This window comes from Benincasa hispida, chromosome 12 (assembly GCF_027475165.1).
Source record: "Benincasa hispida cultivar pf3 chromosome 12, pf3_genome.v1.1, whole genome shotgun sequence".
Classification (NCBI taxonomy): Eukaryota; Viridiplantae; Streptophyta; class Magnoliopsida; order Cucurbitales; family Cucurbitaceae; genus Benincasa; species Benincasa hispida.
The window spans coordinates 55,622,869-55,694,957 of NC_143489.1; the positions used below are offsets into that span (position 1 = coordinate 55,622,869).

The 72,089-nt window shown below is 30.8% G+C and overlaps 2 protein-coding genes across 3 annotated transcripts; one reads left to right on the top strand and one right to left on the bottom strand.

The window, feature by feature from the left end:
• The first annotated feature begins 8,672 nt into the window (after positions 1–8,672).
• Positions 8,673–41,566, top strand: LOC120067539 (uncharacterized). The gene is given in 33 exon segments (XM_090308380.1): positions 8,673–8,912; positions 11,559–11,776; positions 11,871–11,976; positions 12,922–13,027; positions 16,923–17,074; positions 17,332–17,512; positions 19,336–19,364; positions 19,973–20,121; positions 21,372–21,477; positions 21,653–21,748; positions 21,830–21,885; positions 22,128–22,251; positions 23,650–23,709; positions 23,825–23,986; positions 24,329–24,402; positions 24,529–24,622; positions 24,826–24,959; positions 25,072–25,152; positions 25,252–25,357; positions 25,634–25,696; positions 30,999–31,070; positions 31,628–31,883; positions 32,532–32,593; positions 32,989–33,048; positions 33,171–33,332; positions 33,681–33,754; positions 33,918–33,952; positions 33,955–34,010; positions 34,210–34,312; positions 34,315–34,339; positions 34,633–34,748; positions 40,387–40,672; positions 41,242–41,566. Coding segments are annotated over 33 exon segments (3,903 nt in total). The 5' UTR covers positions 8,673–8,738.
• An 18,825-nt stretch (positions 41,567–60,391) lies between these two features.
• Positions 60,392–68,913, bottom strand: LOC120067291 (protein NRT1/ PTR FAMILY 5.2-like). 2 transcript variants are annotated; one of them, XM_039018831.2, is made up of 5 exons: positions 68,557–68,913; positions 67,248–67,465; positions 62,667–63,232; positions 61,547–62,093; positions 60,392–60,911 (listed from the first exon to the last, which is right to left on the bottom strand). In XM_039018831.2, exons 1-5 carry the CDS (start codon positions 68,672–68,674, stop codon positions 60,585–60,587), a joined length of 1,776 nt encoding a protein of 591 aa, XP_038874759.1. In that variant the 5' UTR covers positions 68,675–68,913; the 3' UTR covers positions 60,392–60,584. The 2 variants fall into 2 exon arrangements, with proteins under 2 accessions (XP_038874759.1, XP_090163878.1); XM_090307752.1 differs by having other exon boundaries at positions 68,561–68,763.
• Positions 68,914–72,089: the final 3,176 nt, after the last annotated feature.

The window sequence follows — 72,089 nt, forward strand, 5'->3', positions numbered from 1 at the left end:
GGCTTTTGATGTGCTAGCGATTGATTGGTCCTGATGCTTTTGATCAATCGACTCTGTTTGAGATGAGTAATACTCATTCGCATAATGTCCATATTTGTTATAATTATAACATTTTACCTGAGATTTATATCTCCCAGACTTCCACCACGTCTTCCATGACCTCGACCTCCTATTCCTCTTGAGGATTCGGATGAGTTTTGAGAAACATCGGTGTTGGCTTCACCTCTTCCACCATGGCCTCAACCACCACGATCTCTTCCATGTCCACGACTATTCTCTTCCTTGATTTTGAGTTGGAGAAGTTGTTCAACGGTCTCTGTTTGCTCCATCCCCCTTTTCTTTTTCTTCTCATAGGCTTGTAACGAGCCAATAAATTGTTCAATTGTCATGTTCTCGAGATCCCATGTCTCCTCGATCGTCGTGGCGATAATCTCGAACTTTGTATTTAGGCTTCATAGAACCTTCTCTATGACACAAACATCAGTGATTTCTTCACCATTTCGTCTCAATTGGTTGACGATAGCTATTACTTTTGTGTGATATTCCGCTATCACCTCCATCTCCTTCATTTGTAAAGATTCAAACTCACCACGAAAGGTTTGCAACCATACATTTTTCATACGATCAGCTCCTTTATGAGTCAATTGGAGCTTGTCCCAGCCGTCTTTGACGTCTTCGCATTGGTGATGGTCTCAAATGTATCTTCGTCCACCGATTGATACAAGATATAAAGGGCCTTCTTGTCTCCTTTAATGCATCTCTTTGTGCTTGATCGACTCTAGCTTCTGCCTCTTGGAAACCGTTCTCCACGATCTCCCACACGTCTTGTGCTCCTAGTAACGCTTTTATCTTGATGCTCCAATTTTCATAGTTGAGCTTGGTAAGTATTAGTAGTTGAAGTGAACCTATCCCACCGTTGGCCATTTTTCTCTCAATATTTTCTACTAGCTCTGATACCACTATGTTAGAAAGAAACGTGGAGGACAAATACGAAAAATGAGAGATATATATTTTCCATTCAACTAAGCATGACTTTATATAGGCTTACAAACATAACCATAAGAATGCCAATGGTTTAAAGCTATAAATGTCATCAAATGCTCATCATTCACATAACTCCTATAACTCAAAAATCACTATTGCTTACAAAAAACTAAAAGTCACAAAACCCAAAAGTCACACTAAATGTCACAAATAAAGTTTAATAATGACAAACTTTTACAAATTTTCAACAATAAGTGAATTTAGACAATTAAGGTAGCAAATAATGGTATATGTGATAGATATATGTTTGATTTATATGTACTAAAATGAAGAAAGATTATAAAAAAACTAGAGGAGATTATTGATAAAAACAAATTCTAACATTTTCTCTCCCTAGTGTGTATAAATTTTGTGAAGTTTAGAGGAAAATGATCTTTGGTGTAGTATAGAATCACCAATAGAATTAAATGTGACACAGAAGTCTTAGAAATTAAGTTTGTTTATATATATAGTTTTTAGTAATATGTTTTTGTAGTGGATGAAATGAGGGACTTTGCAATGGATAGAGATTACAACTCCTTTGGTCCTTGAAGTTTGTAATTATGTCATTTTAATTTTGAGAACTTGGTAAATTTTGTATTTTGTGTGCTCATTTTTTTTTCAGTTATTTTGCCTTTTTAATTCAAGTAACATTCTTCACCTTCAAAATGAAACAAGTAATTTTTATTATTTCTCTTCTTATCTCATCTGCAAAATTGAGATTCTTGGCTCTCTTCTTTGCTGCTTGTACACATTATTGGATCATTAGTTGTGTTCCTTTGTTTTTGTCATATCCACGACAACAATCTCTATAATTGTAGCAATATTAATATCCACTATTATAAAGCAAATAAAAAGTTTATTTTTGTTATTTTTTTTTTCCTTCAATAACTTTATTATGAACTTTATTTTCTTTTTATAACATTAATATGAACTTTTAGGGTTATATTGTGTCTATAGTGATATGACTATCTTGAAATTATGATAATTGTAGTTTTGATTATGTGTAATTGTTTGCATTAATCTTTGATGAGTTATAACTAATAAGAGTGGAATGTTGGGGACATTTTGCTTAGAAGATTATATTGGGTTGCTCAATGTATATGAGAGTTTTTTTTGGTTGGATTGTAATTTACTGAGTTTTATTTTTGTTGCAACTCACAGGTTTTTCATATCTGTATTTGTTGAATTTCTATTTGCCAATAAGCGTCCTTTAGTTACAAGTTGTACTTAAGAAAGTGCACAATTGATTTTTGAAAGTTCAACTAAGAAACAAGTGAAATATAAAATACGCTTGAAATTAATTTTTGTTTCAAGTTCAGCTCAAGAATTCCTTTGTTTTTTGATGGCTTGTGACGAAGGAGTGAAATGTGGGGGTGTTTGTTTTATGTTGAAGTGTTATATTCGGTTCACATAAGGAAAATTGTGATGGATAGCAAAAGAATATGAGGATATTTGCAAATCGAGTTAGTTCTTCATATTATAACTCTATTCTAACCCTTGTTTTGTTTTGTTTTTTTTTTTTCCTTTTTCCCTTTAGGTGGTATTTCTTATATTCAAACCCCTACCTAATAAAATTTTCTTGTATAAGGTATCCTTTTCTACCATGTTCTTAATGGAATTTCTTGACTTTTTGTTTCCTCTACTTATGTAAACCTTTGGTTGGAGCTCTTATTCTTTGTGGGACTTGCTTAGCATTGTTCTGATTATCTTGAATTCCAATATGAGGAGCATATTTGGTTCAAGCAAAATGATTACGTCATGTTAACCTTTTGCCCTCCTAATTATAAATTGAAGTTCATGTTGATTTGTCTTTGATTTCTTTTCCAATGCAATAAAACTTAGAAAACATAAAAGATGTGTTCAGGTTGATGGCTAATATTATTTCTCCTGGAGGCCACTATAGACATGCTAAAAACAATTAGTAGAGCAACAACCATTAAATGAGTCTTCCAACCTGGCTAAATCAAGAGCCTAGCAACCTTCAGTGATACTTTTGGTTCATCTGTTGCTGATGACATTTCAATTCATTAGTGTTGACGAAATCATTTTGAAGAATTCAAGTTCAACTCATTTTATTTGATGTTTGTTTCCATTTTTGTGCATTAATGGAAGTTGACGTTCTACATGGAACATTGAGTTCAAAAGTGATTTTCAAGCCCTTGAAACAAGAGGGAAAATGCAAGTACTTTCTCTTGCTTAATCCAAGTTCACAATAGATCTATGCCTCTCTCTTGATCTCTCTCATTTCTTGAATTTGAACTTTATTTATTTTAGTGTATTACCAAAACCTCTAACCATCCATATTTTGGGCTCTTTTCTCTCTCCTCTCTTCAGGTGTGTACTCATTTATTTAAGGAGGGAAATGTTCAACTAGATGCAAAACATTAATGCAATGATTCAACTATCCTACAGGTCATTACCAATTTGAAATTTTTTTTTTTAATTATTATTTCCAGTTATCGTTACCTTAAATGAAATCAAATACGTGGATACTCTTATGATTTGTAAAGTGAAGGTTAAATGTTTTGTTTTATTGCATTTGATTCTGAAATAGATCATAAAGTGTTTCTTTACTTCAATAACAATCCATCCATACCTATCTATTAGAATTTCTCTTCCTCATTTTTTAGTACTTGAGTTATAATTCTCCCTTTATTAGTTGTTTTTTTTTTTTTTTTCATATAGTTATTAAGTTACCCCTCCCCACCTTCAATAATGCTTGATTTTTGTATTGTGTTTGAGTTATAAGCATCTGTTGTTGGTTTTTTGGCATTTAAGGTTCTTGTTTTTGTCTTCGATTTGTTCGGTTTAATTATGGTGATTTTGGCATAAGATTGTTTGATTGGGCATTGTGCATTTTTATGGGTATTTGGATATAGGTCAATTGATAATTTCATTTAGGACTTTGAAGAATGGCTGCCATAGACTACAATGTTGCCATGATGATGCATTTTGATTTTTTTGCTTGACCAACTAAGTTGTAGAATGAAAAATAACTAATTTAGGCATGAATTACAAATGCTTTGGATTATAAGAGATTTTTGTATGTCTTTATTTCACTTCTCGCTCAAACTTTATAGGACTGTTGCATGGATGTTTTGAGATGAAAAAATATGAAGTTTGTGGGCGTATGTGAGATTTATATGTTAGGATTGTTGTTTGATATGTTAACTTAGAACTCATTGGTTAGAATTTATATCTCCCATGTTTTGTTGTGTAAAAATTAAAATTATTTATGCATAGAGATCTTCTACACAGGGTCTTGATATCCTATCTTATAATTTTTAAGTTTCATGGTTTCTATGATGCTGATAAAGGCGCTATCATTCTTTTTATGTTTTGTATTAACTGAGAAGTCTTTAAATTTTCTATGAATGAGTTTAAAGTGAATTTTATGGTATATATATGTTCCTTTTGCAGCATTCAGGATAAGAGATTTAGTAAATCGTTGGGATTGTGGAGATTAAATGTTGCATTACATTAAGAAAATGAAGATTGAAGTATATACTTATGTATCCTAGAAACTGGAAGGATAGTTACTTTTTGTTTTGTTTTGTTTTGTTTGTTTGTTTTTTTTTTTTTTTTTTGGGAAAAAACAATTATTCGCTTTAATGTAATCTAAAGAACATAGTGAACCTTCCCAAAAAAATATGATTATTTATGTACATGGAGTGTTATAGTGATTGATACATCATATTACGAGAAAATATATAAGTATAGACTCTTGAAAATTCATTTTAATGTAAATGTATACAATTGACTATATTAAATGTATATATAATTGAAGTTGATTTTACAACTACATTTGTAATCATTTGTTACTTAAATAGACTGTAATATAAACGATATATGACTTTATTAAATCATCACTACGAGGTAAAAAATATTATATGTTTTTATAGCATATAAAAAATGTTATGAAAAAGGCTATTAAAAGTAAATCATAGCACTTTTATAATGCTATGAAATCTTTTCATAACACAAAAATTATGCAATTGAAAATGAAATTTTTATTTCTTTTTTTATAACATTGAAAAAAAGCTATGAAAAGTTAGAGACTTTCAAGAACATCGGCTATGACAGCATGCCTAAAAATACTATAGAAAGATTTTTATAGCGTTTTTTATGCTATTAGAAATGCTATTAAAGAGAAAACATAGCATGTTTTGTGAATGCTATGAAATGTGTCCATAGCATGGTAATTTTACAATAAAAAATGCACTTTTCATGGCACTTTTTATAGCACTCAAAAAGTGCTATGAAAAGTCTCAGACTTTCAATAACATCGTCTATGATAACGTCTCACAAAATATTATCAAAAGTCTACGATAATGCTTTTTTAATATTATTGCATGTGATATTTGTTGTAGTGTGTAAACTTGTAAAAGTTATATGAAAATTTGAAAGACCATAAAATTTCAAAAAACTACCAAAAGTGTCATTATAAAAAAAGATATAAACTAAATAATGTGACTGATACATCGATGCATTTTCACATATTACTTTCATGAACCTCTTCCCTTTAGATGTTTGGCTTCATTTTCGTCTAATTGTTTGTAACTTAAGAATTATAACACATGTGCTTTATTACGGAGTATTAGAGTTTTGTATGGGGTTTTTATATAATGATCCATTATTGTTATATTGTTTCAAATGGTTTCAGGTTCGCTTGAAGTTTGTTGGATTAAAAAAATTTAAAAGGTTCTTCATAAGTACGTTTTTTTTAACTTCCCTCCCAAATTCCATGTTTCTCACCAATTTCTTTAACTTAATATGGTTATATAGCTCGCGACAGAAATTTATTTACCATGTATTGTCCCTATTTATTAAATCTCATCTTGATTTTCTTAAGTATATTTTGAGGCTAATATTGGATTGAAAAAGTTGTTAAGCTAAAGTAAATCAGTCATGATTTTAATGATATCTTAGAAAGAAAAAAAAAAGTTAATAAATGACAACAAAAACAAAGTTTTATATTGACAAATATTTTTAAAGGAGAAACTCTTTAGAGAGAAAGGGAAAATGTTAGGAGAGTAACATAAAGAATTTGAAATAATAAGAAAATTATGAGTAAATTTATAGAGAAAAGTTAGAGACAAGAGACACAAAGTTTTATGATAGACGAAAAACAAATATAAACATATAGTATCAATTTTTATTTTAAAGTTATTTCTTATAACAAAATACATTGGTGTCTACCAGGGAAAAATAAATTTTTGGTCCCTAAGTTTTGGATCTAGTTTTTATTTAGTCTCTAGGTTTCAAATTGTTATACATTTAATCTTTAAGTTTTGAGTTTGATTTTAATTTATTCCTTGGATTTCAAAATGTTACAATTTTACTTTTGACATTTGAATTTTGCTTTAATTTGGTCTCTACGTCTCGAGGTTTACACTTTTTATCTCAATTTTTCACTAAATACTCACTTTCCATCTTTTGACGTTAATGGATGTTAATAAAATAAAAACCGTTAAAAGAATTATAATTAATTAAGTTTCACTATTTATATCACTTTTAAAATTAAATTTAAAATTTTACTTCTAATTATTTTTTATTAATTAATAGAAATTGACATCAATGATTGAAAGTAAGTATTTAATGAAAAATTAAAGTTAAAAATATAAAATCTAGAAATCCATGGACCAAATTGAAACGAAACTCAAATTTCAAAGATAAAATTGTAACATTTTGAAACTTAGGGACTAAACTGAAACAAACTCAAAACTTAAAGTCTAAATGTGTAACATTTAAAAATCCAGGGACCAAATAGAAACTAAAATCAAAACCTAATAACCAAAAAGGTATTATTTCCCCTTTTTTTTTTTTACTACCATTAGAAGTTTATGATCATAAAAATGAAGTTTAGATATTATTTTTTATTATATATAAAGACTTTTATATAAAATTAAAATTTATTTTTGAACTTTAAATTAAAACTTCTTTACACACCTATTCCTTACTAGTATTTCTATATGTAAACTTATTTGAGACCTGTTTTTCTTTTCTTTCTTTACTTAAATTTTTTTGGTTAAAATTTATTTATTATTTTTCTATTCCGGATATAAACTTGTTGAGACTTAATTTTTATTATTTTTTTTTAATAAAGCCATACACAACCTTTGTAAAAAGCATCCATTATACTATTGTATCAATCTTCAAAATATGGTGAAGGAATAACTATCACGTGGCTTTTTAACACTTTTATTCATGAAGCTTGAGTTTCAAGAGGAAAAGAAGGAAATTATTCATATGGAACAAATCATTTAAAGATCAAATTAATAGTTTTTAATCTATTAAATTAGGCTTAAAGATGATGGAGTTAATTCTAGCCTTTTCGCTTAACATTATTTACTATTTATTTAAAAGATTTAATTCACATTAATTGTTTTAATTTTAAAAATAATATATTTAAAATTATTGTTTTAAATGTCAAAATGCTGAAAATATTTTTCAATATAGCAAAATGTCAGTATAATAGACACTAATAGACATCTAATCAATATTAGTGATGGACACTGATAGATGTCTATTAATATTTATCACTAATAGATAATGATATTTTGTTATATTTGTAAATAAGTTAGTTCATTTTTCTATACTTGAAAACAATATTATATTTAAACATTTTATTTTATTTATTTGATTTTTCATGATAAATAGAATTTTTAATATTTAATTTTTATAATATTCTCGTAAATATATTTCAAATGTATAAGCTAAATGAAAGAAATTAAACCATAGTCATTTTATTTTAAAAATATTTGAATAACTTGATTTATTTCTTTTTTTTTTTTTCATTTGAGGTGATTCATGAAACCTTTTATCTTTTGTTGAAAAATACGACAGATGCTTTAAGTTAACCCACTTGAATTATGTTCGGGTTGATTATAATAAAATAATTAATTAAAGTTTTATATATGAAATAATTTTTTTATTTATATAAGGGATTTGGTTCGTAGCAATTTCTTTTTTCTTTTATATCCCGATATCTTATTTTCCAGTATCAATTATTAGTAAAATATATAGGAGAGTTTCAACCAAAGGAGCCTAAAAGAAGATCAAAATTTTGGCGTTCAATTTATTTATGAGTTTCAATAATTTTCTGACAGGGAGATGACTCATTGAAAAATATTGACAGAATATTTATGGCCATTTGCTACCATTAACTCTAAAAAAAAAAAAAAAAAAAAAAAAAAAAAAAAAAAAAAAAAAAAAAAAAAAAGTAGACATGCTTCTTTTAAAAAAGAATTATTACTTATCTTTTAAATTTGTGACTTTTTAGTAAATTTTCAAAATTATAATTTTAATCTCTAAATTTTGATTTTTTTAAAACCATTCATAGATCAATTAAACACAAAATTAAAATTTAATATTCCGATCACATAAAGTTCAAATGTATATCAAAACATATTCAATTAAATTTTTAAAAAATTAAATAATAAAAGGAATTTATTAGACACAGATTTAAAATATCAGAAAATTGGTTACAAAACTTTGAAAATTAAAAACCAAATAGACAAAGAAAAAAACTATCTTCAAAATTGACCATTATATTTTGTTTTTTGAATGATAAAAGTTTAGGCACCATAAATATATAGCTTAAGAACAAAGCTTTCATTTTGTATTTATTATTTGAATGGTCGATCTCTCTCCTTGTGCTTCTTCATCTGTACTGAATTGAATTGAACTTCTTGGAAAGTTCAGAGAGGAAGATGAAGGTGGCAGTGGTCGGGGCTGGGATCAGCGGTCTAGTTTCGGCTTATGTTCTAGCTAAAGCTGGAGTTGAGGTTGTATTGTTTGAGAAAGAAGATTATTTAGGTGGCCATTCCAAAACTGTTAACTTTGATGGCTTTGATTTGGATCTTGGCTTCATGGTCTTTAATCGAGTATTTTCTTCTCTCCCTTTCTATTTTTAAACAACAAACAAGTTATTTGCTATGAATTGGAATAATCTCAATATCATTTCATACTTGAACGGAAATTTAAAGATTGTTTTTCAAATCTATGTCTAATACGATTTATTTAATTAACAACGATTATATATTAACATAAGCATAATTCAACTATTATAATATTTGTACTATTGACTTCGAGATTAGAGGTTCAATTCATTCACTCAACACATCGTTAAAAAAAAAATAGAAAAATAAAAAAAGGAGTGAATACTTCTTTCTTTCTTTCTTTCTTTCTTTCTTTCTTTCTTTTTTTTTTTTTTTTGCTAAAGGAAGAAAAAAGAATAAGTTTTCTTTGGAAAAACGAGTTTTTTTATTTGTAAACCATTTAATTCCAATGTAGCATTGTTAATCATATATAGGCTATCAAGTATTGATATTCAAATTGTAAAAAACAAAATAAAAACAAAAACACTATGAATTAAAACATAAAATTCCACAAGATCTCATAAAATTCCAAAATCAAAATCTCCTTTTAAAACATACTAGAACGGTAAATAAACAAATAAAAAAATGTATTTGATTATTAACCCATACCCAATGTATAACTTCGTTAAGATATTTGCCTTAAAATCTCTGGATGTTTTCATTATTCTTTTTCTTATTGTTTAGTTCACATACCTCTTAACTGAAATGGACAATTTTGTTTGTTTATTTATTTATTTATTATTATTATTAGAGATAAACAAATGTCAAATAGTAAAAATAAAAAAAAAGTAAGACGCCGTTGAAGAAGAGAAGGGAGAAAAAAAAGAGGGGGAATAAAGAAGTATGATGATATTAATAGTTTTAGTTCATATACTAATATTGAGAGTGTTTTTTTATTTTTTTTAATTTAAAGATATTTTTTAAACTTTTGAAAGTTCAGGCATATATTTGACACTAAACACTACAGTTTCCATCCAAAAGTAATAACAGTGGTCTGAACTATTTTGAAAGTTTGAGTATTCTTAAAACTTTTGAAAGTTCAAAAATGTTTTTGACACAAAGTATAAAGTTGGTATTTTCTATAATTTAACATTTCTTTTAATTGAGTGAATATACAAAAATAATTATTTAATGGGTTAATTGGAAAGGTAAGGAAGTTTTTAAAAGAAATTAGAAGAAATGGGTAGTTTAGAAAAAATTAGGAAAATGGGGTTGATTTTTTGTCTTCTGTGGAGTGCGTCTCTTACTCGTTTTTTTTTACATAATATTATTTTTTTAAAAAATACAATTTTATTCATAAATTTTTTAAAAAAATATTTATATTTTTAGTCATTTAATTTTGATCTCTAAGTTTTATAATGTACAATTTTACCTTAAGATTTCAATTTTGTTTCAATTTAGTATTTACGTTTCAATATTTACACTTTTAATCTCGTCACTAATATTCATTTTCAGTTTTTAACATAAATGTCAATAAATTAATTTAAAATAATTTTATATGAAGTTAAATTTTAAAATTAATTTCAATAGTGATGAAAAATATAACTTCAAAATAATTATATTATATTTATTTCAAATGAAAAATTGAAGTTAAAAGTGTGAATCTTGAAACCTAGTGATCATAATTTCTATAAAGTAAAACAACATTGTAAATATTTGTGTAAATGTCGATGTGAGAGCAGAAATTTATAAAAAAAATGGAAAATAATTACAAAATAATATCAATTATTGGTGATTAATTACAAAATTAAACGACATGAAATATTTGCATACAAAAAAAAATTATAAATTGTTAACTATAAAAAGTACATGTTTATACCAATAAGATGACCTTGGACTTGGAGTATCTAATCTAAAATCTTGATAATTCTTATGGAAATTATAGTTCAGAATCTTAACTTCAATTTTCACTCATTTTCCATTTTTAGTACTAATGCCTATCAATTCATTTAGAATAATTAATTTCAAGTTATATTTTCCATCACCATTGAAATTAGTTATTTTAAAATTAATTTATTGACATTTATGTTAGATTGAAAATGAATATTTAGTTAAAAAAATCAAAATTAAAAGGGTAAATATTGAAACTTAAAGACTAAATTGAAGTAAAATTGAAATCTTAAGAGTAAAACCATCACATTATAAAACTTAGAGATCAAAATTGAACGACTAAAAATATAAAAATTTTGAAAAAATTTATGGATAAAAATGTATTTTTTTAAAAAAATAATATTACGTCATTTCAATACTAAATTTTTTTTTTCAAACTACCCCTTTCTTCTAATTTCTTTTAAAAACCTCCTTACCTTTCCAATTAACCTCTATTTATTAGACATAACATTAAAAGCTTAAATGACTTAATTAGTAATACAAAATCAAAAGTCTAAGAATCTATTAGACACTTTTTAAAGTTCAACGATAACCAATTTATACACAAATTCACTTTTAAAATTTAGAGATCACCTACTTCACACAAACTAGAAAGTTGAGGACTAAACTTCTAATTATTTATCCTATATCTAATCTCTCATGACAACTATAATTATATTGTATGATTCTAATGAGTTTATACTTTATACTTCAACATTTTGTTGTAGTGGAGTAAATTGTATTGCATTGTTTATTATATAGTTTCCTTGTATGATCATGCAGGTAACGTATCCAAATTTGATGGAGTTTTTTGATGAGTTGGGTGTTGAAATGGAAACATCAAGCATGTCCTTCTCAGTTAGTTTAGACAAAGGACAAGGTTGTGAATGGGGTAGTCGAAATGGCCTTTCAAGTGTTTTCGCTCAAAAGAAGAATATTCTAAATCCATATTTCTGGCTAATGATTAGGGAGATAATAAAATTTAAAGATGATGTTATCAAGTTAAGTATTATTAACTATTATTATAGCCCTCCACACACAAATTATATTTTAAACTAACGAATCATATACTATAATGGCAATATGTATAAGCAGTTATCTTGAAGTTATGAAAAATAATCCAGATATTGATCGGGATGAAACATTGGGAACATTTATCAAGTCAAGGGGCTATTCCCAATTATTTCAAAAGGCTTATCTCGTAAGAATTTCTTTTAACTCTTTTTCACACCTAAAAAATTATTTGATTAAAAAATATCTCTAACTGTAATTAATATTACACATCACTAACCTTTCATAAAAGTCTATTAGAATGTTAAACAAAAAATAGGATTGAAGATATTGTGAAGATCATAATTTTCATTTAGTTTTCTTCTAACAAATTTTTACATCAAGAATAGTTTTGAAAAGTTTAAGTGAAGAGTAATATTACAACTTTCAAAAGAATAGAACTTTTTTTTATATAAAAATCGCAACATCTAGGATTTCTCTTTTATAAGGTTAAATATTAAAAAATAGCTCTTAACTATTTATGAAGTTGGTTTCAATTATACATCCGAACTTTGAAAAGTTTCATTTTAACATTTAAGTTTGATTTTTTTTTTTCTTTTCAAAACAACTCTCGAAGTCTTTTGGCATTATATATACATTTACGGAAATGCTTGTGTATGCTTATGTGTTGTGTTTAAGAAAACAAATCTAAAAATACACCAAAAATAAAGTTTGGATTTAGGATTAGTGGAAAAAGAACCATCAAGAAAAGAACAAAAAGTTAAAAATTTAGAGTTGAAAGGAAGAAGACGACAACATGTATGCATCTTTATTTTTTTCTATGTATATGTTTAGAATTTTTTTTAGGTAAATATATATGTCTAGACTTGTTTATATAAACAATAGACACAAATTTTTTCGTCTATGAATTTTTTAACAGTAAAAATCTTCTAAGATTGTTTTGAAAAGAAAAAACATCAAACTTCTAAAGTCAAAATGAAATATATAAGTTTGTAATATAATTGAAACAAACTATTTTTGCTATAATTTAGCTTTTTTTTAAAAAAAAAAATAATTTAGCCAAACATATGAAAGATAAAATATGTCTTTTACTCTTTTCTAGTGTATATTTTAACAATAATATTTCTTTGTGTAGGTTCCAATGTGTTGTTCAATTTGGTCCTGTCCTTCAGAACAAGTTCTCAACTTTTCAGCTTTCTTGGTTTTCTCCCTTTGTCGAAATCATTACGCACTTCAGGTTTTTTAATCATTTAATTTATTGAAAAAAAAAAACTTAAATTTCAAAATTTTATAATTATAATTTCCAATTTTGAATTAATTTGAATTTAGTTCTTAAATTTCAAAAGTTACACTTTTAGCTTTTAAATTTTGAATTTCATTTCAATTTTGGTTTCTATATTTCAAGATTTATCATTTTAATCTTGATTTTTTTACTAAATATTTACCTTTAAAATAATTGTTAAGTGAAATTTAAAATTTATTTTAATTGTGTTGAATAAAATAATGAAACTAAATTAATTTTAATGAATTTAATTCTTTAATTTAGTTAATAGATATTGATAAAAAAAAAAAAAGAGAATGTATTTAGTAAAAATATAAATTTTGAAACCTAGAATAAATTGAAACAAAATCTAAAACTTCAACGGTAAAATTGTAACGTTTTAAAGTATAAGGACTAGATGTGTAATATTTTAAAATTTTGAGATTAAATAGAAATTAAATCCAAATTGTAGTTGCAAAAAGTATTTTTCCTAATTTATTTGTGTTATAATGTCTCCTCATATTGGAGAACATATTATATGATTTGACATGCAATTTCCTTAGTTCATCGAATTTGCAGTTATTCAACTCTCCACAATGGCTTACTGTTAAGGGGCGTTCACATTCTTACATTAAGAAGGTGGTACAAGTTTTGTTTACTATATAAACCTTCTGATCAAATTGAATTAACAATTTTTTTTATCCTATGTGAGAGTTGATCTTACTTCACAAATACACTTAGTATATCATGTTTGAGAATAATTTTAAAATAGTTAAAATCACTTCTGTGATGTTTAAAATTAGAAATAGTTATAAATATAGTAATTAGATCAAAATATTAGCAGATATAACATAATGTAAAAACTTATAAATATGACAAAATTTAAATAGTCTATCAGTATAGACCATATTCCTAGTAGGAGTCTATCAGTGATAGACCATATCGTTGGTAAGAATCTATTAGCGAAAGAAGTCTATTATTACATATAGACTTTGCTATATTTGTAATTTTTTTAAAATGTTGTTATGCACTCTGTTATTATCCCTAAAAATGCTACTCAACACAATTACTATTAAAATTACTTTTGAGCATGTCTTTTTATGGTATATGAAATTAAACAGAGGATACCTACGGTACGTTAGAAATTGTTAAAAACAATGTTACAACATTCCACAGAACATTAGACAAAATAAACAATAAACAAAACATCAGAGATTAGGAATCCAGTTTGGTGAACACCACCTACGTCTAGGGGTAGAGTGCCTAGGAAAGATATCTTCACTAATATAAATGAAAAGTAATTACAACGTAATACTTATTTATAACTACAACATGATTACAGTGACCCCCGTAGAGCTTAATCACTCAGCCATTCAACTAAGCTCTCCCTAGATCTGAGACTCACCTCTTCGTGACTTAGGCTCCTCCTCAGTATTAATATCAGTGAAGAACTACATACACTCCCCCTAAGATTGAGACTCTCTCTCAACAAAACTTAAGCTCCAAGTCGTGAGACTCCCCCTCACTTGAACTTTTTCTTCCCCTTTCAAATGAAGCACTCCATTTGAATAACTTAGGCTTCCCCTAAGCTTGAGAATCCCTTCTCAAGAAGTTTAATAATGAATACAATATAATTTTGAGTAAATCTCCAACCTTACAACGACATGATCTTCGTCTCTTCAAAGATTGACACAACACTTGTGACAAAACACGCACAAGACAATGACAATCAATATATTCTTATAAAAAAGGCCAACCTAAAACTCCAAAAGTAATTCCTTTAAATATTCACAGTAGAAAGGCAAAAGAGCAACTCTAGATTCGATACCAGACATGCACATGCCAGGTAAGAAATCTGCAAAAGGACTACAAACAAAATTTTCCACAGAAAATTTTTTTCACAAAATCAACATTTCAAGAAACAAACCTTCATTAGATATGATAGATGCAGACCCAACCTGAATAACATCTACCCGTTTTAAACAAATATTGCCAATACAACATTTATAACAGTATTGAAATAATATATAAAAGTATAAAAATCCAAACGTTACATTGCTTTTTAATGTTTAAAAGAACATTTGAGTGTAATTCTAGACATGATAAAAGTGATTTAAACACAATGTCAAAATTACTTCCAGACATGCTTTAAAACCTCTGAATTGATTCAATTTAAGCGCGATTCTGAACATGATAAAAGGGAGATCAAATTTGTCTCTAAACCTAAATCTTAATTAAGGTTGAAATTGAATCAATTTAGATGTTTTAGTATTTGTGATGAATTAAAGAGTTTATATGATTAGAGGGTTTACAATTTTAGTTCATTAAAGTTTTCGTATGAAGTTGTTTTGATAAAATTAAACAGGTTCAAGAAGTATTGATGAGTCAAGGATGTCGAATAAGTACTTCTCAAAAAGTTTGTTCTATCTCAACAACCGATGAAGGCTAGTATAGTTGAATTAGATCATGGAAGATGGTTTAAACTTTTTTTTTTTCTTTTTCGTGCTATTTGTTTAAAAAATATCTCAATACTTTCAAAATATTATCGTAGAACTTTCTTAAATGTTCCAAAAATACCTTTGGAGTATAATTTTTTTAGAATTTTGGATGAAAAATGAGATATGAAATGGTGTGATAGTGACCGGAAACGATAACGAAATTTTGAATCACCACATCGTCTTCGATCATTGCTACACATATGTTCTAAGTCTCGATTTTTATTTTCAAAGGTAGTTTTAAAACATTTATGAAAGTTGAAAAGCAATATTGCAATATTTGAAAGTGAAAGAGTATTTTTAAACAAATAACAAAGTCGAAAGTATTTCTTATAATTTAGCCATAAAAAATAATTATAACATTGATTTCTTAATGTTTGGTATACATTACAATTTATCAGGGTGCATTGTAAGATGTGAAAATGGATTTGAAGAAAATTATGATGCTTGTGTTATAGCAACACATTCTCCTGATACTTTAAGAATGTTAGGAAATGAAGCAACATATGAAGAAGTGCAAGTACTTGGGGCTTTTCACTATGTTTATAGGTACCTTAATTTCTTGTCTCATTCTAAATTTAAATATTTGCTAATACATACATACATGTACTCTGAGGGTCCAAAATAATGTGCAGATACTATTACCTTTTTATTTTAAAAGAAAATATTCTTTTTTTTTTTTTTTTTTGATTGCATAACCTGAAAGAGAATTAAAAAATCAATTTTACAATTCCTCATTAAATTTTTTATAGAGAAAATAAGTGAAGAAAATTTGATAAATATTTTTCATGATAAATTTTCACATATAGAAAAAAAAGTATCAAACTATTTACAGAAATAGAAAAAAAAAAAGATAGTCAGACACTGATAGACTTCTATCAAAGAAGATTAAAATTTTACTATTTTATTTAAATAATTTTCCTTATTTTTCTATTTTTGAAAATTTCTATTTTATTATATTTAATAAACGAGGACATAATGTGCAAATGAATTATTTATTTATTTATTTATTTATGGGTGTGTAAAAGCAAGTGGTGCATGGGATTAGTGCAGTTAATCATGGCTCATTTAAGTTTTTTTTCACGTTGACTTCACATCCAAAAACAAGAAGCCCAAAAAAATTATTTTTTTTTTTAAAAAAAGGGAAATTTTTTTTCTCATTCAAAAAGGGCATTTTTTAGAATCTCATTAGTATTCCCTAATATTTTTTTTTGTCTCATTCCCTTAAAATGTCAAAAAAAAATTTTTTTTTTATATCTGCTAATATTTTGAACTTGATTGCTATATTTGTAATTAGCTCTGTAAATTTTATTGAGTGAGAATTCAAATAGTTGATGGGGGAAATTTTACTAATATCTTTACTAATTAAATTATACTTGATCTCATAATCATTTTTTAATATTGGCAGTGATATTTATCTTCATCATGACAAAAAATTCATGCCCCTAAATCCAACAGTATGGGGTGCGTGGAACTTTCTTGGAAGTACAAACAATAAAGTGTGTTTGACATACTGGCTCAATATAATCCAGGTTAGTAGCTCTATTATTCCACTATATATGAAATACTTATTGCATCAATTTCAACATTAATTTATAAACAAAATCGGAGAGAAATTAAGATTTATAGATAGAATGTCTTTAAAAAGAATTCGAACTCAAGAACTCTTGTTTTGGACAATTAATTCAAAAATTTAAGTTGATGGATAATGATAAATTTAATATTATAAGGAGAGATAGGACATTATTTAAGATGAAAAAAGTGGTTGGTTTGGATTGTGAAAATGCAGAATGTTGGTGAAAGGGATCCTCCATTTTTTGTAACTTTAAATCCAGAGGAAGAGCCAAAAGATGTACGGTTGAAGTGGTCAACTGGGCATCCAGTCCCATCAGTTGCAGCTTTGAAGGCTTTAAATCAGCTTCATACCATTCAAGGATATAGAAGAATTTGGTTTTGTGGAGCATATCAAGGTCATTCATTCATTGCCTCTAATAACTCTCACTTTTTTATTTTCTTCAAAACAAATAAATTTTGTGAATAAAGAACATAATGCAACGGAACTATACAACCATGTTATAAACTAATTTATATTGGGTAACTATTTTAAATAGTAAAATTACTCAAAATATTTTCAAACATAACAAAATGTTACTGTCTATCAGTGATAGATTGTGATAGACATGCGATAGACATCTATCAGTAGGCGATAGATCGTGATAGACATCTATTAAAAACTAATAGATGTAAATGTCTATCAAAGTCTATAATTGATAGATAGTGACATTTTACTACACTTATAAATAAGTTGGTTTATTTTCCTTTATTTGAAAACAACCCTAACTTATATTATTACCTATAAAAAAAAGTTAAATGAAAATGAAGAATAATACTCCTAGTTTTTTAAAACATACATTTTTAGTCTTTGATTTTTTAGAATATGTGCATTTAGTCCCTTAGTTTTCAAAATGTACCTTTTTAGTCCCCAAGTTTTTAAGAATAAGTTTAAAAGATCCCTGAATTATTTTTTATTTTCTCTTTATATAATTATATGAAATTTTGAATTATAACAATATGTTTAAAGAATAATTTTAGAGTGAAGATGTAATCTTTAAAGAAATAATTTTTAATTTAAAATAATAATAATAAATTCATGCAAGGACTTTTTAAACCTATTTTTAAAAATTTAGGGACTAGGAAGGTATATTTCAAAAACTTAGAGACCAAATGAACCTATTCTAAAAAACTCAAGGATTAAAAAGATATGTTTTGAAAACTCAAGGACCAAACACACATATTGTTTATAACTCGGGGACTTAAACAGTATTTTCCCCTAATTTCGTTTTAGTACAAAAGGCAAGCCTATCTTAATCTTAAATTTTAAGAAGGGTTGCAACTTTGACTCTCTAATAAACTATTGCTCCAAATATTATTAGAAAAAAAGTCTCTCTTTTGCTTTCCATGAATTTAAAACATATATATGTAGATATGAAACTGATAAAATTTAAGAGAAAACAATATTAGAGTTAAATAGGTTGTTAAAATTTATGAATTTTGATACTGTTATTCAATGATTAATTTGTGAATAGGTAAAAAATTACTTTTGGGTTAGACTTCATTTTAATAAAATTAATGAATTTTGGAATATTCTTAAACTTTTTCTTAGGGTTAAAATTAATATAAAAAATATATATAAAAAATTAATATAAAAATTAGCAAAAACATAATCGGAGAGTAGCAATTGCGACACTTATTTAAGTTTAGTACCCGATTTGATAAAATTGAAATTTAGTGTCAAAATTGAAATAACCTAACAAGTTTGTGAGTCAAAATTAATGTTTTTCCCAACGTATCATCATGTTCATTTTTTAATAATTTTTCTCTCTATTGATTCATGTATGGTACACTTGTATTATATAAATATATATGATTTGAGGTTAGACAAATTAAAATTTGTCAAATAAGATAAATTCATCCAAAAAAAATTTGAGAGAATATTCTCTAACAGTATTTGTTCTATTTCAAATATGATTCAATGAAACATGAATAACTATTAAAATCCAAAAATACTAATAAAACACTAATTAAAATTAAAACTAACAACTAAACAGATATGATCTAAATTATACTAATTATCTAAGTTTTCATGTTACATCATTTTTTCCCTCAACAATTAACTTTAATTATATTAGCTACATGACATATTTTTAATCTAAAATATGATTTCTATATGTTCTATTTTGTGTTGTATTTCATAAAGTATAGTTTTGACATGTTATGTTGGTTTTTTGTTCAGGTTATGGCTTCCACGAAGATGGATTAAAGGCAACTAAATACTACTCTATTTTAATTTTTTCTAAGCTTACGTAATAAACTATAGATTAGATGAGAAAGGTCAACAGTCAATATTTTGTTTATGTGTTTTTTCTAAATTTCAATAATTTAGATTCTGTTTGGTAATCATTTTATTTTTTATTTTTGATTTTGGAAAATTTGCTTATTTTCTATCAATTTCTTATAATGGCAAGCATCTTTCTTAAGTACAATAATTGAATTCTTAATCAAATTCTAAAAATAAAAAGAAGTTTTTAAAAACTATAGTTCCGTTTTGTAACCATTTTCTTTTTTTCTTTTTGTTTTTTAAAATCAATCTTATTGACACTACTTTCACCTCTAAATTTCTTTTTTTGTTATCTTCTTTTTATCAATGGTTTAAAAAATCAAGTTAAAATTTGAAAATTAAAAAAGTAACTTTTAAAAAGTTATCTTTGTTTTTGAAATTTGGCTAAGAATTGAATCATTGTACTTAAGAAAGATGCAAATTATTGTAAGAAACGAAAAGAAAATAGGCTTAATTTTTAAAGACCAAAACAAATAAAAAAAATGATTCTAATTAATTAAAATGTAAACTAACATATAAATAATATCTGCAGGCTGGTATTATGGCAGCTCATAATGTATTGGGAAAAAGTTTTAATCTTTTGAGCAACCCCAAACACATGGTTCCTTCTTTGGTGGAAAGAACTGCACGTCTTCTTGTCACTAGATTTTTTAGACAATATATATCTGCTGGATCATTAACGTAAGTTCATATTATACTCTATTTAGGTTAGGCAATAAATATTTGGTATTTTATTTTTAAAATTTAAGCTCATAAATCCTATTCTCATCTATAAGTTTCTTTACTTTGCGTTATTCATTTGTTCCTATAATTTTTTTTCAAAAATCAAAACCAAAAAATTGAAAAAAAAATAGTTTTAAATTTTTTTTTATTGATTTAGAAATTTGAATAAGAATTTAATATTATATTTTTCTAAAGAAATGTATTAACCAATATGATAAGGTAATGGAAAGAAAACAAACACAAGTTTTTAAAACAAAATCTTAGTTTTTGGTTTTTTAACATTGTAGTTTATTCATTCATTTATTTATGATGATTTCCCTACCATGATTTTAATCTTTTCTAGCTAAACATTTTATGAAAACAACTCTTAAAAAGTGCATGAAAAACACAAATATATAAATAGATGAAAGTAATGTTTATAAATTTGATTTTTCTAAATAAAAAATAGGCCCCATTTGACAACAACTTTACTGTTTACTTTTGTTTAAAAAGAACAAATTATTGCTTGCTTCTTACTAATTTTTCAAGCATATGTTTTACCATAGTTAAAGACACTTGAATCACTAGTCAAATTATGAAAACAAAAGCATAATTTTCAAGCATATGTTTTTATTGCTTGCTTCTTACTAATTTTTCAAGCATATGTTTTTATCATAGTTAAAGACACTTGAATTACTAGTCAAATTCTGAAAATAAATGCATAATTTTGAAAACTACTTTCTTTAGTTTTTAAAACTTTACTTGGTTTTTTAGAAAACGTCAATAGGAAGCGGATAACAAAATATAAAAGTACTTTATAAATGGAAGTTTTATTTATAAACTTAACATTTAAAGACAAAAAATTTAAAAACCAAATAATTAATCAAATCAGACCTAAATGATTATCAAACATGCTTTAACTTATATCAAATATACAAAGAGAATTATTATAGTTAACAAATTTGTTATAATATAGTGTCTCAAATTTTGATTTTAGCTCTAGGATAGAAAAAACTATTGGCAAAAATTTCCAGTTCTAAATTTTTGTTTGATTCAACACACTCCAATGACTCAACAATTTCTCCTAATTCAGTTTCATTCTCAAGTCAATAATGCAAAAAAAAAAAAAAAAAAAAAAAAAAAAAAAAAAAAAAAAAAATGACTATCTTATTCCTCTTATAAAAAGGAAAGAAGCTGATACACATAGTTGCTTGGTTTTTAAACAACAGTTTAATGGAGGAAGGGGGCACTGTGTTCAACTTTGAGGGAAGAAGTAAAAAATTTATTGATCTAAAGGTCTCTTTAAAAGTTCATACTCCTCAATTTTATTGGAAGGTATGTAATTTCTAATGTGTTTTTACTACAATTTTACACATTTGGAATTGTCAAGGTTCTATTTTTTGGGCAATAAAATGGAGTTTTAGGTACTTTTCAAATTTGTTTACATTTTTCTAATGACATAAATTTATGGTGTTATTTAACGATCATCAATAAAAAAATATAATAACAGATTATGACACGAGCTGATTTGGGTCTTGCTGATGCATATATTAATAGAGATTTTTCTGTTGTGGATAAAGATGAAGATGTTCTCAATCTTTTTATGGTGAGCTTAGTTTATTTTAATCCATCTTTAATAAAATATTTTGGGTAGAATTTGTTTCATACTTTTTTTTTTTTTTGGTAGATTCTCATTGCCAGCAGAGATACAAATTCTTCCCTTGCAAAATCAAGGAGGAAAAGGTATATATGTGTATCAACTTGTTAATTTATATTTTAATTTTATTTATTTATCGGTAAATATATAAAAGAATTATTTAAATGATAAAACTGTTGAAAATATTTATAAATAATAGTAAAATATCACAGTACATCTATGGTAGATTGCGATAGACAATAAAATTTTACTATATTTATAAATATTTTGATTCATTTTCATATATTTTAAAAAAATCAAATATATATCATTTAATATTGTTTTTTAGGGGATGGTGGACGCCTCCATTATTTACAGCCAGTTTTGCTTTTGCAAAGTCTTCATTACAACATGCTTTAAGGAACAACACTCCTACACAGGCTCGTACCAATATATCTCGTCATTATGACTTGGTATTAATATTTACTTCTTTTTTTTTTTATTCTTCATTCTCTTTTTAAAAGAAATGAGACAATATAAATGTTGACTATACGTTAGAAAATTAAGAAACTTCGTAACCTTTATAAGATATATGAAATACACTTCTTATAGTCAATTGTTTTTGAGATAAGACTCCAAATTTATTTAATACATTACCAAAGGCATAAACCCAAATGGGTATTTAGTAAAAAAAAAAATCTAAATCAAGAATAGTGACGAGGAGAATAATAGGATAATTAGTATGTTCGAGTTTAATATTTGTTCAGTGTTAATGTAGATTAATTAATGTGTTTAGTTAGTATGTCACAATTAACTAGTTAATTATCATTTAGGATTATTAAGAGAATTTTTTATAATCTATTTGAATAGAACCTTTGTTTTTTAGAGTGCGTTCTCTCAAACTTAGGGATGGATTTTTCTTTTCGTCTATGAATTTGACCTAATACCTCAATTTGTTGTATTAAATAGTGACCTCGAAGAGATATTATCTTGAAATTGAGGATCACAAATTGAAAAGATGAGAGACTTGATTTATAAGATATATGAGTTATTAAATTAAACCTAATCTTATGGCCAATTATTTAATAATTAGTCCATTTCATGCTAGGGAATTGAAGGTCAAAATTCTTAGTTTTGTATTTGATAATTTTCAATTAAATTTGGTAATTTTGTTTAGCTTTATGAGAAAAGAGAATAGTTTATCAAGACTACTAGGTGAGAAACCTACTTAAATGTACAAAATGAGAGCAATTTATTTTGGTTAATTTGAATATATTAGAATAATTGAAAAAGAAAAACAATTATTCAAGCTCATTTGTTTAAATTTTGTGTCATTTCTTTCTTTAATCTTTGTTGGCTAATAGATATCATTGGATTCTTTGTTGTGTTTTAGAGCAACCAACTTTTTTCTTTATTCTTGGATGAAACAATGACATACTCGTGCGCTATTTTTAAGGTGAGAATATATATTTTTTTTAGAAAATTTCTTTTTTAACAAGGTACTCAAGAAAAGTGGGATCCGAAGGTGTATCAAAACATCTCAACTAAGTTCTCAACTAAGATTCTTTAGAACAATTTGATAACTTTTTTTTTTTTTTCAATTTTTATAAATGTTTTCAAACTTGTGAAGATAATTTTTGTATCAATGAAATCAAGCTTCTCATTTTATCATTTTTTACTTTAAAAATTTATATTACATACCTAGAAATAAATATAACTAATTTTTTTCAATAATTAATTTTAAAACTATAAAAAAAGAAAAAAGGTTATTGAAAAAAAATTAAGATAGATAAAGAAAGAAACAAGAAACAAGAATAAAAAAGTTACAAATGGGTGTTCGTTTTGTTTTCTTATCTCGTTTTTGTTAATAGACAAAAGACGAAGATCTCAAAGTTGCACAGTTGAGAAAAATATCTCTTCTTATTGAAAAGGTGAGTTCTATTCTACTGCCAATTTTAATTATTGCATAATTTATTAATGAGCAGTTTAATTAGTTTTATTTTCATTATTAATTCTATATTCTATATATATCTTAATTAATGTTAGGCAAGAATTGACAAGAAGCATCATGTTCTAGAAATTGGATGCGGTTGGGGAAGCTTAGCTATTGAAATTGTGAAGCAAACTGGTTGTCATTATACTGGCATTACTTTGTCTGAACAACAATTAGAATATGCACAGAAGAAAGTAAAAGATATTGACCTTCAGGTATTAATCAACCGTTTCTAAAATTTATGTATTAACTCTAATTTATGTTAGTGGTACGACGTTCAGAGAGTTTCTTTTTATTATTTTATTATTTCGTAATTGAGATTGAAAAGAGAATTTCGTATGATTGAAGAAAATTCCATCCAATGAATTTTCTTTAGGTAGTTCATGTCTTTTCTGGTATTTTTTTCTTTGTGAATTTGTTTTATTTTTTCAATTATTTTTTAGCTTATTATTACAAAGAAGGAGAAGTTTATTTTATTTTATTTTTTTTTAAAAAAAGAAACATATTATCACTTCAATTAGTTCTTTCCATGCTTCATTTCTGGTTTAATTTTGCAGGATCAGATCAATTTTCTTCTTTGTGACTATCGACAATTATCGAAAATGAAGAAATATGATAGGATTATATCATGGTATATTTTTTCCTCAATTTTTTCTTAATGAGCTCGACAACTTGAGAAATTGAGAAAATTGTGATATAATCGCATATGAACGTACTAATTTTATATAAATTAATTATTATTATTTTTGTATTCCAGTGAGATGATAGAAGCTGTTGGCCACGAGTTCATGGAAGATTTTTTTGGTTCTTGTGAATCAGTGTTAGCAGAAAATGGTCTTTTTGTTCTGCAGGTTACAAAAATTTTATTTAATTTCTATATAAGAAAAAATAGTTTTTTTTTTTTTTTTTAAAAAAACAATAAATAATAAGAAGTGTATGTCAATTACCGTCGAATTAACTATATTTACTTTGATAAAAAAGAAAATTTTATTATTGTATTTACACAATAAATGCAAAGTTAACTAATAATGTCTTAATTTGATTATTTCATTAGTTCATATCAATACCGGATCAACGTTATGACGAACATCGTCTAAGTCCTGATTTTATGAAGGAAATATTTCCAGGTGGATGCCTTCCATCATTAAATAGAGTAACAACAGCCATGGTTGCAGCATCAAGACTTTGGTTAATAAACTCCACTAAATCTTTTTAAGATTTCTTTATGGTAATTTTAATTTACTTTTTTCCCTTCTTGTTTAAAAAGAACTAATTAAATGAATTACTTTCTTATTTGTAGTGTGGAACATTTAGAGAATATTGGAATTCATTACTATCAAACATTGAGGTGTTGGAGAAAGAATTTCATAAATAATAAGAGGTAAAGAATCTTTATCATTTGTTCATGTCACATTTTGGAAGAAAGCTATTAAACATATGCTTGCTATAAATGCATTGCAATGAAAATTTTATGTTTCAGCAAGATACTCGAGCTCGGATTTGATGAAAGTTTCATACGCACTTGGATATACTATTTTGATTATTGTTCCGCTGGTTTTAAATCACACACTATTGGAGATTATCAAGTAAGTATATGGTCTCGGTTTAATGAAGAGATAAAATATCAAAATCTCAATTATTATCTTCGTGAATGTAATTTATAAATTAAAAAATAGGGAAAAATATTTATTAGGTTAAATCATAAGTTTAATCTCATTTTTCTGAATTTTTAATTTGGTGTCTAGTGGCCTTTTAAAGTATCGAATATCTTTTAAAATTAATTAATCTACTGAACTTAAATTAAATCTTAAATTAGATTGTGTCTAATCCAACCTTAAACATTCCCTTCTTTCCTTTGACAGATCGTATTTTCAAGGCCTGGAAATATTGCAACATTCAGCGATCCATATCAAGGAATTCCTTCAGCAAATTGAATTGATTTTAATAAGAATTTTAAGGTGTAAGGTTCTCTTTTCATTTGCAATTTATTACTTTGTAAGGAATAAAAATCATACATTTTACTCCTAAATTTGAACTTTTTATAAGAATTACCAATACCAAACAGTGATATAAATTTTACCCCGAATATTATAGATTAGTTAAAAAGGTTTGGACCAAACTATAATTGTTTATGTAATGTATTTGTTTCAAACTCAATCTCTACCATTTGAAATATATATATATAAATATTTTTAATTTAGTCTCTTACGAGTGGTAAATATCAAAAAATTGTTATACTATATATTGGATGAGAAAACCGAACCTCTGACCTCAAGATTGATATATAATATATATTTTAAGAAAACTGTGTATGAAGCAAAGACTTGGAAATTCTGGTTTTAAGTAATATGTATTTGGAATGAAAGTTAGGAAGGATAAAAATAAAATGTAGATTTATACATGAACCTTGAGTTAAGGAAATATGTTCTTGTATTTAATCCGTGTAGATTTTATATTAGTTCAAATTTATCATCACTAAAAAGAAAAAAGAAATATATACATAATTTGTATGTACTAATATTAAATTGAATATCATACATATATTTCTTTTGCCTTGAATAAGTTTAATTTGTAGATTAAAAACTTGTTTAATAGGACTAATTTAAAATTAAATAAATTTTATTTTATTAATTTTGGTTTAGTGGTTTGTAATTCAAATTCAACTCAATTTCAATTAAATTTGTTGTTTTGAATTTTAAAATCGAGATTTGACTCCAATGTAATTTTGTTTCATTTATAATCTAATGTTTTAAGTTTACTATATTTTAAAATAAAATTTCATAGACTTTTTTACTTTAATTAATTTCAAAATGTTATTTTTTTAACTATAATATACTAACTTAAAATCAATTACTGAACCATATATATATCTATATATCACCAAATTTCATTTTTAATTCCTAAAGTTTGAATTAACAAAAAAAAAAAAAACCTAAAATTTGAGTTATAATTTTTATTTAAAATTAAAAATATTATTAAATTAAATTAACAAAAAATATTATCATTGTCATGTAGAGGTATCGTGTGCAGAGCACAATAAAAAAAAAAATGAATAATAGTTTTCAATCCCAAAGAGAGAATTATATAATATGATGATACTTTATTTTAAACATATAAGAAAAGAGAGAATTAAAAAAAGATAATCTAGTGATAATAATAACTTTAAAAAATAGAAGAGAGAGTATTTGGAAAAATTGTTATTGTAATTAAAATAAATTTGTTTAAGAGATGGTCTTTATATTTCAAACACATGAAACTCATATATAATTTCTAAATTGTTGGGCTTAAGATGTCTAACTCATAACCAAATAAAGTTTGCTTTTAAAAATTTTTAAAATTTGATTTCACTATCATAAACACATGAGTAGATATATTGAGGTTTTAATTTTACAAAAATATTGTTGAAAATATCGATAAAATGTCGATGTTGATAGATATTTCTGGAAATTTTTAAAAACAAAAGTTCAAAAAATAAATTTACTATCTTTATTGAGTTCCATCTATTATCAATTTACTATCTATCCGATCTTATCCCCAAAATGGGAGGCTTATTGAGCAGTGATATTGGACTACTCTCACTTATGTGGATCAAAGGACAATCCCGAATAAATAGGCATGGTTAGCTTAAGATTAAGATCGAGTTACCTAGGTCATCTAAGCGAAATAGTCAGTCTTAAATAGTAAACAACGTTATAATGTAAGAGTAACTTATTTCTTAGTTTGATCTTATGCAAACTCATTGCATAGGACGCCCCCACTCCTCATGTCAATACATGAACAAATCAGGATCACTTCATTTGTAGCATCTTACAACAAATTGTAACAACTACAGAGTAGGCCGCGTCCGATAGAGTTACCAGAATAAGACACCCAACCTTATTCGTATACTATAGATCGTTTTGGTGATTTACTCGAACTCGATCCATCTTAATGTCTCCACATAAAGTTCAAGTATTCATATAATAGCCATGGATCTTAGTTTATTGGATTTAGTTTTTACAAGTGCAATTTATAAATTCAATAATAACTTTATTGAAGAAATATTGAATAACATCTTTATTGATAATAGAAAATGTTTAACTCTACAAACTACGAGTTTTAGATTTTCACATATTCCCAGACTCATAGCCCTAAATTCTGCTTCAGCACTGCTTCTAGCAACCACACCTTGTTTTTTACTTTGCCAAGTAACAAGATTTCCCCACACAAAAGTACAATACCTTGAAGTTGATTTTTTGTCTGTAACAAATCCTACCCAATCAGAGTCAGTGTAAGCTGCAATGCATCTCTTGTCATATTTTCTAAACATTAGGCCTTTCCCTGGAGTAGATTTCAAATACCTCAGAATCCGAGCAACAGCCTCCATATGTTTCTTGTAAGGTGCCTGCATAAACTGACTAACCATATTGACAGTATAGGATATATTTGGTCTAGTATAGATAAGTAAATTAATTTTCCTACCAGATACTGGTACCTTTCTATGTTAACAGGGACTCTGTTGGCAGAATCTCCTAGCTTAGTGTTGACTTCAATAGGGGTATTAACGGGTTTACATCCAGTCATCCATATTTCCCTCAACAAATCAAGGGTGTATTTTCGTTGAGATACAGATATTCCTTCTTTCGATCTCACCACCTCCATTCCAAAATAAATTCCTAAACTCACGAGATCTTAAATTTCAAATTCTCAGCCATTTTCTGTTTGAGTTTGGTAATCGCAGTGGCATCATCACCTGACAGAACGATATCATCAACGTACACGATTAGAATAGCTATCTTCCCCGATGTTGACTTCTTTGTAAATAACGTATGGCCAGAGTGCTCCTGAATGAAACCTTGGGACTTAAAAATTGTGGTGAAACTGTCAAACTAAGCTCTAGGGATTTTTTGAGTTTACAAACTTGACGATCAAATTGAGTCTCAAATCTAAGGGGAGGACTCGTATAGACCCCTTCTTCTAATTCACCATTCAAGAGCGCATTCTTTGCAATCTTATCAATTTCATCACTTTTAATTGCATCACCCTCAACACACTTATCAGTACTATTAGAAACAGAAGTATCTTAGAACTGAGCTAATGCCAATTTCGATTCATGGATAGTATCTAGTGAAGCAACAGGGGTGCTATTTCCTTTCTAAGATTCTTCCTATAGTATGTTATCCACGACACTTGTTTAGTAGGAAGAACAGTGTTGTTTGTATCAAGGATAGGCTTAGGAAGGAAGTCAGTAGGAAAGGAATATATGGACGAGTTAGTCTCTTCACAAGTATTCTCCCCCTGGAGAGAACTAACGGAAAAAAATGGTTTGTCTTTAAGGAATGTTACATCCATAGAGACAAAGTACTTCCTTGAGAACAGACGAAAACACTTATAACCCCACTGATGAAAAGGATACCCGACAAAAACACATTTTCGAGTGCGATGAGCAAATTTAGTTCAGTGAGGACTATAACTATGGACAAAAGCAGTGGATCCAAACATCTGAAGAGGAACGTCAGAAATAAGATGCGTGCATAGATAAGATTCTTTGAAACATTCAAGAGGTGTCTGAAATTTGAGAACACAGAAGGGCATCCGATTAATAAGATAGGTTATGGTTAGAACAAAATCTCCCCATAAATACGAGGGAAGAAATGCAGGGATCATGAAGGACTGGGCAACTTCAATGAGGTGACGATTTCTCCGTTCAGCCACCCCATTTTGTTGAGGAGTATAAGCATACAAATTTTGATGGACAATACCTTTCAAAGTCAGGAACTCGTGTAGGGTGTTATTAACGAACTTCTGGTCATTGTCACTCCAAAGAATGACAATCTTCGTTTTAAACTGTGTTTCTACTGTTGTGTAAAATTGTTGGAAAATAGACGCCACTTCTGACTTTTCAGTGAGAAGAAATACCTATGTAAAACAGATGTGATCATCAATAAAAGTTACAAACCAACGCTTTTTGGATAAGGTAGTGATGTGGAAGGACCCCAGACATCACTATGGACCAGATGAAATGGTTGGGAATTTTTGTAAGGCTAAGAAGGGAAGATTACCCGGTGCTGTTTTGCACATATACACACATCACACGACAAAGAAGAAACATCCACATTATGAAATAGATGAGGAAATAAATACTTCATATATTGAAAGTTTGGGTGACCAAGACGAAAATGTCATAACAAATAATCCTTTTCAGAACTTGAGAATGAAGATAACATACTAGTCCTAGAGAAATTCCTAGAGACAACATCATCAGAAAGGAAATAGAGACCCCTATCATGCCAGGTAGTGCTAATTGTCGTCCCTGAGCTCAAGTCCTGAAACAAAATAGTATCTAATGAGAAAACAACCCGACAATTTAAATCCCTAGTTATTTTACTGACAGACAACAAGTTGTAGGATATTTGCGAAACATGCAACACATTCTGTAAGGTCAAACCTTGGAAGGGAGAAAGATGACCCTTCCCTGCAATAGAAGCAAATGACCCATCTGCAATCCATATCATCTCATTACCAACACTCGGAAGATGTGAGATAAATTGATTAGATGAGCCAATTAAGTGATTTGTTGCTCCAGAATCTAGTATCCATGATTCTTTCCCTCAATAAGAAGACTAAATGATTGAGAGGTACCTGATTGGACGATCGTACCAACCCCAACAGTAGCTGGGTCATTCTAGTTGGTCACCTGATACTATGACGTACCATCAGTAGATTCACTCATGAGTGCTCGGCCATATTTTGACTTGTCATTTAGAGGGCGACATTTTCCATTTGATGGTCGACCATGTAGCTTCCAATACTGATCCTTAGTGTGCCACGGTTTCTTTCAATATCCATATATTGGAGGAGATTTACCATTCTTCTTGTCATCATCAGGTCTAAATAACTTCACACCGAACACAGCAAAGTCAACAACAGTAACCATAGAGCTGTTCATAGCACTTGACCTATCTTCCTCTAATTGGACCTTAAAATGCACCTCCATGAGAAATGTATCGGTCTCGGTCCCAGTATTCAACTACGAACAACATCAAATTTGGAGCTCAACTCAGTAAGGAAGTCATAAACACGATTAACTTCCTCAATCTTTGAATATTGAACCCCACCACATGAGCAATCCAAGACAAACTCACGACACAAATCCATTTCTTGGCATAGTAAAAATAGTTTATTGAAATAAGAAGTCACATCCATGGTCCCTTGTTTGTACTCATGAACTTATTTTTTGCTTTTTAGAATACTGTTTCTGTACTGCATCCCAAATATCCTGAACAGTTGCTGAATATAGTAAGGGTTTTCCTATCTGAGGTTCCATGTTGTTAACTAGCATAGAGCGGAGCAAGGAGTCTTCTCCCTTATAGACGCGCTCTTGAGGATTTCCAGGTTTCGATCTCTGTATCTCACCAGTTAGATATCCAAACTTATGTCGCTCCTCAAGGGTCATTTTGATGGACTAGGACCAAGAGAAGTAATTTTGGCCATTTATCTTCTCTCCTGTAATTGTCCCGTAGAATTTCCTATAGATCTAGATAAAATATTTGTAATAGGTAAATTAGAGAAAGTTATTACCAAATTTTCTGAATACAGTGGAAGATTGGAAAAAAAAATTTGAGTTAACAGGATTTGTTTGAAGATTTGTGGCGGTCCCAACAACAACTCCAAAAGCAGCAATCTATTGTTGAAGACTAGCTAGTTGTTGTTGGACCCCAACTGGAGGTAGACCCATTAATCCCAAAGCACCATGACCAGTCAGCCCAGGTTGAGAAGGAATAGAGGGAGCTGATATAGGTAATTTCTGCCCATCGGAAAAAGAAGATGATGCTTCACCCATATAGTCGACGGCTGAAGGTTGAAACAACGACTAGAACGACAATGAGCTTGGATGGGTCGGTTGCGACTGGAATTGCGGCTGGAGCTCCGACTGTTGGAAGATCGTGACCGGCTCGGATCGTGGCTGGGGCTTTGATCGGGCTTGGAGTTGGCCCAGTTTATTTAGCGTCGGACGTGGCTCGAAGACCCTAGCGATGGATAGGGATGTGGCTGGATGGGTTTCGATCGGCTATTGGACCCCTTGCGGCACAACTGGATTGGCTTCGTTCAGCTGCTGGCCTCCTTGTGATGGTTGTGCTTGCACCTGATTGAGGATTGTTTGGAGATGCCTGTCGACGGCAGCCAGTATAACGATGGTATTAATCGTTTCTACTATAGATCCATCACCAGCTAGGGTTGATGATTGATTTTCTTCTATATTGGCTAGGTTTTGTCACATGCTCTAATACCATATTGAAATAAAGAAAGAAAGAAGAAGAAGAACGCACGGTTTACGTGGAAAATCCTAGACCAGGAAGAAAAAATCACGATAGAAGAATTATTATTAATTTCCATACACTACAAGCATCACAGACCCAACAAATAAATAGAATAAGACAAACCCTAAGTAGAGAAATATGAAAAGACTAAAATTCCCTTAGGAAAAATACATCAATTTTCAACCAATTCTTTTGATGCTAGAGAATTGAAGATCAAAATTCTTAGTTTTGTATTTGATAATTTTCAATTAAATTTGGTTATTTTGTTTAATTTTATGAGAAAAGAGAATAGTTTATCAAGAGTAGATGAGAAACCTACGTAAATGTACAAAAGGAGAGCAATTTACTTTGGTTAAATTTGAATATATTAGAATAATTGAAAAAGAAAAACAAATTTGTGCCATCTTTCTTTAATCTTTGTTGACTGACTGATATCATTGGATTCTCTGTTGTGTTTTAGAGCAACAACTTTTTTACTTATTCTTGGATGATACGATGATATACTCCTACGCTATTTTTAAGGTTAGAATGGTTTCTTTAGAACTCCTTTATATTTATTTTTTATTTTTCAATTTTTAGAAATGTTACCAAACTTGTGAAGAAATTTTGGTATCAATGAAATCAAGCTTCTTCATTTTCTTCCTCATTTATGTTTCTAGGTTTTTCTCAAAACATAAATAGACGTATATTTTTACTTAAAAAATACATATTAAAAACCTAGAAATAAATATAACTAATTTTTTTCGAAATTTAGTTTTAAAAACTTATAAAAGAAATCATTATTGAACATGTTTTAATTTTTTTTTTTAAAAAAAAAGAAAGAAAGAAAATTAAGATAGATAAAGAAAGAAACAATAAACAAAAAAAAATTACAAATGGATGTTCGTTTTGTTTTCTTACCTCGTGTTTGTTAATAGACGAAAGACAAAGATCTCAAAATTGCACAATTAAGAAAATTACCACTTCTTATTGAAAAGGTGAGTCTTATTCTACTGCCAAGTGCCAATTTTAATTATTGCATAATTAATTAATGCGTAGTTTAATTAGTTTTATTTTCATTATTAATTCTATATTCTATATATATCTTAATTAATGTTAGGCAAGAATTGACAAGAAGCATCATGTCTTAGAAATTGAATGTGGTTGGAGAAGCTTAGCTATTGAAATTGTGAAACAAACTGGTTGTCATTATACTGACATTACTTTGTCTGAACAACAATTAAAATATACACAGAAGAAAGTTAAAGATATTGGTCTTCAAGTATTAATCAACCTTTTCTAAAATTTTTTATTAGTTCATAAACTAATTTTTTGAGTTTATAACTTTAGCTTTCATATATATACAGTTGATACTAGAATATTTTTTTTCAATAAATTATCTGCACTATTATCTAATACAATTAGAGGTTTCCTTATAGATATATAGTATATATAAAATTTGTTTCATTCATAAAATTTTGTGTTATTTATTTTTGTAAATTTCTTTTAAATTTTTATTTTTTCCCTTGTTTCTATGATATAGGGGAGAACTTTTCTTTTTTCCAACACATTATCACTCCAAGTAGTTCTTTCTAACACTTAATTAACTTTCTCATTTCTAATTTTACAGGATCATATCAATTTTCTTCTTTGTGACTATCGACAATTGTCAAAAATGAAGAATTATGATAGAATTATATCATGGTGAGTTTTTTTCTCAATTTTTTATGACCTCGACAACAAATTATATGTCTTAATTAGTCGAACTTAAATGCGAGATATAAAGAGAGGTTGTAAAAATTGTGATATAATCACATATGAAACTACTACTTATATATATATATTTTAATTATTTTTTGTATTCCAGTGAGATGATAGAAGCTGTTGGCTACAAGTTCATGGAAGGCTTTTTGGTTCTTGTGAATCAGTATTAACAGAAAATGGTTTTTTTGTTCTACAGGTTACAAAAATTTGCTTTAATTTCTAAATAATAAAATGGTTTTTTAAGCATAAGAAGAATTGAAAACCTCTAACAAGAAATATATGTCAATTATCGTTGATCTAATTATAGTTACTTTGACAAAGAAATGATATTATTATATATTTATATGATAAAATCAAAGCTAATGAACAAAGTCTTAATTTGATTATTTCATTAGTTCATAACAATACCAGACGAGCATTATGATGAACATTGTCTAAGTCCAGAGTTTATGAAGGAAATATTTCCAAGAGGATGTCTTCCATCATTAAATAGAGTAACAATATGGTTGTTGCATCAAGACTTTGGTAAATAACTACTAAATTTTTTTAAATCTAAATTTTTTTTCTTCTTGTTTAAAAATATTTAATTAAATCAATTACTACCTTATTTGTAGTGTGGAACATTTAGAGAACATTGGAATTCATTACTATCAAACATTGAGGTGTTGGAGGAAGAATTTCATAAATAATAAGAGGTAAAGAAGCTTCATTATTTTGGAAAAAAAAAAAAAAAAAAAAGCTATTAAATTTATGATTACCATAAATGCATTTCTAATTGAAGTTCAATCTCTAAGGGTAATAAAAATGGTATGTTTCAGCAAGATTCTCGACCTTGGATTTGATGAAAGTTTCATACGCACTTGGATATACTCTTTTGACTATTGTTCTGCTGCTTTTAAATCACACACTATCGGAGATTATCAAAACAATATTTGTATATATATATATTGTCTGACTATTATTCTGCTGCCTTGAATAATCTTCGGAGTTCCTAAACCCTTGCCTCAAACAAGTTTTGGGCTTAGGATGCCTAATCTCATCCCAAGCCCCTAACCCTAGAACTAAATAGAGTCTACTTTTTTAAATATTTAAAATTTGACTTCATTACCATAAATACATGAGTAGAAGTATTGAGATCTTAAATTTACAAAAATGTTATTGAAAATATCAATAAAATGTCGATGTTGATGGATATTTCTGGCAAAACTTTAACAGCAAAAATTAAAAAAAATAATTAAATTAGTAAATAAATATTTTATGATTTTTAGACAAGTTAACATATCTATTATTTATACTATATTTACATTAGTGATATTTTATTACTTATTTATTTATGTTTCATGGATTTTCCTATGATATATTAGAAATATCGATTCACTTCTCATGTCGATGTCAAATTTAGAAATATAGAAATATGATGAAAATATCAATATGGGAAGAAAAATTCAATATTATGATAGAAAGTGGTTAAAATAGCATTTATAAATTTAATTTTTAAATTAGAGAGAATACCCATGTGTCATTGATTATATCATACATTAGTTTTTTGGATGAATCTATTGCATTAATATGTTTATAAATACACATTAATCCTTCATTTTATAAACATATTAATGTAGTATTATTTGTAGTATGTTGCTTATTTTTCATGTTTTATGAAAATTTGTATGATATAATCAAAATTACAATTCATGCCTTATATCAATACTAAACTTTAAATATACAAAAATGTTAATGAAAATATTGACATGTCAACCTACATTTACAAATAATTTTGATATAAGAATAGAAACTAAACTAAAAAGTTTACCCCTTTTGTGACAACTTTCTAAAAGTCAAGATACTTATTAAACTATCTTTTTAAAAATTAGAAAAATTATTAAATATGTTTTATATTTAATAATTTATTAGACACAGACTAAATCAAAATTAGACCAAATTTATAATTTAACTCAAAATTACCAAAAGTTAAAGCAATATTGCAAGCTATAAATGAGAGTATACTCTTCCTCACTATAGAGCTTGGAAGCCGAGAATGAAAATATTTATTTTTGTTTAACGAGGTTGTCCGAGTTGTTGTCACAAAGACCAATTATAATAATATAATATCTATTATAAATATTATAAATTAAGTGTAAGGTAGATGTTCATGCCTAGTGTCCTATCCCATGTGTTGTCTATATGTCTGGAGATTACACAATATTTAGTGTCCATGTAATTCATCTAGTACTTGCCAAATTGCTTATAAGTAATGAAATTTAGTGGATTTTGTAGAGACACACATATTGGTGAGCATTTACTTCATTTTCCTATATTTGAAAACAACATATATATATATATATATATATATAAAGATTTTATTTTATTCATTTAATTTTTTATGATAAATATAATTTTTAATATTTATTCTTTTTAGAATATTTTAGGCTCTGTTTGAGAACTATTTAGTTTTTTGTTTTTGTTTTTTAAAATTAAATCTATTTCATCCACATTTCTTATATGATTTGTATCTTTTTTAAGAGCTATACAACACATGAAACAATAAATTTCACAAGAATCTCGAAGAAAGATAATAAAGATTTAAAAAAATAACAAAACATATTTAAGAATACCTAGACCAAACTTGAAATCAATTGGAAAAAATTGTGGATGGTGATTTTGGAGCCAAAAAAACCGAATAAGAAATGTAACTCACCGTAGAGTGAGACATAGACAACATCCATAAGATCTAAAGCTTTAATTACCTGAAAGTAAACTTACGAACGAGTAGAAAAGCCAGTCGTTAGGGCTTTAGATAACAAGTAGTAGAAGATCCAAAGGCGGAGAACTAATGCCTTGAGAACGAAGAGAAATGGAAAATGGAGAAAATTCCATAAAAAAAAAACTCTAATGGAATTCTTAGAAACACTACAAGAATTTTTTGCCTCTGCCGATATTTTTTTTACACATTCATTTTCGTTGGCATAGGCGTATTTATCTCGACGAAAATTTAATGCATTGACCAAAATAGAGTAACATGCACATTTTTTTAAAAAATTTATACCGACGAAAATTGGAACTTTTCTCGACAAAAATATGTGTTGGGAAAAGTCTTTAAAACCACCCTTCTTCTTTTTTCCCCAAATTTTTTCCTTTCTCTTTCCCTTCCCCTAACCCCTCGTTTTTGTTTCGTGTCCCCTCCCCCCCCTCCTTTCCCCTCTCTTCCATCGCCTTCCCCCGTTTTCCTTCCCTTTCGTCCCCTCTGTTTCCCTTCCCTTCCATCCCCCCTCCCCCATTTCCCTTTTCCCTTAAGTCCCCTCCACCGATTCAAACCCCCCTTTTTCGTTTCCCTTCCCTCCCTCCCCCCCCCCCCCCCCAACTGATTCAAACCTCCTTCCACCCTCCTCTCCCCGGTTTCCCTTTTCCTTTTCATCCCCCATTCCCTTTTCCTTTCTGTCCCCCCACCCCCACTGATTCGCCTCCCTTCTTTCCCTATTATTTTTCCTTTCCCCTTCCATTTTCTTACACAAATGACCACCACTCTAACATAGAATGCCAACGCATGTTACCTCCGCACGCCGTTGCACACTACCACCGCACACTACTGTCGCACGAACTGGTTGGTTCTTCTTCTCTTTGCTTTTTTCTTTAAATGTTATTCGTAGGTTTTGTTTGTGTTATTATTTTGATAAAGAGTTTTGTTTCATATTAGAATTAGGATTTTCATTTGTTTATGAATGAAATTGTTATTCTATCTTTCGTTTGTATATGGATGGATATAATGAATGGTGAATTATTTGTGTATTTTGGTTTTAATTTTGTACATGAGATTCATTTGTTAATATTGAAGTTTAATCTTTCCTTTTTATGAATATAATATGTTTTAATTTTTAAAATGAAATTGCTAAGGATGTTTAAAGCAAATTAACTAAATTTCACACTTTTTACTTGTTAGTATTAAATCATCGATTGACCCAAAAAACTTAAGTTGATAGGTAAAGGTAAATTTGATATTATATCATCTAAAAAAACTCTAGTAAAGAGTCGTTTTGTTTGATTGATTAAAAAGATTGTGAGGAAAAATGAAAACTTTGAAAAAAAAAAATTAGAAAATAGAAAACATTTAACCCTTTAGCTTCATTTATTAAGCTTTTATCCATAAAGATTCACAATCGTAAATATTTAATTCTTTTTCCTTACTAATGTTCTTGTCACATGCTTGACGCAGACCGACCCTTTTGTAAAGTAAGAAGGAACACTAGAAATGTAGTGATTTCTCTCTTGTTCTCATCATAAAGACCAAAACTTAGAGATAATGGAATATCTCCTTCATATAGCCAAAACTTAGATATGCTTTATTCACTTGGTTCAACAATGAATAAGGATTGGATTAAGTTTAGAGATAGATTCTCAAGAGAGCACATTGACGGAGTTGCACAATTCATGGAAGTAGCAAAGTATCATGCAAATGGAGAGGGGAAATGAGATACCTGTGTAAAAATTGTCAGAATTCAATGTCTCAGACATTAGATAGAGTAGAAGACATTTATTTGCTAATGGAATATCTCCTTCATATAGTCAATGGATTTATCATGGAGAATTAGTAAATTTAGCTCAATTTCAAAGAGCCAGGACTCCTTTAGCTCCTTCAGCAGATGATGGATTAGAGGAGAACCTACTACACACAACGATGATGATGAGTTATTCAATCATTTAAATGATTTGCAAGGACCAGTGAGAGAAGGGGCATATGATGAAGATGAAGAAGACTTTGAAGATGAAATGCCTGAGAACATTGAACAGAGGGATATTTCAAGAATTTTTAGGAGTTGATGGATGAAGCATATAACCCGTTGTACCCTAGTTGTACAAAATTTTCCTCATTGAACTTCTTGGTGAGATTGATGCATATTAAGGTTCTCAATAATTGGAGTAACAAATCCTTTGATATATTACTAGATTTGTTGAAAGATGTCTTTTCAACTGGTGCATGCATACCTAGTTTTTTTTTATGAAGTCGAGGAAATTACGTGACCGAAGACTAGGATATGATTCTATTCATGCTTACAAGTACGACTGCGTTTTATTTTGGAAAAGATATTCTAATTGTCAAAGTTGTCTAGTGTGTGGTGAGTCTCAATACAAAATAAAGGATGGCAAGAATAATAAGATCCCAAATAAAATATTACGCCATTTCCATTAATATCGAGGTTGAAGCGATTGTTTTCATCAAAACGCATTGCTTCTGAGATGCGATGGCACAAGGATAAACAATTTGAAACTAATGGTGTGTTGCGACATCCAGCTGATGCTGAAGGGTGGAAATTTTTTGATAGAGAGTTTCTTGAATTTACTTCAGACCCAAGGAATGTTCAGTTAGCCTTAGCTTCCGATGGATTTAATCCATTTGAGAATATGAGTAATGCGTATAGCATGTGGCCCGTGATGCTTGTTCCTTACAATTTGCCATCATGGAACTGCATGAAGAAATCTAATTTTTTCATGTCTTTACTTATACCAAGACCAAACTCTCCTAAAAAAGAAATTGACATTTATTTACAATCACTAATTGAAGAGTTGAAAGAGTTATGGAACAATAGTGTGCGCACTTACGATTGCATGAGTGGGGGGTACTTTCACTTACGTGCATGTTTTTTGTAGACCATTAATGACTTTCCTGCATACGGGGACTTGTCAGGATGGAGTACCAAAGGTTATCAAGCATGTCCCATTTGTAAAAAAGATAGAACATCGTTTAAAATAAGAGAAAAAATCTCTTTCACAGGTCATCGACATTATCTTAGAGATAACCACAGTTGGCGTAAGAGTAAGAAACATGATGGTAAATTGGAGTGTAGACCTCCACCCGTTTTAATGAATAGAGATGAGATCCTAGAACAAGTCAATGCACTAAACTTTCTACTACTAAGTAAGCATCCATCCAAACGAGATAAGAAAAGAAAAAGGACTATTAATTAGACAAAAAAAGTATATTTTTTGAGCTCCCATATTGGTCTAAACTAATGTTACGATATAAGTTAGATGTCATGCATATTGAAAAAAACATATGTGATAGCTTGCTTAGGACTTTTGTGAATATTGAAGGAAAAACGAAAGACACAATAAATGCTCGTTTGGACTTGAAGATTTGAATATACGAAAGGACTTATACTTACAAAAAGAAGGATCTAAATTTGTAAAGCCACATGCGACATATACTTTTACTACAAGTGAGAACATAGCTTTTTGTAAGTTCTTGAAATCAGTTAAGTTTCTTGATGGGTTTGCCTCAAATATATCACGATGCGTTAATGTGAATTATGGAAAATTATGGGAATTAAAGACTCACGACTCTCATATTCTACTCCAACAACTTATTCCTATTGGTGTTCGAACATACTTATGAAAGGATGTGTATATACCTATTGTGGAGCCATGTAATTTTTTCCGTGATTTATGTGCGAAAGTAATATATGTCACAGACTTAGACCGATTGCAATAAGATATTGTACTCATATTATGTAAGTTTGAAAAAAAATTCCGCTGACATTTTTATGTAATGGTTCATCTTGTTGTTCATTTACCTTATGAAGTAAAGGTCGTTGGTCCGGTTATGTATAGTTGGATGTACCCTATTGAGAGAAGCTTGCGAAGCTTGAAACAATACGTAAGAAACGAAGCACGTTCTGAGGGTTCAATAGCAGAAGGATTTATCATGAAAGAATCTTTGACTTTTTATTCCATGTATCTATCTGAAATAGAAATTAGATTTGATAGAGAGCCACGTAATGATGATTCAATTCTCCATGGCCCAAGTTGTGGAGATGTTGATGTGTTTAGGCAAAATGTACCGCCATTAGGGGGTCAATTGCGGAGACCGTAATTGAAAATGAGAAACAAATGACACATTGGTATGTATTGAACAACAACTCTGAGATAACGTTTTATCATAGGTATGTTTCAGATCCTATATGTTTAGTTAATATCCTTAGTTTTCAAAGTCGATATTATATCTAATGTTAAATTTATGACTAGGGAACATTTGAGACTGATTCATACTCGATCAGACATAACATCAGAATTATCTCAAAGGCATCAATCACAATTCCCTACTTGGTTCAAAGATCATGTAAGTATACTTCTTCAATTAGATATTTGAACATCAATAATGAGTTAAACATCATGGTGCTTGAAGAAACAGAAGGAGTTGAAACTAATTACTATGGTATACTAATTGATGTATTGGACTTATAATGTAGCAATGGAAGACGAGTGATCCTTTTCAAATGTAAGTGATTTGACATAGACCCTAAGAAAAATATAGTACGATAGGATTTAGGGTTCATGTCAATAAATACATCTCATTATTGGTATACAGATGAATCCTTCATCTTTGCAACTTAAGCCAAACAAGTTTTTTACACCAATGACAATAAACTTGGAAATAGTCGGAAAGTTGTGCAAATTGTCCAAAATAAATACGTATGGGACGTTCCAGAAGTAGATGGAGGTGAAAATGATGAATTAGAGTTGTTGGAAGTAGTTGGAAGGATTGAGGTCGATGAATCTATCCAAGATGCCATACTATGTCGAGATGACGTTGATCCTACTATTGTAGAACCTCAAGTTAATCCACAACAATTGAATCATAGTGTACCATATTCAAACGATGACGGTTTTACAAATGATGAACCCGAAGATTTAGAAGCATCTACTGAGAAGAGTTCTAGTTCAAATCATTATTTAGATTCTAATGATCAAGATAGTGAATAACTGTATAATAACACTAGTGTAATTCATAATTTCAAGATCGTCTAGCAGATGAACTAGTTAGAGAATCTAATACTTTAACTACGTGTAATTTATAACTTCAGGTGTTATGTACGTTTAAAGTATGTTTGATTGATGAAAATAATAACAGAGGAAAAACATAATATTTACGTGGACACCCTAGACCAGGGAGAAAAACCACGGTAAATATCTCTTCTTTTATTATCATAATACTAATACATTGAATATATGAGAACATGGTGAATAAATAGACTTGTGGAGAACCCTAGGGTTAGAGGCACTTACAAAAATACCCCTAGAGTAAAAATCCTATTTTCAACACTCCCTCTCAAGTTGGTGCATAAATGTCGATAAGACCCAACTTGCTGAGACAATAGTCAAAATTTGGTCTAAGCAGTCCCTTGGTGAGAACATCTACCACTTGTTGATTAGACGGAATATAGGGAATACAAATGCTCCCGTTATCTAGTCTTTCTTTAATGAAGTGTCGGTCAATCTCTACATATTTGGTCCTGTCATGCTGAACTGGGTTGTTCGCAATGTTTATTGCAGCTTTATTATCACAAAAAAATCTCATTGGAAGCTCCTTGTCTTGATAAAGATCAGTCAACCCCTTATTTAACCAGATTTCTTCACATATTCCCAAATTCATTGCCCTGTACTCAGCTTCAGCACTACTCCTCGTCACTACTCCCTGTTTCTTACTTTGCCAAGTGACGAGGTTACCCAAGACAAAGTTACAATATCCAGAAGTTGAGTTTCTATCAATAACAGAGTCCAATCAGAATCTGTATAGGCTTCAATCGTTCTTTTCCCAGATTTTTTAAACATTAAGCCCTTACCGGGGGTTCCCTTCAAATATCGAAGGATACGCTCAACTGCATTCATATGTTCCTCATACGGAGCTTGCATAAACTGGCTCACAATGCTTACTGCATATGAAATGTCTGGTCTGGAATGGGATAGGTAGATCATCTTTCCAACCAACCTCTGGTACCTTTCCTTGCTCATAGGAACCTCGTTGATTGTAACACCAAGTTTTGCATTATACTCCACAGGTGTGTCAACAGGTTTACAGCCAGTCATGCCTATCTCTTTGAGTAAATCAAGTGTATATTTTCTTTGCGATACTGAAATACCTTCTCTTGATCGAGCTACCTCCATTCCCAGGAAGTATCTCAGCTTACCAAGGGCTTTAATTTCAAATTCTTTGGCCATTCTCATTTTAAGCCTCATAATTTCACTCTCATCATCACCGGACAAAACAATATCATCAACTACACTATGAGAACAGCAACCTTCCCCGAAACAGATCATTTTGTAAATAGTGTATGATCTGAGTGCCCTTGGTTGTAACCTTGTGCTTTAACAAATGTAGTAAACCTATCGAACCAAGCCCTTGGGGATTTTTTTCAGTCCATATAAAGACTTCTTCAGTCTGCAAACCTTGCGCTTGAACTGACTTTCAAATCCAGGATGCGGGCTCATATAGACCTCCTCTTCAAGTTCACCATTAAGGAACGCATTTTTAATGTCCAATTGATACAGTAGCCAATCTTTGTTAACAGCAACTGACAACAACACACGAATAGTATTGAGTTTAGCTATAGGAGAGAATGTTTCAGAATAATCAACTCCGTAAGTCTGGGTAAAACCTTTAGCAACAAGTGTGGCCTTATATCGATCAATCGTCCAATCTGATTTGTATTTTACAGTGAAAACCCATTTGCAACCAACCATCTTGTGTCCTTCTGGTAAAGGCACCTGTTCTCATGTACCATTTTTCTCAAGCGCCCTCATTTCTTCTATAACAGCCGATTTCCATTCAGAGTTCTCCATGGCTTCACGAATATTGGTTGGAATTATTATGGTGTCCAAGCTAGTGGTAAATGCTTTAAACTCGGAAGACAAGTTATTATACGTCAAGTAGCTGTGCATAGAGTACTTTGCACATAAGCGAGTACCTTTCCTTAGTGCTATCGGAAGGTCGAGAGAGGCATCATGATTTTCCACTTCTCTCGGTATCTCAGCATGACTGGTCACCTGTAACTCGAGATTTTTAGTAATATCTTCCACTCCTTTGTCAACAATAAGACTTTTATCTTCCATTTCTTTGTCAACAACAAGACTTTTCCCTTTATTATTCTCTCTTTCAGCTGTTTCTTCATCTGTCACATATTCGGTATGGTCATTTCGACCTCCTTCATCTTTTTCGTCCCTGCACTTGTCAGCCTCCATACATATATCAACTTCATTAGTTTCAAGAATATATGTACCTGAACCAAATGCCGGTTCTGACTCCTGGACCTAAGTCGACGGATTAACAGGTGGCAATTCTTCCTTTCGACGATTCTTCCTATAGTAGGTTATCCAAGGAAGCTGGTTGGTAGGGAGAACAAGGTAGGCTCTTTCAGAACTAGTGGAAGGGATCAGAGTAGAATCCTCTAAGGGAATAGCATAGGTGGACCAGTTAGGCTCTTAACTTGGACTATTCCCCTGAAGATGACTAACAAGAAAGAAAGGTTGGTCTTCAACAAAGGTAATATCCATGGATACAAAATATTTTCTAGAGGATGGATGATAGAATTTATATCCATGTTGATGAAGGGGATACCCAACAAAGACACATTTTTTAGCACGAGGGTGAAATTTTGTGCGATTTGGGCCATGAGAGTGGACAAAAGCGACACAGCCGAAGACACGGAGGGGTACCTCGAAAATCAGACGAGTAGTCAGAAAGGACTCTTTGAAAAGGTCTAAGAGATTATGAAAGTCAAGGACACGAGAAGGCATACGGTTGATGAGGTGAGCTTCTGTAAGAATGGCATCTCCTCATAGGTAGGACGAAAGAGTAGCATACAACATTAACGATCGGGCAACTTCCACCAGATGGCAATTTTTACGCTCGGCTACTCCATTTTTTTAGGAGTATAAGCACACGAGCTCTGATGAACAATGCCCTTAGACACAAGAAAGTCATGAATAAAGGTATTAAAGAACTCTCGTCCATTATCACTTCTTAAAATCCCAATTTTGGCATGGAACTGGGTTGCAATCATAGTATAAAATTGTTTAAAGGTAGATGACACCTCTGACTTATTGGCTAGTAAGAACACCCAAGTAAGACGTGTATGGTCGTCTATGAAGGTGACGAACCAACATTTACCAGTAGAGGTAGTGGTTGGTGATGGTCCTCAGACATCACTATGAATAAGGGAGAAGGGACAAGATGGCTTGTATGGTTGAGAATGAAACGAAATACGACTTTGTTTGGCACAAATGCATACATCACAAGTTAAAGATGCTATATCAATGCTGCGAAACAAATGTGGAAATAAATATTTCATATACTGAAAGTTCGGATGGCCTAAACGATAATGCCATAACATAAAGTCATTTTCAGAAGTAGAAAACTTTAAAGGCATAAAACCAACGGTGTGATCCTCCTTAGAAGAAGTCTCATCAGAAAGAAAGTAAAGCCCTCTATCATGCTGGGCAGTGCCAATCGTCATCCTCGTCTTCTGATCCTGAAACATAACAGAGTCATGGTGAAAAAATAGCTTTACGGTTCAGATCTCTTGTAATTTTATTGACTGATAAAAGATTATATGATATTTGTGGCACATGAAGAGTATCACGTAAAATAAAACCATCAAGAGGAAAAGTATTCCCTTTTCCTGCAACTGGGGCAAAAGACCCATCTGCAATTCTAATCCGTTCATTCCTCGCACTCGGACAATAAGTAACAAATAATTCTGAAGAACTAATGAGATGATCTTTGGCCCCTGAATCTACAATCCAGGGTTTCTTGCCATTAATGCTAACAAGACCAAGAGCTGAGAATGTACCTGATTGAGTAACGACACTTACTCCGACGACATTCACATTGGTCTTCCTATGGCTAAAGACTGATGCTGTGAATTTTCAATAACTGGATCACTTACAGAAGTACGTCCGGAGTTTGATCTGTCATGGGACTGTTGTTTCTTACTGTTCGGGGGCCTGCCATGTAGCTTCCAACATTGGTCCTTCGTATGCCACGGTTTCTTACAGTGCTCACAAACGGGTATGGGTTTTTCGTCACTATCGGAATTAGATGCCTTTGAGACAAAGGCTGATGCATCAACAGAGACTATCATCGGACTGTTCATAGCCTGTGATCGGTCTTCTTCTAGACGAATCTCGGAACACACCTCTCAGAGAGATGGAATAGGTCATTGACCCAATAAGCGACTTCGAACACTATCATATTTTGGGTTCAATCCGGCCAAAAACACATAAACTCGATCTGCCTCTTCAAACTTCAAATACTGTGCCCTATCCTGTGCGCAGTTCCAGATAATCTCCCGGCACAAATCCATTTCTTGCCAAAAAACTAACAGCTTATTGAAGTAGGGCGTAACAGTCATGTTTCCTTGCTTGCATTCATAGACTTGTTTATGTAAAGTGTACAACCGGGATGCGTTTTGTCGTTGTGAATACAAGTCCCTGGTTGTCTCCTAGATATCTCTTGCAGTTGCTGCATATAGAAGAAGCCGGCCAATCTAGGGCTCCATACTGTTGATAAGAGCAGACCGTAGCAAATAGTCCTCCCCTTTCCAGATTCTTTCTTGAGAATCACCTGGGATGGGTTTCGAAATTTCTCCTGTCAGATATCCGAATTTATGCCTACCTTCTAGAGCCATTTGAATTGACTAGGACCATGAGAAGTAATTCTCCCATTCAGTTTTTCTTCAACCAAAACTCCTACAGAATTGCCCACTGAACCAGTTAAGTAATTTGTATTGGGCAAAATAGATAATGAGTTTAACGGATTCTCTGGACCAGTAGGCGGTTGGAAAGTTGTGCCAAGCATTGTATCTGAAATCTGCTGATGCAAAAAGGCAAACCGATGTCTCACATCATCAGAATAATGAACCGAACTCCAACCGGCTAGAAACTGAGTCGCCATGGTCACCAGCGAAGCACTAGTAGTCGGCTGAAAGATCGCCGGTAAATGAGAAGGCCCCAGTCGGCTACATTGCTCAAGATGGTTACCGAAAAAACCCTTATCCCTCTGGTCAAATGAACTGAGAATAGAATCGGAGAGATTCTGCTCTCCTTGCCAGATGGACGGGCCTGTTGCGACTCCTTGGGTGTACACCAGCGACGCGGTCGTGTTTTTAAATGAGGTAGAAGATGAAATTCTAAGCGGCGTTGCTTCATCGATCGAAAAAACGGGTTTGACAGAAGACAAAACCCCATAATCGGCGATCGAAAACTCAGATAGCCGAGGAGGAGTGATCGGAAGCTCGTCTGTCGCCTACACATCGGAAAGGCCTCTATCTGTCGACGTTCTTGGGCTGTTTCTGATCGGCGACTGTGATCCCGTTGTAACCGGATGGTTTCCTGAAGAATTGGTTGCTTGCAATTGGACGGCGGAGATTAAGTCTGGTAGAGCAGCCTGAAAACACTCCTTAATCGCAACCTTAATAGCGGTTTGTATATCAAAACTTGAAGATCCACTAGCGGAAGGCGATTGTGGATGGTTTTCTTCCATAATGGCTAGGATTTCGTCCCTTTGCTCTGATACCATGATGAAAATAATAACAGAGGAAAAACACAATATTTACGTGGAAACCCTAGACCAAGGAGAAAAACCACGGTACAGATGTTTTCTTTTATTATTATAAAACTAATACACTGAATACATGAGAACAGGGTGAATAAATAGACTTGTAGAGAACCTTAGGGTTAGAGGCAATTACAAAAATACCCCTAGAGTAAAAACCCTATTTTCAACATTGATTTTATTCATGTGTTGTGTGGTTGTACAATTATAGTAGGTCAACATCAAAATTGTTTAGCCGATGAACTAGTTAGGGAAGCTAACACTTTGGCTACGAGTAATTCACAATAATTCATTATTTCAAGTGCGGTTGTAGAATTATGGTAGGGAAACATCAAGATCGTCTAGCAGATGAACTAGTTAGGGAAGTTAACACTTTGACTACGGGTCCTTCGATAGAAGTAAGAATGCCCATCGCATCAGGTGATAGTAATATGTCTTAGGTTGAACATCTAAATATTATTGTAACCTCTAATTAAAGTAATGTACTTTATCTTGTTACAGGATCCAATTCTAGAACAAAATGGAACGTGGGCGAGGGCACAACCGAAACATTAATTTGGATGTATATGTACATCGACATGGGTGGATCCCAATAACCATTTTTGAGGATGTTGGAAAACTAGTAAGCGTTTTTGCTATAATGTTTAGCAACGCCATTGGGACTGCAACCTGGGACACAATTTCATCGTGTTGTTCTAAGTGGAAGGATGTACCTAGTGATGTCATTGCCACTATAAAGGCTCGTGTTTAGGTAAGTTTTATGCTTTTATTGTATTAATCTCATATGTGTACTTACCATAACTTTTATTGAAAATGTAGAGACATTTTATTGTGGATCTATCCTCGAATGTCGTCAATAAGTACATAAATCGGTAAATACAGAACTCATTTAGAGAATATAGATCCGAACTACATAAGTACTATTGTAGTTTTGAGAATCCTGTAATTGCTTATGAAAGTCCACCAGACAAGTTAACAAATAAAGAAGATTGGAAGATTCTTTGTGATCGATGAGAGACTCCTGAATGACAGGTAAATTTTATGTGTTTAATGTATTTATTGTTTATATAAGTTGCTTGTACTAATAAATTATAATTTGTGTAAAAAAAAAGGAGAAAAACAAGAAGAGCAGAGAATGTCTCAGTTTCAACCATTATTGTGGGTCAGAATCCTTTCTTCAAGTTCAAAATGTCTCAAGCCTTCTCGTTCGCCCGTGTCCAATGCTTATAGGCCTCCCGAACATTTCGAGCGGCGTTTTAAGGTGGAATAGAAGGACACTCCTCCATAAGGACGAACCTGAGATCATCGATGATTAATATGGTTGTGTTCGTGTGTTTCCAAGTAGTATAGTTTTCGCCAGTCAGTTTGTCGACGCTCAATAGAGCTAATATAGCTGTAGCCATGATTACGTTGCTGAAAAATGAACAAACTTAATAAGTCTATGCATTACAACATTTTAACACCAATTTTAGTTTTAGTAAAATAGTTTCCAAGTACCCTAAGTGAAAAGACTTTTATTTTGTAATGATGCCACAACGAGGCAGGATAAACGTCATCAGTGGGGTGATCAGATGCCCTTCATTGGGATGAGACACTCTCAACCATTAGGCAAAAACAACTTTTGTAACTGATCATAACATTCACTATTTGTTCGGTCCAGAACTGTTAAACCCTTAACAATTCCGCGTAAATGTAACCCCTCATTTTTGGCCTTAGAGTCCCGCACTAATGCGCCTACCGTAGGAAAAAATTAGATTAGAATAAGAGACTAAAACGACCTTATCCTATACAGAAGATCAGATAAAGGATCATGCAAAACTGCCATCCTATAGGGGGACACTCTTAGGATACCTCGAGATGATGCACAGAAATATTATCCAACCTAATGAGAGAGATCGTGGGATATGCCGTCTCACGTCTCGCTCCCACTTACTATGAATATTCTCTCCGTCTACCTTGATATTGACCTATCCAAACACCATCCTTTAGGGGGACACTTACAGGGTGCCACGAGGTTGAGGATCAATCTCATGATGTGAACATAAAGGGAGAAATGCGAAGAGGTTTAAATGAAATATCATATACCCCAAGTACCTCTCATTGAATATTCTACCTAGGGTTTCATTAACTTAGACCATCCGGCTACTGATTTTATCTAAGTCAGTTTAATTTGCTAAAAAACAACTATTGTCTTTGAAATTAAATAAGTTCAAGTAGTCACATTAAACTTTTTAACAGATTGTCCTCAAATTTGTATGCATGCATCAAATCTATCTAATTTATCTTTCCAGGTTGGTTCCTAGGTAGGGGTGTTCCATTTTCGTTAGCTTAAATACCCCAGCCTAGACAGAACCTGCCTTAGATAAAAGGTCCCTTATAGATATATTTGTTACACTTTTAATCTTAGGTCTATCTCCACCAAGTTTTAAAACATGTTTAAAACCATGATTCAAGCCTAAGTCCGCATGCATGTCTTTCTTATATATTTTAGTTATAATTTCCTTATAACTCTTATAAAAGAAACAACTAAAACCTATACATATTGCCATGCATAACTAGGTATTTATAATACTTATAAATTTAACTATGTGTCATGCTTCATGCAATGACCATTCATTACTATATATAACTCTTATATACTTGTAATAAACCAAGCAAACATACTTCCATACACCCTTATATTATAACACTTATAATATAAAAGATGATGCATGTCTATGTGTAATGCATGCATAAATATAACTCTTATATTATATGATGCATGAGCATGCTCTTATGTAATTTAAATCATGCTTGTCTAAATCATAACACTTATAATTAGAGATGATACATGACCATGCATAACCTAAGATGAGATTTCTACTATATGGCATACCATATATGTCACACCCCCTCCCAAATTACCCTTCTTAATTCAGAAGTAAATGTGACCACAGTAGTTACCAACCCTTTTGTGGCACTTACTGTCTAACTAACATCCTTAACCTGCTTAGATCCCTAAAATACATATATAACATTCACCAAACTAAAAAAAACTTTAAAAATAACCTCAGAACACCAAGGATCAACAACAACATAATTACATCATATTAACACATACAGAGTTCAGCGGTCCCAATATACTTTACTAGTCCCTAATATTAGCAACACATATGTACAGACATTTACAGAATAAATACCTAAAAATTCTCTCTAGACTTTGGACTTTTAACTGGAGTCCTTGAGTGGTAGAGCAGCAGGACAACTAACCCTGGGAGATGACCACTACCTGGGAAAAAAAATATTTGAAAGAATGTGCTACTCGCTCAGTGAGTAACTTAATAAAAACATAAATCTTATGCTTAAACTGAAAGCTAGAAAACAGAATACTGGAACTAAAACATGCCAAGAAAACGTGTACGTAAAACTTTTAAAACCATTGTATCTGAAAACATAGCTAAACTAATTCCCGGTTGAGAGAGAATCCTCGTGGTTCAATCTCAATGTCGGATATCATGTTCAAGAGAGAACCCTTTTGTTCAATCTCTGAAACATAAGTCTGGGCTGGGATGAGAACCCTTTTGTTCAACACCTTTTAGCCAATGCTAGGAAAGAACCCTCGTGGTTCAATCTCATCGTTGGATATCATGTTTAAGAGAGAACCTTTTTGTTCGATCTTTCAAACATAAGACTGGGCTGGGGTGAGAACCCTTTTGTTCATCACCTTTCAGCCAATGCTAGAAAAGAACCCTCATGGTTCAATCCTACTAAACTGATTAACTGTCATACGTGCACGTAGAGCAAATTGGATCCTGATGTCAAGGATCATAACTGAAGCAGGGTACCACTGCTTATCACTAAACTGAGTGAATTATTCTGATACCTTCTCTATGTACTTCAGCATCAGAATCATAACATAACTGAAACTAGATAGTACAACTCAGATACCTTCTCCTTGTACTTCAGTATTGATCTGAAAATACCTGATAGAAAAATATTTTCATAAAACAAGATTACTAAAAGCTTGACTTCATAAAACATAATTTTCACAAGAATATCATTTGCTAATGCATGCTCAACAACATTAAGAGCACATATGCTTTAAAACATAATACAAATACTTGAAACTTAAACATGTCATAGAGTCTTCTTTTGAGAACTACCATCGTCAACCATTGTACCAAAGTATATTTCATAAACTTTGTAACTAGCATGCAGTTATAAACTTTAGAGGAATGCGTTACTTGGAACTTCTTGTAAAATAACCAACATAAAAGTAACTGTCAATAAAGCATGGATTATTAAAATATTTATAAACCATTTATAAATCATTTATAGTCACTCACAGGTCCTTCAAGTTTGTTTCCTTAAGGCTTGATAGGCTTTTTCAATGGGAGTTGAACCTACACATATAAGCATATTACTTAGTGTTTACATTAGCCTTCCTTTTAGGCCTACTCAATAAATCAAGCTCACATTCCAAACCATCACATTGTGCCTTCTACCATTCACTTTGAGGGTCGGACATTTAGCCAATTTGGAGGGATTGGGTGTCAAAAGAATGTACCCTTTGATCGTCTACACTCCCCATACTTAGAAAAATTTTGGAGCATCAAATTGCAGATTCATTCCTTCTACAAACTTGCTTAGAATCAAGTTAGAAACATTACCTTAAAATTTCAGCTCAAAATTTCCCGGCGTTTGATCTGGGGATTCAAACCTTCATCATTGCCCCCAATTCAAGCAGCTGCCTGCTTGTTCAACAACTTCCAGTTCAAACTTCAAAAATATATAACTCGCATTCCAGGCCTGATCTTAAAAAGTTTCATTCTACAAAGTTGTTTATAACTGAGTTAACAATATTACCTCTTTATTTTTAGCTAAAAAATCTTTGTGATTCGTCCAGGAGCTTCAATTCTTCACTGATGGCCTAGATTCACCCGAGAAGCGAACCCTTCGTCTTTATTTTGCTCCTCCGGCCTTATTCCAGTTAGTTTTCCCTCCGCGGCACAGCCACAGAAAATAGACACACAAGTTTTCGAATGCCACTGGAATTACATGAATAGCCCAAGTAATTTGTTCAAACCAATTAAATGAAATCGGCTTTTCTGCTTACCACCGCCCAAAATCCTGCATGAAAACTCCTTGTGCCACCTTGCCCACTAATGTGATGATGGGCTAGGATTTAATCAATTTTCCTTTCCTAACTCCACCCATAGTGTTAATTCAGCACTACACCTCAAAGAATTGCATGACCTCATCCATATGCTCACTATGCATTCCAACGTCAAACATGACCCTCCAACATTCGGCCAGCCACCTCATGCTTGGCTTGCTACCCGATTGAAAACTACCATTCACACCTTTCCTCATCTCCAAGCCCATTGCGTGAGCTCCATCCTTAGGCAACATTTAGTGAAATTCAGCGGATCAATTCACCCTTCATTCACTTTGCCACCTAGGTCATCTACCACATCATGGCTTCCTTCTTTCTTCCATAATTCCTAAGACATGATTTCATCATAGCTCATTAGAAGACATCACATCACCTACTCTTACTTAAAGTAATTAGGGTTCGAGTTTTACAATATGGCATATAATTAAACATACATTTAAGTACATTTACAAAAGATTAATGGACCGGGATGAATAGGCTCAGAAAATCAGAAATAAAATTCTATTACATTTCTCCATCGAGTAAATCGGTTCAGAGGCGAACCGGGTCTTGAACAGCTTGGGTGAAGCCTTCCTGATCGTTTAGTAAATTGGTCGGGTATCCACGATCGGTTAGCAATGATTAAATACCATTTACAATGCGATGAAGCATGGGGCACTCGATTGTTTAGTGCACCAAAAAAAAACACGCAAGTATAAATAATTGTTTTGACGACGACGTTGCAGTGAAGCACGATCGTCTAGACGATCATAGAACAAGCGATCAAGTAACAATTTACTCTGTGATCATGTAGTCAGTAACTAAGTGATGAAGCTTGTTGAGCTACACGATCGTCTAGTGTGCGTGTGTCAACATGCTGTCGAGTATCCCATACTTAATGATCGCTTACCCCATCGTTTACATGACCCGACCAACGCTTGGTTATCTTCATGCTCGAAGTACAACAACCCTTGCCTTGAAGCCTCATCACGAGCGACTCACTAGAGATTAAACACTTTGAATTTATAGACTCGATAGCAAGTTAATATGCCTAAAAACACAGGGGCCCTTACAATTAACTTTGAATGTAAAAGAATTAATAACCACAGGCATCATTCCAGAAAACTCCATTAATCCACATCCAGAAAACTATTTAACAATCAAACAGAGTGCAAACATGCTTTACCTACTGAGAAAGTAAATGCTATTCTATACATCAATGAATTTGGAATTACAGAACCTGACTCTGATACCAATTGAAGGAACTCTTATCAAATAGTACCTATGAGTGGAAGAAAGATTGTTTCAAACTTATTGTGATAAAAACACCACATTCACAAACAAACAACAAGTTATGCTTCTAAAAATAAATTACAGCATGCTTTTCAAACTTAAACAACAAAAGAGCGAGAGACATACCTCTTGAAGAACTCTTCTTCTCTTTAAATCTCGCTCTCATCACGGAACAAACAACTCTCGCTGTCGTTGAGATCGTCAAGTCGGTCGTCCACCGAATCTCGTTGTCGCTCACCACCGAACCATCTTCTATACGAACAGGCAACAAAGAAAACACTACCACTTAGTAATCTCGGTATTCTCGGATTGAGAATCCAGGAGGTGTGGGCTCTGCTGAATTTGGTAGATGGGAGGAAGAAACTATGATAGTTTACAACGACCAAGCAAGTGGGAGAGGTTTGGTGTCTATAGAATGGTGCTTGATCATTTAGTAAAAGGTGTACGATCGTTTAGTAAAACGTGGCTAATAGTTTAGACGATCGTTTAGGTAAATCGTTCGTGCGCGTGATCATTTAGAAAAGACTATGCGATAGTTTAGGTAAGCTGCACGAGTACACGATCGTTTAGGACAACTTGAACTATCGTGTATGCTCTTGTTTACTAGACGATAGGTAGTGTACTAATCGTGAAGCGGTTATCTGATCTCTTTGCAAAATGAAAACTATTTTCATTTTATCCTTCAGTTAAGAAAACTGAATATAAACTTGTGCTATCTCATTCAGTTATGGAGAAAAACCACCAACAATTATCTCATAATTGTTTAATTAAAAATAAATATAATCATATTATATTTATAACTTATAGTTTAATATCACATCATATGCAACATATAAACCATAGTCTTTTTCTCCTCTACTAGATATAAATCATTTATATCTTTTTCCTCCAATTAATGTATCTCATACATTATGTCAACTATATCATATATAATCGACCAGTTTAATCATATCATATATAATCAAACTCCCTCTTGTTAATTTGCACACTTCAAACTGACCCAAAAAGTGATTCTCAACTTGAGTCCATTGAGCTACCAAGGGGATCTTATGAACTTGTGGCTTGAAAGTCCAACAGTACATGAATAGCTGACTAAACTCTTTAGCCACGAGATCCACCATCCGTTAACTTCCAGACATTCCACTAAAGACCGACAACTGCACTCTTCTCACCACAGATATATTTCTGTGTCCATCGGATATAACCAATCAATAGTACGATAACCCTTAACAGATGCTCGTAAGTACAGTCGGGCCAATTTATCATTTTGCCGTTGTAGTTACATCTAACTCCTTAAGTACCACTGATCCCTCTAACGAACAATAAAACATAGTCATAGTATGTGTGAACACCTTTCAGGCCATGAGAAGGTATGTGGCGCCACATCGTTCAAACTCCAAAATCAGCCCTTAAGGGAGCAATCTATCTACTTACCTCTACTTCGGGAAAGGAGTGAATACCATCTTGTGTAGCTAAGTTCCCAGCTCCCAAATCAGACGAATCCCCAAAATGGTAGGTTTGAGTAGGAAATCTGTCCACCCCCACCCATGCAAATCAAAGGACCGCCCTTAAAAGCAGAAGTTCCCAACTCACTCAAAATTGAGGTCATGTTACTTATGGTCATCCTAGTGAAGTAAAGTTTCTATCATGAACGACGTTATATAATGAGACTATAACACTTCATGGTCTGATCTTATACAAACTCCTTTGTATAGGACGCCCCCACTCGCATGTCTTCACATGAATGATCAGGATCAGACCATTTGTAGCAAGTCACAATACTTGTAGGTATTCTACAAAGAGGGCCGCATCCGTAGCGTCACCAGGATAAGGTTTCCCTCCTTTATCCATATACTACTGACCATTTTCGTTATCACTTTAGATATGATTCACGTGTATGTCTCCATATACATGCTTAAGTTACAACGACAACCAAGGATCTTAGTTTATTGGTTTGTGGTAAAGCAATTAAAACTTCCCATGTTTCATAGAAAATAGTGAAGAAAAATATCATATATTATTACATCACAAGCAGTTGTTCAATACAGTGTTTACAAACTACAGGACCCAACGAGAGTTTAGGGCATCAACCCCAACAATGTTGTGTGGCTATCCTACAGTTATGGTAGCCAAAAATATGTGTGTTTTAGTGTACTTGTTGCCACTTTGTGGTTTAAATGCCGTTTAGGTGGAACTAGGACACGTTCGTAGCTTGGGGGAGGAGGGGAGGGGGGATGTATATGTTGTAATTGTGTTTTAGATTATCTAGAAGCCTAATCGTGCATTTTAAAGGAGCTTTGTTCTTGGATTTATTTATAGGGATCCGAGAGTTGAGTTATATGCTTTTGGGACTATCGAATAACGAGTTTAGTCTTAAAAGAAATTTAGGTGGATTAGAGGGGAGGGATTCACTTCGTTGCTTTCTATGCATTTATTGCTACTTTGTGGTTTAAATGGTGTTTAGGTGGAACTAGGACACGTTCGTAGCTTGGGAGGGGAGGAGGGATGTATATGTTGTAATTGTGTTATAGATTATCTTGAAACCTAATTGTGGACTTTAAAGAAACAAGTTTTTTACTTATTTATAGGGATCCGATAGTTATGGAGGTTTAAAGGGTGTTTATCTATTTCTTTAAGTGGATTTACAACATGCTCGTAATGTGGGGGAGGGGTTCACATCTTAGTTATAACCATTATAATCTATTTTTAGATAGTAAAATCATTGTTTGTGGTGTTCATGTTTTAATTATGAACATTGACAACATGTTTGTAGCTTGAGAGGGGGATCATTTCTCATAACCATTTTGAACATTTTGTTTTTCTTATTTCAGGTTGTTCATGTAAATTCTTAAAAATCATATTTTTGGAGATTGCGAGAAGATTTTGTAAGATGATTACTTAGTTTGATTTAGTATCTCAATTATTTTGGCTTAGGAAAGATTAAACTTTTTTTTTTTTTTTTTTGTATAGGAGATTTTTAAGAAGTTAAAAAAGCTCAAATTTAATTGTATATACAGTTCTTGTTCATAAAATTTTATAGTTTATTTATTGAATATTAGTCTTATTTTTAAATATATAAGCTTACTTTTGTTATATTTATCCTCAATTGATTTGTTTGAAGATTAATTTTTGTTTGTGCATAATTAGGTATTAAGGAAATAAAAAATTGGTTATTTAATTGTTACAAAAAATATATAAAATTATAAACAACTTATGCTAACGCAAATAAACATTGACAGAAATCTCTCTATTGAATTGAAATTTTGTTGTTTAAGATTATGCTTTTCTGAACGCAAATTGTATTTTGTTGGGAAAAATCATATGCCAACGCAAGCAATTGTGTTGCCAAAAATGGTATTTATGTCGAAAAAAAATAGTTTTCGTCGGGAGGCACTTCTCCCTACATGAATACGAAAACGATTATGCCGATGCAAAAGAATACATTGGCATAACCTATATCGACGTTTTTAATACTTTGCCCGACGTTTTTTTGTGTGGGGAAATGTGAAAATTCTTATAGTGAAAACAATATTCACTGTAGCGATTTTGGAGACAAAGAAGTGTGCACTACTCGTTGGATTTTTTTTTATAAATGCTTGAAAATATTTCGATTTGCTATTTAGTGAGAAAAATAAAGTTTCAGAAGAAGATCTAAGAGAACTAAAAGGAACTTTGAAATGAATGAGAGATGGGGAACATTGATAGCATTTGAAATGTGCTATTTTCTTCTGCTTAACTCAGGGTTGTTTAGCTACCTAATTTGGTTTAATTGCTTATTTTGTAGGACTCAAGTGTACAAGCAGTTGGATCAATTGTTTGAGACTTAAAGATGCTAAAATGACAAAGTTTGAAGCTAAATCAATCAAATGACCAAAAAAAGGAAAAAAATTCTGGACACAGGGCAGCGTTGCAACGCTTCAGAAACTCAAGGATGCCAAGGTTGCAACACACTCCAACGCTGAGCCTGACACTGAAAGACAAAAGCATCAACATTACAACACTGCGAAGTTTGACGCGAACCCCTCAACGCACTCGGTGCAGCCAAGTGTTGCAACGCTTCGGCTGGTCTATAAAAGGAACCCTTAGGGTTCAGCCGAAATCATCCCATCTTCTACCTTCTACTCCCGATTTTGGGCGTTTTAATCTCTTTTCTATCTCTGTTTTTATTGCTTTTGCTTTTAGTTTTGTAATAAGTTCTTCCCATTTGCCAATCATGTTGATTTTTTGACATGTTTCGTGGTTAAAAGGTAAGAACTTAGTTTGGGTTAGTTAGTTTAATTTCATTCCAATGTAATTCTTGAGACTCGTTTTGTAATTCCGTGAGTATTATTAATGGAATTTGTCTCGAGTAAATTTTCAGTTTTCGTGTGTAGGATAATCTGACAAATTAGCTATGCATGTTTAATTAACTGCTTCGATTGACCCTAATTTGTAATTGTTAGGTAGTCATCACTTAGAAGCAAAAGTTAAGTCAGTTTGTTGTGTTAATTAGGGATTCAAATTAACAAGCATTTACTTTCTAACTTAGATAATTTTCACACAATTAATCGGTTATAATTAATTGGCTTAGTTTTGCACTAAAGCTTAAAGCCTATTAGTTAATTGATTGGTTGAGGATCCTCGCTCTTCTTTTAATTAACTTGATTTTATGGACTACCGGTTAGGATTCTAATTGAGTAGGCTAAGTTTTTAGTTCAATTAATCTCACACAAATTTTTAGTAGTCTATGATAGAATTATTGATGAATGAATTAAATTACAATGGCCCAAGTTGGGTGTTTGTTGATTGATAATTTTCAAAATTATTACATTTCACTTCTTTTTGTTTCCAAAAGTTGTTTTTAACAATTTTCACAAACCTTCCCCTCCCCCCCTCCCCCCGTTACTTTCTACAAGTTCCAACTTTTTAGGAATTCATATTAGGCTCTTTGTGGTTCGACCCCGAACTTGCTACTTATACTACTAGTTAGTTTAAAGGGTTTGTTCGGTGATTTATAAATTTTATTTGTATAGCAAGGGATTTGGGAGCGACACCAAAACTACCGCTATCAAACATTTGAAGAGATTTGAAATTTGGGAAAGAAGATGAGAGAGGTGTAATTTGGGGAAGAAGACGAGAGCTGCAATTTGGAGAAGTCAATTTTGTGAGGGAGAGAGTTTGAATTTTGAGAAAAAGACAAGGGAGGGAGCTTAGTAACCCCTTTTGGTAACCTGAGCGGGATTTTTTTTTAATAATTTAAGTGCCACTTTTTTTTGTTTTAATGGATTTCCCTATTTCTTTTTTAATAGCTTCATGAAGCTTAATGCTATTTTTCGATGCTATGGAAAGTAATATTTGTTATAGTGTGAAGGATTAATTTGCTATTATAGGTCTATATCCATAGATATAGAAATATATCTACAATGAGAAGAGTGTAACTTTGGGTTTTTAGTGGAGTATACTCATAGTTAACGAATATTAATTAATGTGGTTAATGAGTTTAGCAACTAATTTCATATCATTGGAGTTTCTGATATGTAGGTCCATGAAGTCCCCTTCCTAGCTCGTAAAGGGAATTGAGGTATGTCTTGAATAGAGTTTGAAATGTTCAAATTCACTTAGGGAAATAATATAAAGTATAATGTTACATTATAATATAAAGTTTATATTTTAATTAAATTTTATAATATACATTTAATTTTGGATATGATTCAAAATTAACTTGAGGGAAAATTAAATATTTGAAGGAGTTCAAATAGTAATTTAATATGAATTAGATTCATATTCAAACTATATACTAAATTAATGCATATTAGATGCACATTAAAAGTATAGGTTATGAAAGAAATACAACTGAATACGATTCATTTGTAGGTTAAATTATATATTTGATATTTAATTTGGTAATTATTTAATTGGAGAATTAAATAATTATTTAATTTAATTTAATTTAATTAATTTAATTAAAACTATAGATTATGTGAGAGATGTTCCATTTAAATATGATTTAAATGAAATCATTAATTAAATAAGATTTAATTAACTATTAACTTAATTTATTTAATTTATTTAATTTTATATTAAAAATTAACTTCTACATAGGGAGTTAACATAAACAATGGATGACACCGACATTTCACTCCCCCTCTCTCCTTTGATAAAACACCTGCAAAACAATTAATGAAAATAGCGGTGTTAATGATTTGTGATTCTTTACGAAAGGGTTATATAATTTTATCTTTAAAAAATTCTTCCTTCTTTCCAATCGATATTTAGTTCCCACAAACCTATATTCCTCAATTCTTAGAGAATAAGAAGGTAGCCATTTTTAGTGGTTTTTATTGGTTTCAATCAAGAGGGAGAATTGGCCATTTCGTTTGAGTCGTCAAAAGAGAGAAAATTTCTCTTCCTTTCTTTGTCGAATTTATTTCTAATGCATGCTTAACCTGGATTAATAATATAGTAGACTGTATTTTTTTTTATCTCTATAATATTCTGAATTTTTCAGTGTACTAGTATTTCAGCATTCCTAAATTAATTTCGAGTATGGTCATGTTTTTCTTCTGATGCGTTAGGGCTTTGATCCCTACAGCCTTGGCGTCCTATCCCTTTTCCCATGGGTATTATTCAAACCCATGGGTTACCCTTTTTTTTTTCTTTTTTTTTTCCTAATTTATTAGGAAGTTCATCGACCAACTTCTAGACACCATTTCCAGTGACTGCCGTCGGCCAACCTCTGGATGTCACTTCCGGCGACCCTACTCACAAATTTATCAAACATATATTCTAATTTCAAAAACTAAAATAAGATTTACTTTTGCATGGATTAACTAATTTAGCGATTATATTACATAACAAACCTATGCAAATTAGAAGGAAAATTTGCAAAACTATAAACTGATTATTTCTTCTTTTTTTTTTTGGAAAATAAAAAACAGAATCCATAAGATTACACATAATTAAGTCATTGGAAGGCTCTTTAATCAATGTGGGTTGTTTGATTCTTTAGATGGTGTCTTCTCCTTCAGTTCTTCAGTGAGCAATCTTATGGAGTCTGAAACTTCAGCTTTGTATACATAATACCTTGAAACCACAAGGAAGAAGATGAAGTTTAAGAAGTTGAGAATGGCAAAAAAGCCATAGTAATAGTCAAGATGAGATGCATTCAGGTTGTTCAAGATCCACCCTTTTCGCCCATGCCGGCTGGTAAGGTCAGAAACCGTCGATAGAAGGAAGCTACTGAGGAAATTCCCCGTCCCGATTGCTGTCGTCGAGTAAGAAGTCCCTAGACTCTTCATGCTCTCTGGTGCCTGTGATAAGAATATGAATAAATGACTTGATTTTATGTTAACCAAATTATCACTTTTTAACTTCAACCATACTTATATGGTGATCCAACCACAATTTAACACGTGACAAATTTTTTTTTTTAATATATATTATATTTTAAAATTATATGTTAAATGTGATTGACTGGTGGTAAGCTCAACTAACACGAATCTTAATGATTTAGCAGAGATTCGAAACAAAGACTAAATAATTAAGAGAGCATAAAAAATCAAAGTTAAGGTAAACTTCTTAAAAAGAAAGTTGGGAGAGAAACAGGAAATTTTTTCTCTAATGTTTTTTAATTTCTTCTCTAAAATTATATCAACACGTAAAGTGATTAGTGATAAGCTCAATTAGCACAAGTCTTAACTTAATGATTAGAATAAATTTATGGACAAGAAGTATGCAAACTTATGATACAAAAAAATTAAAATTAAAATTTGAAAGTAATTTCCATAAGAGAAATTAGGAAATTCTCTGTACATATAATAACTTTTTTTGTAGTGGGTATATCTTAAAAACTTTTAAGTGATTTCTTTTTAAAAAATAAGTCGATATATAAATAAAAATTTTAAACTTACAAACAAAATCATTATCAAACAACAGAAGGTACTACCTGGTCATAAAAGAACTCAATCTTGGAGACCTCCATGAAAGCATCGGCAGTCCCCATGAGAATAAACTGCGGCAGCAAAATGAAGATACTCAATGGAACTTGGCCGCCACTCTGAACAACACCGTGCTCTCTGGCGACCGCCAACCGATGCCGTTCAACGAGAGAACAAACAACCATGATCAACATATGGAGGACAATACCAATTCCCATCCGCTGAAGCAGAGTGATTCCCCTTGGATTTTTGGTGAATTTCCTCATGATTTTGACGAAGACTCGGTCGTAAAGTACGACGCTTATGAGCAATGAAACGGTGACGAAACCGCTCAAGCTGGCAGGCGGGATGTTAAATTTGCCGATTTTTCGATCCAGAGTGGTGCCCTGTTTTATGAACAGTGTGTTGACTTGAGCCAACATGATGCTTGGGACAAAAGTTGCAAAGAGAATTGGAATCATTCTGATCATTTGCTTTGTTTCTTCCACTTCTGTTACGGTGCACAGCCGCCATGGATGAGTTGAACCAGTTTTTACTGAAGCTTTGTTGAGGAAGCTGATGAAGAAGAAAACAATATGGGGTGTAAATCTAATGTTAAACTAAGAGTGTGATTTAGGAAAATTTTCAATTTTCATTATCGGTTACAAGATATCCAATTAGCCCAACACTTGCCTATTAGACAAAGAAGTCATGGACCTAGTATGTATGTGGATATATACTTCTAACTATAACTCGAGTTCAAGAATCTATTAAAATTTTTTTAAAAAATAAAAATATTAAATAGACAACAAAGTGATCTTATAATTTAAGGAGATTTTCAAAAATAGAAAAATAAGAGAAAATATTTACACAAATAGCAAACTTAATTATAGTTGATCAATATCTATCATTAGTTTATCAATGTCTATTTGTGATAGAAACTGATACAAATCTATCCATGGAAAATTGATAGAAGTCTATCATTGATAAAGGTTAATAGAAGTCTGTTAATGTCTAATAGTATCTTTTTTACTAATTCGGTAAATTAGCATTTTTTTTTTGTCGGTAAATATTTTTTTATAATTTAACCATAACTTTTTTATCTTCAAATTCAAATAAAAACGTGTAAAATAAATTTGTCAAACATACCTCAAAGAGGGAGTGGCTTCCATCCTAAACTTCCTCTTCTTCGTATACTCCTCCAAATCCAACTCATACAATTCCTTAGCCTCCCTGGGCAGTGGCAGTTTCCGCTTCTTTACAGCAGCGACGAGAACCTTGGCCATCCGAGTAAACGGACTTCCTGCCGGAACCTTATGGCGGTAGAACGGAATTCCGGCGACAAAAATACCGATAGAAACGGCAAGACCAAGAGTGGGAAGGCCATAACCAAGGGTCCAGCCAATGTTGTCTTGAATGTAAACAAGAATTATGTTAGCAAAAAGGGTGCCAAAGAAAATGCTGAACATCCACCAGTTGAAAAAGGAGAGCTTTTGCTTCTTCTCTTTTGGATGGAAGTCGTCGAATTGATCGGCACCGATCGTCGATATATTCGGCTTTGTTCCACCCGTGCCGAGGGCAAGGATGTAGAGTGCGCCAAAGTAGACAGCGAGTTGCAATGTGGAGGCCCTTTCGCAATGACCGGAGGTCGGTTGGGCACACGGCGGCGGTCTTAGGGTTGGGAGTGAGACGGCCATTGTTAGAAGCGACATGCCCTGTGTGTGCCAATGTTAGTAAATTGGAACATATTGTTAAATCAAGTAAATGTATAATACCCAACAAATGAAAATCAATTTTAATTGGAGAGAAAATAATATTGCAGAGATTAAACATAAAACTCCTAAATCCACCTACTTTGATACAATGTTTAATCATTGCAGATTAACTCGAAAGTTTAAATTTATGGGTGAAGAAAAATTTAACATTATATCATCAAACACATATATCGAAAAAGAAAGATGAAAGGGAAATAAACATAGTAGATTTTTTAATATCATTCTATTTTAAGTTTTTTTTTATTTGTTATATTTTGTAGCAAGAAGAATGGATTCAAATCTAGGAGGTTATAGATTTATTTTTCTTTTTTTAAAAAAGGACGAACATATGCATTCTAGGTCAACATGATTGGACGCTAGAAATCAAACTAGGCTACAAAACCTCAAAAAATTTGTTCAAACATATGTTATACTTTTTTTTTTCTTTTTTTTTTTTAAATGTTCAAAGGGAAAGAACAAAAAATTGGAAGAAAAATAATATACTAAATCAAGATCAAATATGATCATCAAATCATTTTTAAGATCACCTAATTTTTTTTTCTTGTAAGTACACAACAAACGGAAGTTTGAGGTTTTAAGCCTTTGATTTCAAAGGACAAGTATATATCAATTACATTGAGCTATGCTCACTTCAATAGTTGAACCAAACAATTGATTTCAAATACAAAAATACATTTTTACCCTTTCAAAATGAAGTATGGGACGACTTTTTATATGTTTTCTGCATTACATTTTAACCAAATATTTAAAAGTAAAATACTATATATATAATATATATAAAGTAACAACCTTGTATTCTAAGGTAGTACAAACCAATTTCTAAAGTATAAATATTTTCTAACTAAAAAGACCATGTAGAGGAAGAAAGGATCGGTATAGTTATAGCATGGACAAGGAAAAATTACATTGATTCTTGAAAAAGTCTTTAATACGAAAATTTTAAAAGTTAAAGTTCTGTTTGGTAATCATTTTATTTTATTTTTTTAAAAAAGTTCAAGCATATTGACATTACTTTTCCCTCTAAATTTCTTTTTTAATTATCTACTTTTTACCATTAGTTTAAAAACAAAGCCAAAACTCGAAAACTAAAAACAATAGCTTTAAAAAATTTGTTTTTATTTTTTAAATTTAGCTAAAAAATCAACCATTGTACTTGATAAGATGCAAATTATTGTAAAAAAATAGAGAGGAATAAACTTAATTTTCAAAAACAAAAATAAAAAATAAAATAGTTATTGAACTAGACCTAATAAATCTATAAAATACAAAATTAACCGAGTTCTTTATATCATGATCTACCAAAAAGTTGGGTTGGAAAGATTTCGAAAAGGCAAAATTTTCAAACCAGTTGAATATAATCATTCATTCAGATTCCAAAAGATTCTCGTAACTTTAATTGAAGTCTTATTAATCCAAAAAAGTTAAAGGTTGGTTGGTTTTTCTTTTTTCCCAATTATATTATATCATCTAAAAGTGGCCAAAGTTGATGATAGACCAATAATATTTGTAAGAGTTGTCACATTAATGGACTAAAACAATAAAGATTTTGATATCAATATTATAATCATAAAATCTTTTAGGCTCCATCTAGTAATCATTTCATCTTTATTATTTTTTTTTTTTTAAACTAAGTTTATTTTTTTTCCTATTTCTTATCATGATTTACATCTTTCTTAAATATAATGGTTGGATTCTTAGTCAGATTTCAAAAATAAAAACAAGTTTTTAAAATCAACTTTTTAGTTTTGAAAATTTGGTTTGATTTTTTTAAACAATTGATAAAAAGTAGATATTAAAAGAAGAAATTTGAAAGCGAAAGTAATGTCTATACACATAATTTTCAAAAACAAAAATTCAAAAACCAAAACATTACCAAATGGGGTCTTCAATTTTGTTAAAATACAATTTGTGTTCTTATATTTCGAGATTATTTAATTTTAGTACATGTACTTTTAAATGTAAAATTTTAGTTTAAGTACTTTCAATAACTTTTATCAAAATTAATTAAATATTAGTAATCGTTTTCATTCAATAAAATACAATATGTGAATATGCTCTCAAAATTTATAGTAAACATAAACAAAAATTGAACCATTTCATTTTTCGAAACCAAAAAAAAAAAAAAAAAAGATTCATTTCAAATTACAAGACTAAAATGAAATTAATTATTTTTTCATCTTTTCTTTTGAAGAACTCGGTTTTAATATATATTTGAGAAACTTCACCATAATCTCATCCTTTAAACTCTATTTGATAACCATTTGATTTTTTGTTTTTGAAAATTAAGGTTATTCCATCCTCATTTCTTATATTGATTTACATCTTTATTAAGTAAAATGTTTGAATTCTTAACCAAATTTTAAAAATAAAAACAACTTTTGAAAGCTACTTTTTGTAATTTTCAAAATTCAGCTTGATTTTTTAAACTTTGATAATAAATAAATAAAATCTTAATTTAAAAAAATAAAAATTAAAAACAAAAGGATTATGGACCACTACTTTAGTGAGAGGACAGAGAGGACAAAATTTTCTCAAGTTGTGATGAATGAACTTGACATTTTATTTTTATAATGAACAAAATTCTAACAAGTTACATAAATTAAGGGGAAAAGAATTGTTACTTAAGCCGTGGACTTAGCTTTGGTCAAAAAGTGAGACAGCAAATGTCAGGCCGACAGTGACTTGAATAAAACATTTTACTTAGAAAAATGAGAAATTGAAGGAACAAGACAGCCAATCTTTTCAACATTTGAGACTAAATTATTGGTTCCTTCTAATGAGTTGGTCCAAATTCCAACCAATAAATAATATAAATTAAGAACCACCATTATCGTAGATATTTCACATAATCCCAAACTATATGCAATAATTCATCCTTAAATTAAAAAATTAGAAGAAAAATTTTGAATGAGACTCCTTGGCTTGTGAGTATCTTAAACAACAATATGTTTGATTTGGATTCTTGTCCATTTAAAATTTAAATTTCTTACTCATTTCTACCTATATAAAATATTTTATACTTATCTTCATCTTTTAATTTGGACTAATTGAAATAAAGTTTGTACTATTAACTATGATATTAAAAATTTGATTCTCTAACCGTACTGTACATATTCTTTAAAAAATGAAAAAACAAGATGATATTGTTCTTCTACAAAATTTGGCACTAAAAAACTCATTAACAGATCGTTGATAATATGTTTTTTTTTTTTTTTTTTCTAGTTTATAGATTTTTTAAAAACAAAAGTATTTGGTAACTTATTTTTCTCCTCATTTTTCAAAAAGTTCTCTAAAAACCATGTAGAAATTTCATAAATATATAGCAATCGAAACTTAGATCTTTTGATCTAGGATACACGTTTTATGTCACTTAAACAAGCTATATACTCATGTTAGACTTCTTTTGTTATTTTTACCTTGTCAATTTAAAACTTCAAAGACCTAGGGAAAAAAAAGGTCACCACATGTTCCATCTCTCTCGTTTCAATTAAAAAAAAAAAAAAAAAAAAAGAAACAGTCGTAAAAAAGAATGCAGTTCCCTATTTTTTGTAAGTAAAAAATAAGAAATGAAAAACATTAATCCGTTTGATAATCATTTTGTTTTTAAAAATTAAGCATATATACACTACTTTCACGTCCAAATTTCTTCCTTTATTATCTACTTTTCACCAATGATTTAAAAAAAACCAAGCCAAATTTTGAGAACTAAAAAAAAGTAATTTTCAAAAAGTTGTTTTTATTTTTGAAATTTGGCTAAAAATTCAACCATTGTATTTAATAAATATACAAATCAGTGTAACAAATGTGGATAAAATAAGTTAATTTTCAAGGATAAAAATAAAAAACAAAATAATTACCAAATAGGATCTAACAAATGAACTCTGGAACCCACGAAAACTAATAATAAAATATGGAATTTGAAAAAATAATGTACATAGAGAGTGTGGGGAAATACCGATAAGTAAATAATAGAGGCAACAATGAAGGTCCAAAATCGACCAAGATAGGCATCAGCAACATAAGCACCCAACACAGGAGTCATCCACACAGCCCCAACCCAATTGGTTACATTATTGGCTGCAGTCACTGTGCCTTGGTGCAGTCTATTTGTCAAATATATTAGTAAATTTGAAGATATCCCATAAAATGCCATCCTTTCAAACACTTCATACACTGCACACAAACCAAACATGTTAAGAAATCAACCATATCAAATCTAAACGGTAGTGAATCAACACAAAAATTTACGTGAAATTAGTTAGAGAAAATATCAATATAACGGTACCAATTAGAGAATCAATAGAATTAGAGAATTTATATGATGTATTTCTCTAATTCCTAAGGTCTAAATCATAAATAACGTAAATAGCATGAATACGAATATAACTTAAGTTTTGGGAACGTTGATCGTTTAAAGCGTCAAATAACAGATTTAAAATATTTCAACAAATGAAGAGATCTTCGCAAGATGAGTAAGTCATCTTGTAATATCATATTTTTTTTTAATTATTTTACACTTTTAACTTTATTTCAAATAAAACAGATTTTTTTTTTTCTTTTTAAGTTGAAAAAGGGCTTCAACTTCACAGTTGGATGTATGATATGTTTGTCATGTGATGTGCTAAACTAAAGCCTCTAGTGTTTGGTTAGGTTCATATATAATTCTAGAGAGAGAGAAAAAAGGAAGTTTGGATGTGAATTATATGAACCAACCATCATGGGTAGATAAGATACTCCATTCCACCAAAATACTACCTAATAGGATAGAACCAAAACAAAAAGATTTTATTTCCCTTCACATTGATATGTTGCTATCAATATAAAAGTGTAGGGGTAATTGAGTAAAAACACATTTTTTCATGTATCAAAATGAAAATATCTCAATATAAAAGCTTTACCAAAAATATAACTAAGGACAAGGTTTAGGAGTGATTCCTTTGTCCTCATCTTAATCATATTTTGAATCATTTAAAACCATTTGATTATATAAAAATTACCTTTGATCAAAACATAGTGATTTTAAATCTGACAAAATTGACATTAACAATTTCGAAATCACTTCCAAACACGCGATAAATTTACGCTAAAATCTAATTATTTGTAACAATAATCACATCTATAAAGAATTAAACATAAAAATAGTTTAGATTTGCCCTCTAAAATCACGGATACGACACGATAGAAACACGAACAACGAAGATCGAAAGAATAGGAAGAAAGTTCGGAATTTAGAAGAAAGATGTATAAGAAAGAAAGAGAGATACCAACAATAAAGCAGCAAGCTCTCCATCCACCTCTTTTGGAGCGACGAACTGGGTTGCCCTTAAGATCCACAGTTCCATCTTGTGTGTAGTCATCAGCCAACCCTTCTTCAACACCCATCTCTCTCTCTATATATATATGTTTCAAATTTCAAATTCGAAATTTGAGTTTCTTGCTGTGTTCTGTGTCACACACAGAGACAGAAGCAAATTTATGGCAAATTTTGTATTTATAGACAAAGAAACAAGTGGGGAAGGAAAAGGAAAAATGGAAAAGAAAAAAGAAAATCACTGTTTTGTATTGTACTTCCCTTTTGTGTATTACTGTGTATTTAATATATTTGGATTCTACTTCTCTCACTCAAACTCTCTTGAATGACACTTTTGACCTTTCATTTTCATTTTAATCTACACCTACTATCTATAGTATTAAATATGTCAACATTTTCATCAACATTTTTCAATTTTTGTGGATTTAACATCAACGTGAGATGAATTGATATTAAAACCTCAACGTTTTCATTCACATTGACATTTTAAGTTTTGTCTTCTACTTGTAATCAAGATTCAACTATCACTCCACTAAATTCTCTTTTCTATACCTTTTTCTTATAGCATTAGAAACAAATTGTCGGACAAAATGAGGGTTTTGTACGGATGACCGCAATTTTGGAGAGGAAAAAAAGAGAGATTTTTCTTACTTTTTGAAATTGGGGTTTTTTGAATCTTTGCTGATGTCAAATACACATGAAATTACTAAGTGAACCTTGCGCACGTGGAATAGACTCGTTGATCTATCGCATTGTCGTCACTCCCTTTCTTCTTATAGATTGCTTTCCTCTCTCTCTCATTGTCTCGCTCTTCGGCGCTCGTTCTCCCTGTGCAACACAAACTAAATGTAGGAAGAGACGAAAAAGAAGACAGTCTCGCTCTGGATCGAAGAAGCTGTAGTCTCACTAAAGAAGAAGAAAGAAGAAAGAAATCGAGGGAAGGAGAAGAGAAAAAAATAAACCAGAGTAATTTTGTAAAATTAGTCGATGATGATATAAGTAAGAGGTGAAAATTCTAAAATTTAAAAAAGTGCGATAAAAATCATTTTGAGTCTTGAAAATGTGTATTTTAATCCATTATCTAATAGAAAATCCGATAATGAAAAGGGTACGTTATTGTTATTATTTTTATTATTATCTTTTTTAAGTTGCCCCTCAAATCAAAGTTATTTTTTTATTCATTGTCCAAAAAACCCTTTTCATTCTCAAATCCTTAATCTCAATTCTACCTCAACAATTGAACCCCCTCCATATTGTTTCACAAGTCCTCATATTCATTCTAAAATAGTTAGAGCTCAAAGATCGAAGTCCTAATCATGGAACTTCTGAAGAATAGAGGAGAGAGAAAAAAAACAACCTTAATCTTGAATCGCCTTGAAATCCTGGTAATTTTTCTTTATCTTCTCAAATCGCCTTGCATAACACATTAATGTATATTGTTTTGTTTTCTTGAAAAGTATGGAGGTTTGATTGCTAGTCTTGTTTAATTGTCTTACGTTAAAAAAGACATACTATTTTGTTGATTGAACAGATTGTTGTTTCATAACCCATTGTCTCCATTTAGTATGGATGTTCTGCAGCATGGTCACAGGGAATGGTTTGTATAAACTAAAATCCTCCTAAAAAAAGGGACACAACACTAATTAACGAAGCTACACAGAAAAGGAAAACTTACAAAGTAAATAAAGTAAGAATAAGCGAACGTTAACAATTGAATTTCTTTTGTTTGTAACTAGTGGGTTTAATGCTCTTTTTTGCAATACTACTTTTATTTGGGTTTTACAAGATTCATTACTAGATTTATATTCGAGTATTATATTTTATTTGCTTGGTGTCATTAGCATATATCATATCTTCATAAGAGATTTGTGAAGGTTCTGCTGTCATTGTCCTTTGTAGATATAACTTTAAGATTAATTTTGTCGGAGATTTGTTGATTGGCTTTATAATTTTTCTAAGGCAGTGGTTTCTGCGGTAGTCACAAATAAAGTCTTAACATCTGTTTGTGACATCAGAGTATTTTTCTATAAATTATTTTCCTTTTCTGGAAAAATTCGACTGCAATATTTCATCTCATATTTTCTTTTATTGAAGTGCGGTCTTCCTATTCCAAATGGGGATTTGTTTCCTTTTTTAAATTTGATTATTTAAAGAGAATCATGTTGTCCATTTAGGTTAGTTGTCCATTTGTTTTATTGAGCAAGACGATTTCTGTTTGATGGCCAAATTGTTCTACATTGTGCTCCTACTCATTGCTCACTATTCTGCTGTGCAAGTTCTTCATCCGTTGAAGTGTAACACATTGAAGTTAATCATGGTCTTAGGAGAAGCCTAAGTGATTGCTATTGAGAAGAGATTCTCAATCTTAGGAGGAGCCTAAGACTCTGTTGCGGAGAAAGAGTTCTCTATCTTAGGGGGATCCTGAGATTCATCAGTGAAGGGAGTTTACGAGCTTGACGAGAAGATAACAACATTGAGAGGAGTCTCACACACTGGCAGAAGTTGAAGTGTTCAACACTAATATTATTAAACTTAGTGGAAGCCTAAGTGCATTTAAAAAGGAGTCTCACATCTAGGGGGAGCCTAGGTGATCAGTGAGTTGAGCTCTACGTGACTCACCATAGTAAGTTGTGTACTATAGATAAGTACTACATTGTAATTGCTTAACTCTGTAATATTAGTGGTGATGGAGTTGACATTCCACAAACGGAAGTAATTAGATCCTAAGCACTCTAACTACCTCAATTTTTAGTAGATTAGCATGCATGTTCAAGGGTTTTTCTAGAATTTAGGGTTTATAGAAGTTACCTTTGTAGATTCCACTAAATTGCTCCAATCAACCCGTGATCTCTACTCAAGAACTTGTTTTAAACCACCAGAATGATCTTCTCTACTAATCTCGGGCCTTAGATTGGATTGTGGGATCCAAATTGAGAGGGATTTGGGATGATCTTTTGGTTTAGAGAGAATTTTGATAGAAAAACTTATTTTTCTAACCAAAAATATTTTTCATGAACCAATTTCACCGAAATCAAAACTTTATACACACTACAACAAATATCCCCTAAGATAGCTCTTCAATCTAGCATTTTTTAAAGGAAACTATGAAAAAGGTTAAAAAAAAACAGCAGTTTTGACTCTAGCGGCAGCGCAGTTTGTGTTAAACATTCCATTTTATCAATAATATTGACTTGTTGATTTTGCATCTTATTATGAAAATCCAATAAACGCATCCTTGGCTATAGTTTGAATGCTGTAATTTTATGTAATGAGATAAACAGGATCAAGTTGATAGTATATAGCCTAAATGGTTTAATAAGTATATGGATGAAATTGGGTATCTCATCCTGGTAACACTATTGAATGTGGCTCACTCTTTAGTTGTTACAAGAAGTTTTAATGTGCTACAAACGATGTGATCCACAAATCGTTCATGTTGTGACATGAGAGTGGGGGTATCCTATGCAATGAGTTTGCATATAGACT

Bases quoted from the DNA above. Each gene is read 5' to 3' on its own strand.
- LOC120067291 (XM_039018831.2), bottom strand. From the start codon at position 68,674: ATGGGTGTTGAAGAAGGGTTGGCTGATGACTACACACAAGATGGAACT. The intron at 67,466-68,556 runs GTATCTCTCTTT...GTTTGTGTGCAG, and splicing joins AGCTTGCTGCTTTATTGTTG to TGTATGAAGTGTTTGAAAGG. The intron at 63,233-67,247 runs GTATTTCCCCAC...TGGCACACACAG, and splicing joins CCTCTATTATTTACTTATCG to GGCATGTCGCTTCTAACAAT.